Source organism: Musca domestica, unplaced genomic scaffold, assembly GCF_030504385.1.
Source record: "Musca domestica strain aabys unplaced genomic scaffold, Musca_domestica.polishedcontigs.V.1.1 129, whole genome shotgun sequence".
Taxonomy (NCBI): domain Eukaryota; kingdom Metazoa; phylum Arthropoda; class Insecta; order Diptera; family Muscidae; genus Musca; species Musca domestica.
Window position 1 is genome coordinate 768,514 of NW_026712171.1, and position 72,089 is coordinate 840,602.

At 33.4% G+C, this 72,089-nt stretch overlaps 1 protein-coding gene across 1 annotated transcript; it reads right to left on the bottom strand.

Annotated features, from left to right (window-relative positions):
• Window positions 1–23,373: 23,373 nt before the first annotated feature.
• Window positions 23,374–48,938, bottom strand: LOC101894059 (uncharacterized). Its single transcript, XM_005189527.4, has 4 exons — window positions 48,460–48,938; window positions 48,128–48,297; window positions 47,980–48,062; window positions 23,374–23,779 (listed from the first exon to the last, which is right to left on the bottom strand). The coding sequence occupies exons 1-4, from the start codon at window positions 48,904–48,906 to the stop codon at window positions 23,628–23,630; spliced, it is 852 nt and encodes a 283-aa protein (XP_005189584.1). The 5' UTR covers window positions 48,907–48,938; the 3' UTR covers window positions 23,374–23,627.
• Window positions 48,939–72,089: the final 23,151 nt, after the last annotated feature.

Below are 72,089 nucleotides of genomic sequence, written 5' to 3' on the forward strand. Positions count from 1 at the left end.
AGATGATGGTCAACTACATCCAGTTTACTATATGAGCAGAAAGACATCTGGCTCTCGAATGCGGCATGTCGATTTTCTCTGCAGACATCCAGTCATGACTATAACGGAGGATGGTGTCATAGTTCGATTAAGAAGATCCCAATTGAATGACGAAGAATTGAAACGCATCATCGAAAAGCTCAAAGAAACCCACACTTACGACGGGTACATAATGAAAAACGGTATTTTGCGTAAGCTTGTGCAACGAGAGATGATTCGAAAGGCGCACGAAAAGGGACATTTTGCTGTAAAGAAATTTTACGCAGAGAATACTACATGCCAGATATGGACAGCAAGATCCAGAATCACATAGACAATTGTGTCCAGTGTATTGTTGTGAATAGAAAAAGAGGAAAGCAAGAAGGAGAACTTTATCCTTTGCAGAAAAATGCGGAACCGTTACATACGTATCACGTAGATCATCTAGGTCTATTGGAGTCGACAAATAAAAACTATAAATATATCTTTGTTGTGGTTGACTCATTTACCAAATTTTGCTGGTTATATCCCACGAGAAGTACGACGGCAACCGAGGTTATTTCCAAATTGCAAGATCAAAGTTCCGTGTTTGGAAATCCTGTAAGAATAATCTCCGATCGAGGAAGCGCATTTACATCGGAAGAATTCAGACAGTACTGTGAATCCGAAAATATTAATGATATTTTAATAACTACGGGATTGCCGAGAGCAAATGGTCAAGTAGAAAGAATGAATTCCTTTATAACATCTGTTCTAGCGAAATTAAGTGCTGACGATCCAAGCAAGTGGTACAGGTATCTAGATAAAGTGCAGCAAGCTATGAACTCGACGTATTCCAGAAGCATCAAAACAACGCCATTCGAGCTTCTTGTAGGTGTGAAGATGCGCACACCTGATCATCTTTACATAAGAGAACTCATAGATGAAGAGGTGATACAGCAATTCGACGAGCAGCGAGATGAATTGGGAAAAAATGCGAAAGAGGATATACTGAAAATCCAAAATGAGAATCGGAATAGATATAATTTAAGACGCAAGAGAGCGAAACAGTATCAAATTGGTGACCTTGTCGCTATTAAAAGAACCCAATTTGGACCAAACTTGAAATTAAAGCAGAAGTTTTTGGGACCGTATGAGATATCGAAAGTAACGAAGGCGAGTAACAAAGAAGGTCCTAGAACAACAACAACATGTGCCGAATTTATGAAGCCGTGGAGTATGAGGGAGGATGACGCGGAATTCGAGACGAATTCAACGCAGGATGGCCGAAATGTGGGATCGTCGTTTTTCCTGCAACCTGGCAACCCACTTATTCTTTAAAACTTTGACAACTGTCAAAGTCTCTCTCGCTCAACTTCTTTAGAGTCAATTCCCTACCCAACAATCCAGAAGGATGACAGTTCGATTTAAGACGTAAAGACGTGCTAAATCAAAGACGGCAAACAAGGCAGACGGCCGAATTTGCAACTCCTGTGTGTTTTGTCTAATAATATTTAAATCATTGCTTGTTTGAAAACTTGAAGTAAATCCATTATATTACATTAACTTTTAATTCTTCTGAAATCATCTTTATTATTATAAATGAATTAAATAAAACGTTTCAAACTATAATCCACCTTATATAATCATTTGAATATCAACGGGGATACGGGAATCCTGCCTACCGCGACTCAACCGAGAGAACAAATCCTACATATATATATATATATATATATATACTAGCTGAACCCGGTGCGCGTCGCTACTCCTTTTGATTTATATGCATTCAAATTTTTATTTACGAATATATGTTGGTTAAAAAAAAAAATAAATTTAAAAATTAAAAAAAAAATTATTGCACTACTTTAATGCGTAAATATCCAAAACCATTAGAAAAGCAGTAACATGGCATACATACACGAAGGGTTTGTCCTTCGGATTTATTTATTTCATAGCAAATACCAAGCGTGCAGTAAACTGCAATCTTGAAGTTGAGTGGCATTTCTATTGCAATTAGTGAATTCGAGATAGCAACATACTTCGCCGTAATAAGCGTATTTCAAATCAATTGTAGTGTTGTATTTTAGTGTTAGCCTAAGGCGTTGTGGGTCAATGGTTCTTATTAAAATCATATCCCAATCTGATCCGATTTAAATATAATTTTAAAAAAACATACTTTTACACCAAACTCCGCCACACCTTTCATATTTCATTGAAATTGGTGAGTCAGATATGTGAAATCGGAGCTATATCCAAATCTTAACTGATTTCCAATTAATTTGTCACATTTATTATTGTAACCAAATTCCGCCACACATTCTGAATTTCATTGGTATCGGTCATATGTATCATGTTTGGTGCATAACATATATGAAATCGGCCAAAATATATAAGTTAGCTATATCCAAACCTCAACTGATTTCAATATAATTTGGCAATTTTTTCTGGTGCCAGATTTTGTCTCTCTCGCTTTGGGTGCATCAAATATGTGAAATCGGCTGACTATATATATGGGAGCTATAATCAAATCTGAGCGTATTTGAATATAATTTGTCAAATTTATTTTTGTACCAAATTTAGCCACTCATGCCGAATTTCGTTTGAATCGGAAATACGTATCGTGTTTTGTGCATCAAATATGTGAAATCGGCGGAAAATATATATGGGAGCTATATTCAAATCTGAACCGATTTTAATATAATTTGACTAATTTATTTTCTAATCAAAATCCCGTACATATTCCAAATTTCTTTGGAATCGAACATTCATATCGTGTATGGTGCATAAAATACATGAAATCGGTCGAAAATATATAAGAGAGCTATATCCAAATCTGAACCGATTTTAATATAATTTGACAAATGTATATTTGTTTTAATTTCCGCTACACATTCCAAATTACATTGAAATTAGAGATACATAGCGTGTTTGGTGCATCAAATACATGAAATCGGTCGAAAATATATATGGGAGCTATATCCAAATCTGAACCGATTTCAATATAATTTGGGAAATCAATATTTTAGATAAAATCTACCACACGTTTCAAATTTCATTGAAATTGGGGATACATAGCGTGTTTGGTGCATCAAATGCTTGAAATCGGCCGAAAATATATATGGGAGCTATATCCAAATCTGAACCGATTTCAATATAATTTAACAAATTTATTTTCGGATTAAATTCCGTCACACATTCCAAATTTCATTGGAATCGAACATTTATATTGTGTTTGAGGCATCAAATGAACGAAATCGGTGGAAAATATATATGGGAGCTATATCCAAATCTGAACCGATTACAATATAATTTGGCAAACTTATTTTTGTTCCAAATTTCGTTACGTATTCCAAAGTTGGAGACTGTATCTTCAACCAATCAATAGATATGTGCATATTAAATCAAAATTTTTGGAAGGTACCTCCGATTCTGATGCTATATCTCCTGTTCCATGTGGAAATTCAAAAATGTATATAGCCTATGTTACTTTCAGGCGCTGTTGCAGTATATATGGAAATTTTCAGGAAAATCTATTCAGCGGTTTTCGAGTCCATAAATTACAAACAAACAAACATACAAACATTTTCCTCTTTATAGATATATATATATATATATATATATATATATATATATATATATATATATATATATATATATATATATATATATATATGTATATATATATATATATATATATATATATATATATATATATATATATATATATATATATATATATATATATATATATCTATATCTATAAAAGAGGAAAATGTTTGTATGTTTGTTTGTTTGTTTGTAATTTATGGACTCGAAAACCGCTGAATAGATTTTCCTGAAAATTTCCATATATACTGCAACATCGCCTGAAAGTAACATAGGCTATATACATTTTTGAATTTCCACTTGGAACTGGAGATATAGCATCAGAATCGGAGGTACCTCCCAAAAATTTAGATTTTATATGCACATATCTATTGATTGGTTGAAGATACAGTCTCCAAATTTGGAACACGAAACGGAATTTGGAACAAAAATAAGTTTGCCAAAATTTATTGTAATCGGTTCAGATTTAGATATAGCTCCCATATATATTTTCGACCAATTTCGTTCATTTGATGCCTCAAACACAATATGAATGTTCGATTCCAATGAAATTTGGAATGTGTGACGGGATTTAATCCGAAAATAAATTTGTCAAATTATATTGAAATCGGTTCAGATTTGGATATAGCTCCCATATATATTTTCGGCCGATTTCAAGCATTTGATGCACCAAACATGCTATGTATCCCCAATTTCAATGAAATTTGAAACGCGTGATAGATTTTATCTAAAAAATTGATTTCCCAAATTATATTGAAATCGGTTCAGATTTGGATATAGCTCCCATATACATTTTCGGCCGATTTCATGTATTTGGTGGACCAAACACGCTATGTATCTCTAATTTCAATGAAATTTGGAATGTGTAGCGGAAATTAAAACAAATATACATTTGTCAAATTATATTAAAATCGGTTCAGATTTGGATATAGCCCCCATATATATTTTCGACCGATTTCATGTATTTGATGCACCAAACACGCTATGTATCCCCAATTTCAATGAAATTTGAAACGCGTGATAGATTTTATCTAAAAAATTGATTTCCCAAATTATATTGAAATCGGTTCAGATTTGGATATAGCTCCCATATACATTTTCGGCCGATTTCATGTATTTGGTGGACCAAACACGCTATGTATCTCTAATTTCAATGAAATTTGGAATGTGTAGCGGAAATTAAAACAAATATACATTTGTCAAATTATATTAAAATCGGTTCAGATTTGGATATAGCTCTCATATATATTTTCAACCGATTTCATGTATTTTTTGCACCATACACGATATGTATGTTCGATTCCAAAGAAATTTGGAATATGTAACGGGATTTTGATTTGAAAATAAATTAGTCAAATTATATTAAAATCGGTTGCGATTTGGATATAGCTAACATATATATTTTCCGCCGATTTCATATATTTGATGCACAAAACACGATACGTATTTCCGATTCCAACGAAATTCGGCATGAGTGGCTAAATTTGGTACAAAAATAAATTTGACAAATTATATTCAAATACGCTCCCAAAATATAGCTCCCAAAATATATACTCAGCCGATTTCACATATTTGATGCACCCAAAGCGAGAGAGACAAAATCTGGCACCAGCAAAAATTGCCAAATTATATTGAAATCAGTTGAGGTTTGGATATAGCTAACATATATATTTCGGCCGATTTCATACATATTATGCACCAAACACGATATATATAACCGATTCCAATGAAATTCAGAATGTGTGGCGGAATTTGGTTATAATAATAAATGTGATAAATTAATTGGAAATTAGTTAAAATTTGGATATAGCTCCCATATATATATTCTCGGCCGATTCCACATATTTGACGCACCAATTTCAATGAATTATGAAAGGTGTGGAGGAGTTGGGTGTAAAAGTAATTTTTTTAAAATTATATTTAAATCGGATCAGATTGGGATATGATTTTAATAAGAACCATTGACCCACAACGCCTTAGGCTAAAACAAAAAAACAACACAACAATTTATTTGAAATACGCTTATTACGGCGAAGTATGTTGCTATCTCGAATTCACTAAATGCAATAGAAATGCCACTCTACTTCAAAAGATTGCAGTTTACTGCACGCTTGGTATTTGCCATGAAATAAATAAATCCAAAGGACAAACCCTTCGTGTATGCATGTCATGTTACTGCTTTTGTAATGATTTTGTTTATTAACGCATTAAATTAGCGCAATATTTTTTTTTTTTAATTTTTAAATTTGTTTTTCTTTATCCAACATATATTCGTAAATAAAATTTTGAATGCATATAAAATCAAAAGGGGTAGCGAAGCGCACCGGGTTCAGCTAGTATATATATATAGGATTTGTTCTCTCGGTTGAGTCGCGGTAGGCAGGATTCCCGTATCCCCGTTGATATTCAAATGATTATATAAGTCGGATTTTAGTTTATATATATATATATACTTTGTTGGGTCTGACATGAGTATTTCGAGGAGTTACAAACGGAATGAAAAAATTAATATACCCTCCATAGTATAAAAAAAATCATTTTGTGCTAAAATGAAAGCATTATAATCATTTTGGGGGGAGTACAGGAATTTACTTTAAGTTAAAACTAAACTTATTATTTAAATGTTCACACTGCACGGGGGCAGGACTAGGGACATCTCTGAAATTTCTCCAGTGTTGTATTCAATACTTTGCGCCTCAATCACAGAAACAATCGAAACTCCCGGCATTGTGAAACAATTATTTTATTTTTCCAAATTTTCACTTCTACTGTGTTTTCAAATCATGTGATTTGTTTTGATTCCACATTCATTAGTTTTTTCATACCAGTAATCTTGCCATATTTATACTGAATAGTGGGATTTTCGTACTTCACAAAATCGATCGGATTTTGAAGAAGCTAAAACAAACACGATCGATTTAAAATTACGAAAATCAAAACATTCCGATTCGATTTTGTGATATGCCTGATAATTCCACTTACACTTACTCCATTTCGAAAAAATGTTCGTTTTCTGAAGAAACTAATTACGTATTCAATTCCACTTTCGATTGGAATTTGTTTCTGTGACATGCCTGTATATTAGCATTTTTATACGCTCCACCATAAATAGTATGGAGTGTATATTAAGTTCGTCATTCGTTTGTAACTCATCGGAGTTCCTTGTGAGTACTTTATTCTTTGGAAGATAATTATCTATATAGGTCCACGATGTCCCATAGCCCCCATATAACGGTACCCCCCGATTTTCGGTATTTTGATAATTTTAGCCACGTTTTCCAATGGAATAGTCTGGAAATCCACAAAAGGAGTTCTTTGTGAGTACTTTATTCCCTGAAATGGAATTATCCATATAGGTCCACGATATCGCATAGCCCTCATATAACGGTACACCCCGATATTCGGGATTTTGATGATTTTAGCCACATTTTCCAATGGAATTATCTGAAAATCCACACAAGGAGTTCCTTGTGAGTACTTTACCCCTCAGATAGATTTGTCTATATAGGTCCACAATATCGCATATCCCCCCATTTATCGGCACCTTCCGATATTAGGTATTTTAAAAATTTTAACAGAATTTTCAATGGATTTTATTTTTTTGAAAATTTTCTAACTCGTTCCAAATGGTGGAGGGTATTCAAAGTTCGGCCCGGCCGAACTTACTGCTTTTTTACTTGTTTTACTTAAACACCGGCTTAACGGCATTAAAGGCCCTCTAAGGGTGTTAACCCAATGGATCTAACATACCTATTGAGTTAATCTTCAATAGCATAAAAAATGCCCTATTAGATGCTTACTTAGCATTGACATACACATTTGTAATAACAGCAATAAAACACTTTAGGTTTGTTTTCATGTTTATTACATTTTATTTAGTTTCTCTTGTTGCATGGTATTTCAGTGTTTTTGTGGCTTGTCAAATAAATATGTACGTATAATTACAGAAATATTTATATTTATGTATATGTTGCTTGTATATGTATATGTATGTAAGGATAAGGAATATTTTTACTGGTTTTATATATAATAATAATATTATGCGTAGTGTATATAGTGGTATTAGTAATATGACGTACTATTATTGGTTAGGTTTGTATTTGTTGTTCCTAAAGTTACATATGCTTATATGTATATATACTTTTAATTTTTATATATACTAGCTGAACCCGGTGCGCTGCGTAACCGCTTTTGGTTTTATATGCATTCAAAATTTTATATACGAATATCGAAATCGGAACATGTATATCTATATATATATATATATATATATATATATATATATATATATATATATATATATATATATATATATATATATATATATATATATATATATATATATATATATATATGAATGGAAAGTCAACAAATATAAGGATTTTAGATAGTTGGAAAAGTAGGTGTGGTCTTTAAAAACCTAACTCCAGGTATGACGAACATTTGTACAAAAAATTATGCAAATCGGTGCAGCCGTTCTCAACTGGTTCCATTACCAACGAACAACATTTGATTTATATATATATATACTAGCTGGCCCGGTCCGCGTTGCCGGCCCGTACTTTTAGTCTTTAAAGCATAATAAATCACAGATCTGACTTATGTAGCCGGCACAATTTTGATTATAAGTAATGACTTGATTATGAGTAATGACTTTTTGAAATGAACCCCTTAACGCTTTTTCGGTCTTTTTTGTTTGTTTAAATGTGCTCGCATCTTCCAGCTGAAGCACAATGTAGGTCCTGGAGTAGAAAGCGTTTAACATCGTATTGCGCCCTCATTTCATTTTTAATATTATTCATTCAGAATTCAAAACAATAAAAAAATGTACACTTCAATATAGAAAAAAGAAAAAGAATCTTCAACTGGTTCGCTGATTTTTTTGTGGCAAATTTTAAAAGGTCGTTACGAAGTTTGTCGTTAGAATGTACTATTATTTTGAAATTCGATTCCATTGAAAAATTGCCGATTTTTCCCGATTTTAGAATTTTCATATAAAGCGACAACGGATAAAACTGTTATTTATAGACGTTATGTATTTATTGGGTAATACGAATAAATACATAACATCTGTAAATAACAGGTTTATCCGCTGTGGCTTTTACTACCCAAAAAACCTACACATTATATTAGAATTCCAAAAAAAAAAAACACTACATATATACATTCGAAAATAGTAAGTCAAAATGGAAAAAAATATGCAATATAAAACATTACTACTGTACATTTTAAAAGTCAAAATGAAAGTGTTCAAATTTCACATTTTTACGCGATTTTTTCGGATTTTATTCTTTTCTGCCAAGAGGTAATTCCGAATTTATCTGAATCGTTAAAATCAGACCGGCGGTCTGTATTTTATAAGAGTAGTAACTGACACAACATTCTTTTACATATAGAGAGATAGATTTAAAAGTAGGCGCGTTCCTCAGCCCCTAAATAAGTACTTAGGGCTGGAAGGAAAGTCAACAGTATCTCGTGTAATAATTTTCAAACCGATATCTTCATTATTTGGCAAATATAAGGATTTTAGACAAATGGAATGAGGAATAATTTGTACAAAATATGTATCAATGAAATTTGGAATATGTGACGGGATTTTGATCCGAAAATAAATTTATCAAATTATATTGAAATCGGTTCAGTTTGGATTTCGCTCCCATATATATTTTCGGCCGATTTCATATATTTGATACACCAAATACGATACGTATGTCCGATTCCAATGAAATTCGGCATGAGTGATTAAATTTGTACAAAAATAAATTTGTCAAATTATATTGAAATCGGTTCAGATTTAGACATAGCACAACAATTTAAGTGAGGATACGATTATTACGGTGAAGTATGTTTCTACCTCAAATGCCACTCAACTTCTAAAGATTGCAGTTTCCTGCACGCTTGGCATTTTCTATGAAAATAGTAAATCCGTATGACAAGCCCTTCGTATATGCGGGCAAAATTTTGCATGTTCCTGCTTTTCTCATGGTTTCTGTCATGTTCACGCGTGATAGACCGAGCTATTTGTTTATCTACGCATTATTTTCTTTTTTTACGGCAACATATATTTTGAATGCATATAAAATCAAAAGGGGTAGCGAAGCGCACCGGGTTCAGCTTGTCATATATATGAGTAGTTGTGTAACTAAAATTAAAATTTCCTTTTGCATTGCATGACCACGTATCCTGAATACACTGTTATATCATTTGGAAGTTTTATCGTTTCTTGATTGTGGTTACTCTTTTTTTTAATACATGTCATTGAAGTGGCATAATGTATGCATATATAATTTTTATTTGTTTAATCTTTGATAATTTTTTAATTGTATATCTAAAATAAGTTATTGTATAATTTTTTTTCTGTTGTCATTTTAGAGTTCTGTGTATATAGGAATATTATGTTAATCATTTGGTTAAATAGGTATTTCTTATAGCTATTTTTAAATTTTTATTTTTGAGTATTTTACTTTTTTTCTGTGTTTTTACTAGGTTATGGTGTTTTTTCTATTTTTTATAACAATGTTTAATTGGAACTAGATGTTTTTGTTTTTGATTACATCATTATACAATGCTTGCAAATACTTACACATCGGTTAATTCAATATAGAATAGGAAAGTTTGGTGCTATGTGTGTCAAATCAATTGCGGATGAAAATTGAGATACAATATTAAGGCTTAATTAAAAAAATAACATAAACTTTCTACCAAATTGTGACTGTCTTGGAATTCTTATAGCGATTTTGGATACACAATTTTATCCAAATTATACCACATTATCAGAAATAATAGTTTGGCAACTCTTGTAGTGTCTAGTAAAGGTCAGCACAAGACGAATTGTATGGGTTATGCCTTTTTCGACACACTGACTTTGCCTACTCCATCATGGGCAATGTATTTGATAGACAATGACAACCAACAACATCCCCCATTTTGATTCATGTGTGCCATTGTCTAAGGTTCGATCGTGACATGGCTGACTCAAATATTTGCATGGTGTTCTCCATAAATGAAGGGTGTCGACGATGACATCGAACCATGTCATCATCATAATTGTGTGCCATTTTTGTACGTGTGCTTACGACGGTCAGGATGTGTTTTTGTGTGTGCTGTAATTTTGAAGTAACAAACACGGCAAAAATATAAAATTGAGTGTCAAACCAATAATTAAAAATTATTCTTTAAAATGACGTAGCATAATCATAGACAAATAAAGGTATAGACATGTGGTGTCCGTTGGAATTGCAATTTTCGAACTTCGTAAAAAGGAAAGTTGTGCTAAATTGTGCTAGGTTTGTGCTCAATTGTGCCGAAATCTTTGTTTCGAAATTCGAAAAAATTTCTGAGATATTGAAAAAAGATTTTTTTTTTCGAAAAAAAAACTGAGAGAAATAAAAATTAAAATTGTGCTGAGTCGTACTCGGTTTGTGCCCATTTGTGCCGTTACATTTTTTTCGATATCTCTTACCAATTTCGAAAAAAACGATAATTTCGAAAGTATGTCAGAATTGCAATTTTCGAATTTCGAAAAAATTAAAGTTGTACTGGGTCGCGCTTGATTTGTGCTAACTTGTGCCGTTTATTTTTTCTCAATATTTTCAACCGTTTTCAAGATATGGCAATTTCGAAAAAACCATTATTTTTCAGAAAAATTGCTGTAATTTTAATTGTAAAAATTCAAATATCGAGATGCGGTAAATTGTGCTGAGTTGTGCTCACTTAGCACAATTTTTCATCCATACATAACGAATTTCCAACTTTACTCGTTACTCGCTAAAAATTAAAAAAATGAATAACTTTTGTAATATGTGGAATTTTTGAAATCTGCAAGTTGTGCTGAATTGTGCTCACCTAGCACAATTTTTCGTCCATACATTGGAAATTTGTATCTCTACTCGTTACTCGTTAAAATCGTAAAAATCAAAATCGCTTATTTAGAAACAAGATATCGAAAAACTAAAAGTTGTGCTGATTTGTGCTAACCTAGCACAATTTTTCATCCATACATTGAAATTTGTATTTCCACTCGTTACTAGTTAAAATTGGAAAAAATACATATGTAACGAAAAATTGCTGTAATTTTTGTAAAAATTCAAATATCGAGATGCGTATTGTATTGTATCTCTATTCGTTACTCGTTAAAATCGTAAAATCAAAATCGCATATTTAGAAAGAAGATATCGAAAAACTAAAAGTTGTGCTGATTTGTGCTAACCTAGCACAATTTTTCGTCCATACATTGAAAATTTGTATTTCCACTCGTTACTAGTTAAAATTGGAAAAAATACATATATAACGAAAAATTGCTGTAATTTTTGTAAAAATTCAAATATTGAGATGCGTATTGTATTGTATCTCTACTCGAATTTTACCATTTGGTAAAGCTCGGACCGGTATACCTACTGGTCCAATAAATATAAAATGGGGGTATATTAACATTGTCATTCCGTTTGTAACATCCCTAACATGTATATATATTAATGATCAACATAAAATTCTAAGTGGAGCATCAAAATTTGGCACAACATTTTGTATTGTGTCGTGGATGGTTGGTATTGAAAATGAGATATATCAGTCCACGTTTTTATATAGCCCCAATATAACGGCACCTTCCGACATTAGATATTTAAAGATTTTAACAGAATTTTTAATGGATTTTATTTTTAGAAAATGTTCTAATTCTTTCCGAATGGTGGAGGGTATTCAAAGTTCGGCCCGGCCTAACTTATTGCTATACGATATTGTGGACCTATATAGACAATTACCTTTCAGGGGTTAAAGTGCTCATAAAGAACTCCGTGTGTGGATTTTAGACAATACCATAGGAAAATATGGCTAAAATCATCAAAATACCCAATATCGGGGGTACCGTTATATGGGGGGCTAACGATATCGTAGACCTATATAGATAATTCTCTTCCAAGGGATAAAGTAACCACAAAGAACAATTTGTGTAGCATTTCAGACAATTCCGTTGAAAAATGTGGCTAAAATCATCAAATACCGATTATCGGGGGGTACCGTGATATGGGAGATATACGATATCGTGGACCTATATAGACAATTCTTTCAGTGGGTAAAGTACTCACAAGTGCTGCAATTGTGCTAAGTGAGCACAACTTAGCACAATTTACCGCATCTCGATATTTGAATTTTCAATTCAGCACAACTTTCAGATTTCAAAAATTCCACATATTACAAAAGTTATTCGTTTTTTTAATTTTTAGCGAGTAAGGGTGGAAATTCGTTATGTATGGACGAAAAATTGTGCTAAGTGAGCACAACTCAGCACAATTTACCGCTTCTCGATATTTATATTTTTTCCAATTTTAACTAGTAACGAGTGGAAATACAAATTTTCAATGTATGGACGAAAAATTGTGTTGTTGTGTTTCACATATTACAAAAGTTATTCATTTTTTTTAATTTTTAGCGAATAACGAGTAAAGGTGGAAATTCGTTATGTATGGACGAAAAATTGTGCTAAGTGAGCACAACTCAGCACAATTTACCGCATCTCGATGTTTGAATTTTTACAAAAATTACAGAATTTTTTGTGAAAAATACTGTTTTTTTTTCGAAATTGCCATGTCTTGAAACGGTTGAAAATATTGAGAAAAAATAAACGGCACAAGTTAGCACAAATCAAGCGCGACCCAGCACAACTTTAATTTTTTCGAAATTCGAAAATTGCAATTCTGACATACTTTCGAAATTATCGTTTTTTTCGAAATTGGTAAGAGATATCGAAAAAAATGTAACGGCACAAATGGGCACAAACCGAGTACGACTCAGCACAACTTTAATTTTTTCGAAATTCGAAAATTGCAATTCTCTCAGATTTTTTCGAAAAAAAAATCTTTTTTTCGAATATCTCAGAACTTTTTTCGAATTTCGAAAAAAAAAAATTCGGCACAATTGAGCACAAACCTAGCACAATTCAGCACAAATTTCCTTTTTTCGAAATTCGAAAATTGCAATTCCAACGGACACCACATGTAATAGACTAAAAAGTTTTAAAATTTACCCTTCCGGCAGATGTCACTATGGTTGATCTTGGGCCAGTAGTCACTCGACTTCGAAAACAATTTATTCATTTTTCTGCTATTTAAGTTCTATATTTTAACATTTCACGACATAGTTCAGTAATGTCAATGTAAACAACGTCACTGTTTCGTTTTTAATTGATAAATAATAAATAATCATAAAAATATTCAATATTTTGTATTTTGAGAGAATTGAGTGAGTCTACTGAACCTCTCTCACAGCATGAACGACATCCATCATAGACAAATGAAAATATAGACAACGAAATGCTCTCACCGTTTATCTTCGAAAAAAATCGAATCAGCATAGACGACATCTGGGGTTTCAGGGGTTTGAGTGGGAATATTGAAGTCACTCAATTCTAAAACGTTAAAAATAACAAAAACTGTAGGATATTTGTCAGTTGGAAATTGTTCCATAATAAAATAAATGTGAAAATTACGAGATGACATCAAAAAATTCCGGAATAATCAAGTGAAATTCTTGAAAAACGTTGAAGTGTGTTTTCGAAGTCGAGTGGCTTGAACGCGTAAATGAGCATGTTGACTATGCAAAACATGATGAGAGCCACCTGGAAAAAAAGACCAAACTAACTTTTCGTTGTCTATATTAAAGGGCTGCAAATGTGACAATTTTCTCTATTTATGCCATGGAGAGAAAACGCTCGTCATGTTTGACCCTGTTTGATCAAACGCATAACAGTACGTGACATCCAACCAAATGCTCGATGTCTCGTCATGTCGGTCACACTCAAACCCATCGTCATAACATGTAATGACCAATAAAAGGGAATGTTGAATAGTGTGTCATGCAAAAATGTTCTATCAAAAAAACAACAACAATTATAAAACAATTGCCAACGAAAAAGACACACACGTGATGAATGCAAAGCGCAATCGCTACCTGCTTTTCCGATATGTGAAAAAATATTTTTTTTGTAATAAAGAATTTCTTGGCGAATACTAAAATATTAAAGGTACTTCTAATTGGTCCACACAAAATTTTCACATTTCGTGGTTATGGACGAAAAAATCTAAAATGTTAATCCTTATTAAAAACAGTAATCCCCTGAAAAATTTTCTTGTTTTGATTATAATTTAATAAATTTTTGCCTCCGGTAGTGAGGTGTAAATAAGAATAAGTGCTACTGTAATTCATGTAACAACACTATATACTTCCATTGTTCAATTCTGTGCACAATCTGTTATTGAACGAGAGTCAGATCTCTGCCCCCAAACTTTAATTTTAAAAGAACACTATATGTAGATAGAAAATAGGCAAACCATATTTACCCGTTTTTTATGATCAAAATTTTATGATAATCACCAATAAATTGAGATTATTCAGAATATATTTCATTTTTTCTATTCATTTGTTTATGTCAATGTACATTTTGTTATTGAACTCAATTTTATGTGTACGCGGTGTTTCTTGCTTCAAAATTACAGCACACAAAAAATACCCTCACCGTCGAAAGTAACACACACACACTCTCTCAATTTAAGCACACGTACACAAATGACACACAATTTGACGATGACACGGTTCGATGTCATCGTTGACACCCTGCATTTATGAACAACACCATGCAAATATTCGAGTCAGCCATGCCACGATCGAACCTTAGACAATGGCACACATGAATCAAAATGGGGGATGTTGTTGGTTGTCATTGCATATCAAATACATAGCGCATGATTGAGTAGACAAAGTCAGTGTGTCGAAAAAAGCATAATTCATACAATTCGTCTTGTGCAGGCCTTTAGTCTATATCTTAATTTGTCTATGCATCCATTGAAGCAGTTTTTTCAGAGATAACAGATGAGACAATTATATCTTTATTTGTCTATGTTTTTAGTCCATACATTTGTCTTGTTCTTAGATTATAGTGACTTTACTGGTCCAAGTTCAACCATAATGACATCTGCCGGAAGGGGTAAATTTTAAAACTTTTTAGTCTATACCTTTATTTGTCTATGGTAAAACGCACTAGTTTTAACAGAATATTGATTTAAATTTTGTGTCTCTCTGAGTTCGCTTTCAGTGATTATTTTGGTTTGTTAATTATTCTGACGTTTGCCATCTTATTGTTCTGTGTTTACTTCTTCTTAGATTATACTAGTTTCACATTTCAGAGCAAAGGCGGTAAATACCCAATTATCACTAATTATTTAACCCTTAAATATTTAATCCTTATATTGGCCTTCAAAAAAATAATAATAAATAAATAAATAAGAAATTTAATGGCAAGCGCTTTGATATCTTAACTGATCGCATATATGGGCTTCGCTGGTCATGCGACAATTGTAGGTCCCTTGAAGTAGATTTTGATCGTCTATTCAAGGAATCTAAAGTTGAATTAGCTGCCATGAAGCTTTCTTCATTTAGTTTATTGTCGTTACTTCCAAACTCGAAAATTTTGGAAAAACGTTTAACAAATTTGAATACGCAGATGGTTCACCGAAACGTAAAAAAAATCATATCTTCTGCTTCTGGTGTTAATTTAATATACCTAAACACACCTGTTGTTGCTCCGCCACGCAATGCTGCCGAGTCTTCACCGTCAGAAAGCCGTTTGGCGCCGGCGCTGTGTTCACCCTTGTCAATCGTGTCGAGTGCTAAGGAATTCTCTACTATTGAAACTCCATCTTCTGAAGCCATACCCATAATGCCCTTAAGTCCACTAAGTCCGACTGTACCATCAATAGTTATACACTACAACACTATGTGTTGGGGGTATTATAAGTTTGATTGGGCCAAAAATTATGTAACACCTCGAAATATTGGTTTCCCACATAGGAAAGTATATATGGATCTTACTACCTCGCCGAGCTGAGTCGATCTAGCTATGTATGTCCGTCCGTCCGTCTTTCCATATTAATTTGTAATCACGCTACAAGTCGCAATTATGGCCCTATACTCACGAATTTGAAAACGGGGGTGGGGTTAGGGTAAGAATAGAACCCTATTGCTTTTGGAAGTGATCGCAAAATATTTTGGGGTTAAAATGGACCAAAAACAGAAAAAATTCTTGACTTTTCAGTTGCGCTACAGGCCGCAATTATAGACCAATCGAAAAAATATGCCAATAAAAAAGTGAATATTTTTTGGTACATTTATTCAATTTCTGTCATATTTTTTACGCATGCGATTTCTTCAATTTGACCTACAATTTTTAATTGTATATTCTCTAAAGTTTTTCTACACCCCCAACACTATGTGTTGAAGGTATTATATACAGGTCGCAATTAACGTCCGATTTTCACTAAATTGTGCATGGGTTTAGGGTCAGAATTAAAGCCTACTGATATAGAGATGTAAGATTAGGGGTCCAAATGGCCTAAAAGAAAAACATTTTTATACCCCCCACCAAAAAAAGGTATGGAGGGTATATTAAGTTCGTCATTCCGTTTGTAACTCATCGAAATAATCATTTTAGACCCAACAAAGTATATATATTCTTGATCAGCGTAAAATTCTAAGACGATTTAGCCCTGTCCGTCCGTCTGTATGTCTGTCCGTCCGTTGTAATCACGCTACAGTCTAAACGAATTAAGATAGGAAGCTAAAATTTTGCACAGGTCTCTCTTTTGTCTGCAGGCAAGCCAAGTTCGAAGATGGGCTATATCGGTCCACGATATCGTATAGCCCCCATATAACGGTACCCCCCGATATTCGGTATTTTGATGATGTTACCCACATTTTTCAACGGAATTGTCTGAAAATCCACACAAGGAGTTCCTTGTGGGTACTTTATACCTCGGCAGAGAATTATCTGTATAGGTCCACGATATGTTATAGCCCCCATGTAATGATACCCCCCGATATTCGGTATTTTGATGATGTTACCCACATTTTTCAACGGAATTGTCTGAAAATCCACACAAGGAGTTCCTTGTGGGTACTTTATACCTCGGCAGAGAATTATTTATATAGGTTCACAATATCGTATAGCCCCCATATAACGGTACCCCCCGATATTCGGTATTTTGATGATTTTACCCACATTTTTCAACGGAATTGTATGAAAATCCACAAAAGGAGTCCCTTGTGGGCATTTTACCTCCTCAAAATGAAGTGTCTATATAGGTCCACGATATCGTATATCCCCCATATATCTGTAACCTCCGATATTCGGTATTTTGATGATGTTAGCCACGCTTTTCAATGGAATTGTCTTAAAATCAACACAAGTAGTTCCTTGTGAGTACTTCACCCCCTGAGAGAATTGTCTATACAGGTCCACGATATCGTATATCCCCCATATAACGGTACCTCCCGATATTCGGTATTTTATGATTTGACCCACATTTTTCATCGGAATTGTCTGAAAATCCACACAAGGAGTTCCTTGTGGGTACTTTATACCTCGGCAGAGAATTATCTATATAGATCCACGATATTGTATAGCCCTCATATAATGGTACCCCCGATATTCGGTATTTTGATGTTTTTAGCCACATTTTTCAACGGAATGGTCACAAGGGGTTCTTTGTACACAAGGGGTTCTTTGTGAGCACTTTACCCACCGACAGAGAATTCTCTATATAGGTTAACGATAACGTATAGCTCCCATATAACGGTACCCCGCGATATTCGGTATTTTGATGATTTTAGCCAATCGTATTGTCTGAAAATCCACACACGGAGTTCCTTGTGATTTGTCTTTATAGGTCCACAATATCGTATATCCCCCCATATATCGGCACCTTCCTATATTAGATATTTTAAAGATTTTAAAAGAATTTTTATTGGATTTTATTTTTTTGAAAATTTTCTAATTCGTTCCAAATGGTGGAGGGTATTCAAAGTTCGGCCCGGCCGAACTTACTGCTTTTTTACTTGTTTGATTTTGCAGTCGGTCTGTATGAGGAGAGAGTTAGTTACAGAGAAGAAGTCGAGCATTTGGATTATATTCAGCTGAAAAATGGACTACGACTTTTGTGATTTTTTTTCGAATACATAACAACACTATAAATAACATATCTAATTACTTAAAATCTAAAGTGCAAAACCTGGGTGATAATGACTGTGGAGTTATTAAATTTAATTCGTCATTCTTGTAAAGGAATTTGTGTTTAGAGAGAAAACTAATACTAATAAACCTGTCAAGATTCCCTCAAATGTGCCAGTCTCAAAAAGCTTGTGAATTCTCTATCTTTTCTTTACCTAGATGTAAGGGACCTTAATTCTAAACTGAAAAATATTTATTTAAAATTATTTAGCTGTGATTTGCGGAAACTTGTCTTTAAACAGGCATACGTGACACTGAGATTTTGTCTGATCAGTACCAAATTTACTGGAAAGACAGATTGAATAAATTTGGTGGAGGAGTATTCATTGCCTCAGAGCGCATTTTGCTTACAGAATGTCCTAATATAGAATTTGTTTGTGTTAAGCTAAATTATTTAAATAATACATTTATTCAAACGTGCTCTTATATTGCTCCAAATTCAAATCTTTAACATTCAGACCTAATAAAAGAAATTTCATCGTGTCGTTCATTAAATTCGTATTTGATTTGGTTTTTTGATTTTATTTTGCCTAGTTTAACTTGGGTCCCAGGAGGAAATAATGTTGATTATGTACCAGAGGGCTGCAACGAGTATGCAAAAATTCTAGCATACTCGGTTTTTTACATGATTTTTGTTGATGCTGTCGTTTAGTTTGATCTGAATGAAATTACCGTTTTCGCTTCTGATCGAATCGAACGATCAGTTTGAATCACTTCACTCACAATCAAACATGAGCGTTCGAGACGGTTTGATGTGTTCAGCAACATGAGTTGATCGAACACATGAATGTAAATGAGCAATCACAACCGCGATTGTCTTCTTTGAATCGAGTTCGCTCAGCGTCATTGTTTATTCAACCATTTAATCAAGTTGGGACAGTTTATTTTGACTTTTTTAATATTTGAAATGGAAGAATATTGTGATAGTGCGACCGAAATTGTTGCAAGTAGAAACTACACAGGTGTAGGTAAACGAGAAGGTCGAAGTTTGTGAAAAATCTTGACCAATATTGTAAAATAAATAAAATAAAAAAATATTTAAACATTTTTAGTTTTCTAAATACCAATGAAGTTTTTCTTCATTAAAAAATTTAATTTTTTTTAAATAAGTTACTGAAGTCTAGCATACCAAAAACCCAAATAAAATGAAAAATTGTATGCTTATTAAATATAATTTGTACCAATTTCTTTAATGGGGACATCTTTTAGTTATGAAATCCTTAGTAAATTACAATCATGATTTCGCTCAAATTCGAACTTTTGTGTTTTAATCAAATCAAATCACTCACTTAACTAGGATAAATAAAACCGATCAGACTCATCATAGATGATCGACCCGTTATGAACAATTCAACATAAGTTCGTAATCAAATAACTCATGTGAGCTGTTTGATTGCGATCACAAAACTTCGATCAAAACATGTTTGATCACAATTTTTTCGTTTGGCTTGAGTAACTCGAATGAACATGTTGCATCTGACCGACTGATTGAGTTTGATTGTATTTCCACTGTGTGTGATCAAACCTACTCAATCATACTCATTGCAGCCCTCTGTTATGTACCAATTTCATCGTAAGAATTGTCCTCTGATATGTTATAGTTCTAGGAAAACATTTTTGATCAGTGTCTGTATCAAATTAATAACATCTATAATGAGAGAGGTAAGATCTTGGACATCGACTACAAATTCTTCCGTATGTAGAATTTCTCCGAGCCTGAAGATTTATATTACTCTACTCTGTCTATAAGCTTTGAACTTAAAATATTCCAAGTATGGATTTTGATTCTCGAGTTTCGTGTTTCTATACATTGAAAATCTCAGTTCCTGTCAAAATCTTGTGCTCAAATATGGGTCCACCTTAGTTTACCCCACATCTGAGACGCTTTCGAAATGAAAAGGTAGATTATATAAAAAAATTAAAAAATGCAATTCAACGATAAACTTTAGTAATTACACTATAGCCAGAAATATATACTACATTGAAAATTCTAAATGTTATTCTAATTATCTAATAAGAATGAGAGTTAACTTAAACTGAAATCCAAAATATTTTTACAAATTCGTGAATTCAAAGAGAAAAGTCCGGGGATATCCTAGAAACATGAGACTCGGGAGTAAAGAATCATGTGATCCTAATGAAGTAGCAAATATGTTTGCAGATTTTTTTCAAAATACCTATTCTAAATTTACATAAAATTGTACTATAAGGGTAATGTTAATAAGCTGAATCAGTTCTCTTGAATCACATTCAAGGAGACTGACGTATTAAAAGGTTTATTGTCATTGAAATATTCTAAATCACCAGGTCCTGATGGTGTACCAACATCTATTTTAATATCATGTGCGCATAAACTTTATAGACCATTAAGGAAAATTTGTAATGATTCCTTGGCATTGTGTTACTTTCCTCTATTTTGGCGATCTAATTATATTATTCCTATATATAAATCCAATAGTATATGTGTTATTGAAAATTATAGAGGCATTGCAAAACTAAGTGCTATTCCCAAACTTTTTGAGACCTTGGTCACACGGACAATAACTCATTTTGTTTCATCATTAATATCACCTCATCAACATGGTTTTGTTAGAGTTAGGTCTACTTTGACGAATTTATTAGAACTTACTTGTCAAGTGCACAATGCTTTTTAAAACAATTGTCAAACTGATGTTATATATACAGATTCCAGTAAAGCATTTGATGCCGTTGTACAAGTATTATTAATTTATAAACTTGATTCCATGGGTTTTCCTACAATACTCTTATCATGGATATTGACATATTTAGAGAAACGTACCCAAAAAGTATCATTTAAAGATATTCTCTCTAAAAATATAAATGTAAACTCTGGAGTTCCTCAAGGTAGTTATTTAGGTCCACTACTTTTTCTACTTAAATGACCTTCCATCTGTTATGCACCTCCCTTAAATGCTGATGTTTGCTGATGATGTTAAATTATATTCTAATCTCCAGTCTTATAATCAATCACTTAATCTTCAATGCGATTTAAATTCTTTTGTGAATTGGTGCAGTGAAAATGGGATGTCATTTAATCTAAAAAAGTGTAAAATCTATCATCATTCTATAGATCCCAGCCTGTTACCAGTGACTATTTTATTGCCTCATATAAATTGGATAATGTTGATTCCTTTGTAGATCTGGGAGTTATTCTGGATAGAAAACTTAGCTTCAATTTACATATAGATTCTTGTGTTAATAAAGCCAAGTTGTTGCTTGGATTTATGAAACGTTGGTCTAAAGAATTTGATGATCCTTATGTTACTAAATGTTTATTCATTAGCCTTGTTCGACCAACTTTGGAATATTGTTGTATACTTTTGAATCACTTCTATAATTTATATTCTGACAAATAGAATCTGTACAGATTAAATTTCTTCTGTTTGCTCTTAGAGGCTTAGGGTGGAATTCGAATGAAACTCTTCCACCTTATGAAAATCGCTTAAAACTTATAGATCTTCCGTCACTGCACAAAAGGCATTTGACGCTTAGATGCATTTTCATAATAAAACTCAATCTGAATTCCTATTAAGCAAAATAAACTTTAATTACATACCTCTTAAATTGACGACAGCAAAATCTAATTACGAACTATGTAATCCTCTGCGGTCTTTATGTGATGAATATAACAAATTATACAATATAATGTCTTTATCTAAAACCTTGCATGTTATAAAAAATCTATCTTGAGTTCTCAAAATGTAGAAACAGTTGCCAGAAATAGTTAATTGGATTTTAGTTTTGTTGTAGTCTGTGTTGTGTATATTAATATATTTTGTTGTTTAGCCGGCTGATAATTACTGTAGTCAGTTTCCCCTAGCCTACTAACCCCCTATATTTCGGACTATAGGGTGTACGCGCTACCTTGGTTATGGGGATGTGCCCCCCTCGGTCGGCAGGGCGGAAAAGTCTGACTATGGGAACGATCGAAAAAAATCCGGATTTATTCAACCAGATTTACCAAAAAATAGATATTCTCTCGACAGGATTTATGTTAAATCCGGTACGGAATTGATTTACCCCTATGGCAGGTTTTTTGATTCATACGTTCTGCGTGCATATACACAAGTATATATATACGTAAACAAACATCGGCTTAGCGGCATTTATATTCTACTAAGGGCGTGTCAAAACCACTGAATCTATTAAACGCAGTGGTTTTATCTTCAATATTAGAAACGCGCTATAAGAAAATTTGCAAATATTTACAAACAGAAATTGGTTACAAACTCTCTGTAAAAAATTGTCAAAGTGTCTCTCTCAAGTGGCTCTCTTTAGATTAAATTTAGTGTTAACAGACAACATCCAGTAACAGTATGCAACAATTGATAAAATTTTTTAGGCACCCAGACGGACCTTAATATTTCAGTAAAGGTGTTGTCAGCAAATTTTTAATCAGCTGTATTTTGTTCTAATGGAATTCCGTCACAAAACGAGGATTTGGTAAAGATTTTTTTTTGTAAATTACGTCAAACTGAATGAAACCTTCTTTGGCACAACATAAAGTGGTGTTTCAGTATATATTCATATATTACTCAAATAACTACGATTTTTAATCCTTAGTTTTGTTTAGTGTTTCGATTTGATCTTTACAATAGTAATTTATTATTCCCTTTAATTTTGATTTTATTTTCTGAAAAAAAATATGTTTTAATTTAGCACTTTGTTTGATTAGTTTGGAGTTTCTTATTTTTAATAACTTTAATGTTGATTCTGAAGTCCTTAATTTTTATAAGCATATTTTTGTTCACTTTCTCCGTCTGTCTAAATACATAAATTAATTTTTTTGTTTCATTTGCTTCATCGTTTTCAAGACACAACAGTTACTGGTCCAGTTCCGGAAAGTTTGCTACAAACTGAGGGAAGGAGGAGGAGGAATTCATTTAAATAACAATTAGATATTTAATTATTAAATATTTAAAAAATATATCAAAAATGAACACCAACGTTAAGTTTTATACGATTCCTGTTGATAGATAGGGGATAATGCCGGTGCTGGAATAATATTAGCTGCTACCACTGGAACTGATGATGGTTTCGCTATGGTTGCCGTTGTTGGTAATGCGGGTGTATTGGCATCTGGATTACATTCTTTGTGCACTGAAATGATGGGTTAAGTTGATTAGATTAAGATTATAATAAAGAATAATGTGAAAACAAGAAAAAAAGGTTGAATTCGGCTGGGCCACAGTTTTAATACCCTCCATCACGAAAAATAAAAGGTTTTAATTTAACAGTATTTCGATTTTAACGAACTAGGTAAATAAAAAATAAGAGTCAGTTTTGCCGAGAGGCAATATTTTGACTTCTGTTATGATTATTCAAATTGTTGACCATCTATGGAGTAGTTTCCGAATATGTATATATATACAGGATGAGATGAAAAAACTTCAACCAACTCCAGACTGCTGCCACTCGTCCGACCGCTGTTAAAATTATTCAATTGACAGCTCATTATATTGTTTAAAAGCGTACAAAAGTATTTCGGTGAGAATTTTCAAGAAAAAAAGTTATTCGTGATGGAATTCAAAAGTGATAGTGTGATTTCTTTATATTTGCCTGGATAACCACAAGTGGCTATCGTTAGAGCACTCCATCATTTAAATTTGAATAAATCTTTTGTGTGTCATGCCATCGCTCATAACCGTGATACTGGTAGCGTAGCCCGACGTTAAGGAAGTGGACGGAAGAAAACAACAACATCAGCAAAAATGGTTCGAAAAGTAAAGAAGCGACTTGATTGAAACCCTTGACTGATTAAATGAAAGTTGTGTTAGTTACTACGCTTATAACTAAATAACCGCCGATCTGATTTTAACGATTCATACAAATTAGGAATTGTCTTTTAAAATGTGAAATTTGAACATTTTGACTTTTGAAATGTACAATCGTAATGTTTTATTTTGCATGATTTTTTTCCATTTTGACTTCCTTTCTCCAATGTACATTTAAAGTGTTTTTTTTTTTTTTTTTGTTATTTTTTATATTTTAATTCTAATATTAATATCAATTTATTTAATTAACTCGATTTCTGGAGAACTGAAATTGCAGGCGGCTTACATTGAAATATAATACCGAATTTTGTGGTGGCGAAACGGAGTAGATGATATCAACATAATTTAACGCGATCACACCAAAGTTAAAGGATAATTACTTTTTCAAAATCGCTAAAAAAAATTCACGAAAAAAGAGATCTCATTGCAGAAATTCTCAAATCGGGGAAAATCATTTCAATTGAATCTTTTCAATTTGTTTTTCATTTTTTTTTTTTTTTTTGTCAATCTATATATATAAAAATCAATTGTTGTTCGTTGGTAATGGAATCCGTTGAGAACGGCTGGACCGTTCGTCATACCCCGAGTTGGGTTTTTAAAAAAAATATTGACCACGCCTACTTTTACGCCCACTATTTCGATATATCTTAAATCCTCATATTTGCCAAATAATCAAGATATCGGTTTTAAAATTATTACACGACATACTGTTGACTTTCCCTCCAATCCTGAGTATTTATTTGGGCGCTGAGGAACTGACTACGCCAACTTTTTAATCTATATATCTATACTAGCTGGCCCTGCCCGCGTTGCCGGCCCGTAGTTTTAGTCTTTAATGCATAGTTTTTAATGTATAATAATTCATAGAATAATAATAATTCATAGAATAAATGAAATAAATACGCATCGCAAAATGTCAATGCAGATTCACGTAACGGGCGATTTATAGTGTTTTAAGTGTAAAATCAATTGAAAAATGTTACCAAGATCCTGCAAATAACTGAAATCAGCGGATACTTTCATATAAGGGTTATACCAAAGCATGGTCTCATACTTATAATTATTTGAAAGAATGTGTTGTTCTTTCTAAATTCTCAAATTACCAACATTCGAGGAATTTGAAAGAGGCTCTATCATTTGAGGGGGGCTATATCACAATGTAGACCGACCTGACATATATTTTGTACAAATGATTCTTCATGTAACCCCTTTTGGGATTTTTATCTACCAACAGAACAATTTCTCAGTGTAATTGCTGACGATAGCGCATAGTCCCCGTATAACGCTACATGTGAGTCAATGTTACTTTAAAGGGTTCGAAAGAATTTTCTGAGGATATAAATCCTTTTCTCACAAAATTTTCAATTCGCTCCACTATTTTGTATAGTCCGCATATTACAGTGCCTCTTCATATTCGGTATTTCACTGATTACAGTCCCAATGAATTTTTCATTTTCCGTTCTCATTGGATGGATTATTTCCATATCTATGCAGTACGTTGAGATTTTAAATGGTTTGATGCTTTGATCAAAATTGAAAATTTTGGTATAACGGCATATAACGGTTGTTCGCTGGTAATGGAATCAGTTAAGAACGGCTGGACCGATTTGCATAATTTTTTGTACAAACGTTCGTCATACCCCTAGTCAGGTTTTTAAAGAAAAAAGTATTGACCACGCCTACTTTTACGCCGATTATTTCGATTTATATAAAATCCTTATATTTGCCAAATAATGAAGACATGGGTTTGAAAATTATTACACGAGATACTGTTGACTTCCCATCCAACCCTAAGTATTTATTTTGCGGGTGAGGAACTAATGACGCCAACTTTTTAATCTAAATAAATAAAAGAAAGTTGTGTTAGTTACTACGCTTATAACTTAAGAACTGCTAGACTGATTTTAACGATTAATACAAATTCAGAATTGTCTCTTGACAGTGTGACGACGAAAGTAATTTCATTTGTTTTCGTCCCCACTTTGTTGTTGAATTGTCAAATTTATTTGTGTAAATAATGAATTATTTATATAAATAGGAATTTTCCAAAAAAATCACCGTCCTTTTATTTCCAAAACTTAACCAACCCCCCTCATAGTTATTTACATCAACTTCTTGTTTGGCATTGATTTTAACTAGACAGTTAGGTTCAATGACCATCATAGTCAAGGCCACGAAGTAGCAGCGAGCAATATTGTTAGATCAAAACACAACTGCAATGCCAATGCATTAAACCAATGCATAGGCAGCCAACAACAAGCAAGCATCACAACGATCGATTCAACCAAAGCATTGCGCCAATGCATAAACACACAACAACAAGCAAGCATGGCACAATGCATAAACGCACAACAACAAACAAGACACACTGGGCATTGATGTTAATGCATGGTAGTGGAGACCGGACAACGCAGGCATAGCATAACAACAAAGACCATGCGTAACAGTGAACATCGTTCGATGATGGTAAAGCGAAAGCATCGAAGACAAAATTTATAACTGTTTTGTGTAACAACAAAAAGGCTTTGGCATAGGAAGTCTGAGATCACGTGACATGCTGCGAGGCTATAAAAATCCTATTAGAAGTTCTTTTCAGTTTGTGAAGTGAACAACAGCGAAGAAGACAGATGAGTCAGAGTGGTGAAAATATAGGAAAACTGTAAGAGGTGTTCATAAGCCTTTCTGTAACTCGCTTTATTTACACCAACTTCTTCTTGGTTACAACAGAAAAGGATAAAATACAAAACAATCGCGTAAAAATTAAATATTTTAACATTTTCATTTTGACCATGGTACAATAAAAAGGTAAGGTGGAGCTACCAGCTGATTACAATTTTTTTCTGAGTGTGCCCGACTTCTGCCACTTCTGTGTATGTATTCATTTTTTGAAAAATAAAAACAAAATATTTTCAAACCAATGATTGGAAGAAACGTAGATTGTGGAGCGCGCTATGAAGATCTTAAGCAACTTTGCCATGGAATTGATTGATTGGGCACTCTGGATCATATTTTTGAAAGAAAATCCAGGCACTTCATTCGTTTTATTTTAATCATTAAAAAAGAACAAAATCAAATAATTAAAAACAACTTTTTGCATATAATATTGAATATTTCTAACAGAAAGCGGGCATAGCCTCAGAGCTGTATTTCTGTAGTTTTACGAAGCTGTTTCTACCTCTATCATGGTAGAAATATCAGGTAGCAACATAGGCGAAAATTACAACAAAGCAACTTTTTTGGAAACTTGATATGTCAAAATTGAAAGCAAAGCGAATATACCTGACATATAAAATTTGAAGCAAATTGGTTTGCACCAATCAGAAATATTCTGAAATATTGAAGAATATTGTTTATTTTTAAAATTTTATTGAAATTTCAAGCAAGGAAATGTTGTGTTGTTGTGAATTGTACTGTTTTGTACGTTCAAGAGAACTCGATAAAAACAAACAATAGCATATAAAAATGCGTTAAATGCCCGTGGAATGGAAATCTCAATGGAAACAAATTCAATAAGAATTCAGAGAACTCAATATATAAGGAACCATCAACAATATCAACAACGGTGAATTTCCGGTCTCTACCATCTTTATTACAGATCTTGTGTAGATGAAAATATTCAGATGTACCAAGTCTCAATAGATACTGATGTTTATTTCTCGTCTTATGAGCTTCATGGATTTTCAAAATTTTGAGCCTTTGTGGGGGAGGTACCAGAAGGAGTGGACCGATATATCCCATCTTCACAGCTTATCTTGAGTTAGTAGAAAAAATGGGATGTGTAAAATATAAAAAGAATGTGATACCTGTTTGGGATTTAATAAACGTTTTGGTTATTCAAAAAAATATTGGTATGTGTGAAATGTTGTCCCTTTGTGGGGGAGGTACTTGATGGAGTGGAACGATGTTGCCTATTTCGCACCTAATTTAGCACTGATGCAAGTATTTGGATTTGCAAAGCTGGAGAAAAATCGGATTATCGTTTCTCTTTCTTTGCAAAACAATATATATGTTTTTTTTTTTTTTTTGAAAATGATGACCTTTTGTGGGGGAGGATATGTAAAGTTTGAACGAAATCGGATGCTCAATAAGGTACAAATTATTTTCTTTGAACACGTTGGCGTTTTGTGAAGTAAAACCGATTCCCATCTTGATCTTATTTTGATAGATGTATTACGATGCGCCAAATTTGGACAAAATCGAATACTCCTTCCTTATCGTGCGTACAGACAGACTGTAAGGAGGACATCGCTAGACGGACTCCAAATGTCTGAAATGGATTACGTCCAAAGAGACCTAGGATTCAAAACCATTATTTCGATGCCATTTGGTTGAGTAGTATAAGGAATTCTAGGTTTATTTGTTGTTTCCGTTTGAAGTTTAAATTTATGTTATGTATCAGTAAGGCGAATTCAAATTACAACAATTTTTTTGATGTAATTTTTTTGGTATTCACTTTATAACTGCTAATAGCATGCGCGACTGCATCGGTGTGAATGCCACTCAGACCTGCCTGATAGGCTTCTTGATCTAGAGGTTCTCTCTTGTAGCGCTGGACCTCCCTCTCTAGATCATGTATGTCCTTCCTGACACGCCTGGGTGGGGGAGATTTATCCACCATATAACGAAAGCATATGATTATGCTAACGTAAGGGAAGGACTTTCGCCTCCTCATGTAGATGGTCTCGTAATTCTACCATGCTCCTTATTGTACCATGATTTTGACTTATAATTTTCGAATGTACATTTGTAATGTTTTTTTTTATTGTTTCGAATTCCAATATGATATGTAATCTGTTTGGGGTGCATAATGCGACAGCGGACAAAACTGTTATTTTTAGATTTTATGTATTTATTGAGTAACAATACGAATAATATCATTTAAGAAGATGATAAGCTATGAACAAAAAAATCAATATCTTACCATGTACGAAGTGTTTTTGTAAATTTGATTAACTTCATTTAATTGTTTCGTTGTCTTGAAAACTGAAATTGCAGGGGAGTTACATGAAGTGTAGTATCGAATTATGTGGTAGCGGAACTGAATAGATGATTACGAAATAATTTTACGCGGTCACATCAAATTACTTTATTAAAATCGCTAAAAAATCATGAGAGAGAAAGAGACTAAAATCGGGGGATGGAAAAAAAAAAGAAAAAATGTGTTCAATGGAATCGAATTTCAAAATAATAGTACATTCAATTGACAATCTTTGTAAGGACCTTTAAACATTTGCTGTAAAAAATCAGCGAACAAATTGAAGATTTTTTCAATTCGTTTTTCAACTTTTGTCAATTTTATATAACGTGCGATTCTTTTCAATTTCGTCTATCAAATTGAATTCAATGGATTTTTCGTGAATAAAATAGAGAATAATTTTTCACCATATAAAATTTTTCACCATAAAAATGAAATAAGTGCACAATACGACGCTAACTGGCGATCTTTCATGTCTGAAATTGACATCTAGCTTTCAACTCCAGGGCCTACATCGTGCTTCAGCTGGAAGACGCGAACATATTTAAACTAACAAAAATGACCGACAAAGCTTTCATATGACAATAATTCGTCCAATGAGAGCTCAAAATGTAAAATTCTTTGGGACTGCAATCAGTAAAATACCGAACATAAAGGGTGTAAAATAGTAAGCGAATTGGACATTTAGTAAGAAAAGGATTTCTATCCACCCAGAAATTCTTCCTAGACATTCAAGATATCTTAAATCGCTTTTGCAGGTCATGACATGGGTCATAACTCACGGATAAGGGTACAACCCAATTTCAAGTATATTTTGCAATTCTTTGTACTCTATTGAATTTGTAACCCCCAAGAAAATATTGGTTGGGATGTACGTCTATATGAAATAAACTCCAAAAAGTCAAATTGGGATTCATTCAGTCGGAAATTGTGGCAGAAATATGAACATATTATTACGAATATTAGAAAGTAGCACGGGACCAAACATTTGTTTAATGGTCATTGAATTATACTATGATGAAAACAAGTAAGGAAAATTCATAAGTCGGGCGTGGCCGACTATATGATAACCTACGCAACTATACATATTTAGTAGAGCACCCGTAAAAAAGAATTTATTTGAAGTAGATCATACCACCTATCAACATTTGGTTTTAAAGCAATTAAAGTTCGGTTTCAGAGGAAACTAATATATGGGAGGCATATACAGTTCTGATTCGATTTTCACTAAATTTGATGGAGACATTTTAATCTTTTATACCAAATATCATTGCTATAGAGAGTAAGATATCACTTCGAGAAGGATTATATTAAAAAAATATACATCGGAGCTGAGTTCCACAAAATGGTAATGTACGTCCCGAAATTTACTTCATTTGGGCTGATATTAGCTATTATTTGCACAATAAACCTGAAGTCGGATTATTGAAATATATGAGAGCTACATAAAATTTGGCAGAGGTATTTCTGAGCTGTATAAGATATGTGGTACCAAATATCATTGTTGTCGAATGTATATTGCGAATGTGAGGGACTTAAACACCATATCGGATGAAATATATATATGGGAGCTGTAGCTGAACCGATTTTCACCAAATTTAATGTACTTACTTTTAGACTGAATTCGGTTGGATACGCCAAAATTCAGGTCATTTGGACTACTATTGGATATTTGGTGCACAATTAACCCGAAATCGGTTGAAGATATATATGGGAGCTATATGTAAATCTGATCCGATTATCGTTTTAATAGGGCCAAACAAATGTTTTTTTGGAAAATTTCATCTAAATCGTATAATAAATACGATCTGCATTTTGTTTTCAAGAATGCATGGATGGACGGACGGACATGCATAAATTGATTCCGAAAGTGATTCTATGAAGATCCTCAAAAGTATCTATGGGTCTATCTCGCTTCCTTCTGCATGTTGCAAATAAATGCACAACGACATAATACAATATGTGGCGTAGGGTATAAATATAGACTTTATGGGGTTTCCAACACACAATTTAATTGACAAAAAAGTAATGCCCATCTTACGGTAATGGGTATAAGAGAGTAATTATCTTTGACTATTCTGAAATCATTCTCCCTCAATTATGAGATGGACAACACTAAATACCACGCAGCATAGTACTCTAAACGTTGGAAATACAAATTCCAAATTACAGCTCATTTGAATAGAAAATGTTGCTAAGCTCTCTACAATATCAAAAATTAAGTTTTTACATGGGACTATTATAGATGTTCTATATCACATAGGCTGAAAAATAAGATCAAGCCCATGGCTGAAAAATAAGATCAAGCTATTCAAAATATCTAAAACCGACGGTGAATATTTATTTATATTTAGAAATTACTGGAGTCTTTACTTATAATAAAAATTGTGCGGCTTACATAAGTCAGATCGGTGATTTATTATTCTTTAAAAAATATGCATTAAAGACTGAAAGTACGGACCGGGCCAGCTAGTTTAGTATAAAAAATAAATGATATACTCCGAAAAATTTTACTGAAACCTTAAAGTTATTAATCGTTAAAATCAGACCGGCGGTCTTTATGTTATAAGAGTAGTAACTAACACGACTTTCTTTTACATATAGAGAGATAGATTTAAAAGTAGGCGCGTTACTCAGCCCCTGAATATGTACTTAGGGTTGGATGGAAAGCCAACAGCATCTCGTGTAATAATTCTCAAACCGATATCTTCACTATTTTGGCAAATATAAAGATTTTAGATAAATCGTAATAGTGGGCGTAAAAGGAGGCGTGGTCAATATTTTTTTCTTTAAAAACCTAACTCGGGGTATGACGAACGTTTGTACAAAAAATTATGCAAATCGGTCCAGCCGTTTTCAACTGATTCCAAAAAAATAACAATTGATTTTTATATATATAGATTTATTGGAGCAATGGGTGTACTGGACCGAGTTTCACCAAATGGTAAAATTCGGTTGAATATGAAATAATCTATCCAATTTGGGCTGATATTATATATGGTGAGCACTAATATTGGCAGAAAAGGATAGAATTCAAAAAAAAAAAAAAATCGCGTAAAAATGGGAAATTTTAACATTTTCATTTTGACTCTTCAAATGTACAATAGTAATGTTTTATATTGTAGTGTAGTGTTTATACTCTACACCACAAGGTGGTCAGGGTATTATGTCTTTGTGCATTTGTTTGTAACAGGCAAAAGGAAACGAGATAGAGCCATAGTTCTTTTGATGATCTGCATAGAATCACTTTCTGAGTTGATTTATGCATGTCAGTCGGTCTGTCCGTCTGTCCAAGTATTCTTGTGAACAAAATGCAGATCGCATCTATTATCCAATTGAGATGAAATTTTGCACAAATCATTTGTTTGGCCAAAGGACGAACCCTATTGAAATTGGAGATAATCCGTAAAAATTTAGATATAGCTCCCATATATATCTTCGTCGGATTTGCCTTTTATTGTGCACCAAGCGTGTAATATCAGCCCGAATAGCATAGAATTTTGCACATACAACTAAATTAGGCCAAATTTGATCGAAATCGGTTCAGATATAGCTATAGCTCCCATATATATTGTTCATCCCATATGTTATTTTTGTCCTCCGCAGCCGTAATATGCACTCTGTAACAACAATATTTAGGAAAATATATGAAATGCAGCTCAAAAATACCTTTGCTAAATTTTATCGAGATTGGTTCAGATTTGGATATAGCTCCCATATATAACTTCGTCCGATTTACTTTTTATCGTGCACCAAACGTCTAATATTTGCCCAAATGGGATGGAATTTGGCACATACGAACGAATTGAGTCTAGAAGGTAGTATGCCAAATTTGATGAAGATCGGTTCAGATATATCGCTCTAGCTCCCATATATATTTTTCATCCGATTTGTTGTATTTGTTACCCACAGCCGAAATATGCACTCCGTAACAACGATATTCAGGGAAATATATGAAATGCAGCTCAGAAATACATTTGCTAAATTGTATCGAGATCGGTTCAGATTTGGATATAGCTCCCATATATAACTTCCTCCGATTTACCTTTTATTGTGCACCAAACGCCTAATATTTAGAAGCTAGTATGCCAAATTTGGTGAAGATCGGTTCAGATATAGCTGTAGCTCCCATATATTTTGTTCATCCGATTTGGTGTATTTGTTACCCACAGCCGTAATATGCACTCCGTAACAACGATAAATATCTTTGCCAAATTTTATCGAGATCGGTTCAGATTTGGATATAGCTCCCATATATACCTTTATCTGATTTCAAATTAATTTTGCACCAAATGGGCAATACAAGTCCGAATTTAAAATATACGAATGCTTCGGCATATTTAGTTGTACGAACCGTTTTTATACCCTACACCACGTAGTGGTAAGGGTATTATGTCTTTGTGCATTTGTTTGTAGCATGGAGAAGTAAACGAGATTAGCCCATAGTTCCTTTTGGTTATCAGCTTAGAATCACATTTTGAGTCGATTTATGCATGTCCGTCCGTCTGTCTGTCCATGTATTTTTGTAAACAAAATGTAGGTCGCATTTATTATTCGATTGAGATGAAATTTTCTAAATAACATTTGTTTGGCTCAAGGACGAATCCTATATGCTTCACATTTGGTGAAAATCGGTTCAGATATATAGCTCCCATACATATGTTTCATCCGATTTGGGGTTAAGGTCCCTCACAAGCGTAATATGCATTTCACAACAATGATATTTGTTACCAGATATCAGATACAGCTCTGAAATAAGTGTATCAAATTTTGTCAAGATCGGTTTAGATTTGGATATAGCACCCATATATATCCTCAACCGATTTCGGGTTAATTGTGCACCAAATAGTCAATATCAGTCCAAATGACCTGAATTATGGCATATCCGAACGAATTCAGTCTAGAAGCAAGTACATGAAATTTTGTGTAAATCGGTTCAGATATGGCTATAGCTCCCATAAATATGTTTCATCTGATTTGATGTTTAAGTTCCTCACATTCGTAATATGCATTCGAGAACAATGATATTTGGTATCAGATATCTTAGCTCGAAAATACCCCTGCGAAATTTTATCAAAATCGGTTCAGATTTGGATATAGGTCCCATATATATCTGCAACCGATTTCGGGTTAATTGTGCAAGTGATATCATGCACTCTATAGCAAACTATATCTGTTCTTAAGCCAAATGTTGAAAGGTGGTATGATCTACTTATAATAATTTTTGTTTGTCAATTTTATATAATGTACGATTTTTTTTCAATTTGGCTTATCATATTGAATTCAATGGATTTTTTTGTGATCAAAATAATGAATACTTTTTCACAACATAAAAATGAAAAAAAGCGCAATACGATGCTAACTGGCGATATTTCATGTCTAAAATCGACATCTAGCTTTCAACTTCACAAAAATTACTGACAAAGCCTAATGAGGCTCATTTCAAAACTTGGACCTATTTCTTTTATATGACAATAATCCGTCCAATGAGGGCTCAAAATACAAAATTCTTTGGGACTGCAATCAGTAAAATACCGAATATAAAGGGTACAAAATAGTAGAGCGAATTGGACTATAGTAAGAAAAGGATTTATATCCTTCCAGAAATTCTTCCCACACATTCAAGATACCTTAAATCGCTATTGCAGGTCATGACATGGGTCATAACTCGCGGATAAGGGTACAACCCGAGTTCAAGCATTTTTTACATTTTAATCATATTTATATAACCATTGCATAATTTAAGCTATTTTTGGGGTCTTGGCAACTTTTTTCTTTTGGCCCTTATTTGGCATCTTTGTTCCTAAGGGGGATAGAAATCCTCTTCGCATAAATTGTGACGGCTTGACCACATTCTTCAATTGATTTGGCTAAAAAATTGTATTCAGGCTTCCCTGGTGTAGAGAACCATCTTACAGATAATTGTCCACATAGGCATTTATTTAAGTATAGTCCCTACATTAGTGTACTCCCAACTCCACTTTCATAACCAAATGTGTGCTCAGAAAAGAAAAAATTGTATTCTATTGAATTTGTTGCCCTCAAAGAAAATATTGGAAATGTACGTTTCGAAATTCACTCCATTTAGGCTGAGATTAGCCATTATTTGCACAATAAACCTGAAATCGGATTAAGAATATATATATCATTTTCGTCGAATGCATATTACGAATGTGAGGGACATATACACCAAATTGGATGAAACATATATATGGGAGTCATAGCTATATCTGAACCAAATTTAATGTACTTGCTTTTAGACTAAAATCGGTGGGATATGCCAGGTCAGGTCATTTGGACTGATATTGGCTATTTGGTGCACGAACAGATCAATTCTGACCGTAACGTAGATGCCGATAGTAAATATATCGGATATATATAGCGAAATATATATAATGTGTACATACAAAGGAAGAGGATGTTAGCTAGAATGCTTATATCTCAAAAATGGCTGGACCGATTTTGACAAATTTTGTCAATTCGGAATGCCCTCTTGGCATCTACATCTATAAAAGAGGAATCTATATCTATAAAAGAGGAAAATGTTTGTATGTTTGTTTGTTTGTAATTAATGGACTCGAAAACCGTTGAATAGATTTTCCTGAAAATTTCCATATATACTGCAATATCGCCTGAAAGTAACATAGGCTATATACATTTTTGAATTTCCACTTGGAACTGGAGATATAGCATCAGAATCGGAGATACCTCCCAAAAATTTAGATTTTATATGCACATATCTATTGATTAGTTGAAGATACAGTCTCCAAATTTGGAATACGTTACGGAATTTGGAACAAAAATAAGTTTGCCAAATTATATTGTAATCGGTTCAGATTTGGATATAGCTCCCATATATATTTTCGACCGATTTCGTTCATTTGATGCCTCAAACACAATATGAATGTTCGATTCCAATGAAATTTGGAATGTGTGACGGGATTTAATCCGAAAATAAATTTGTTAAATTATATTGAAATCGGTTCAGATTTGGATATAGCTCCCATATATATTTTCGGCCGATTTCAAGCATTTGATGCACCAAACACGCTATGTATCCCCAATTTCAATGAAATTTGAAACGTGTGGTAGATTTTATCTAAAAAATTGATTTCCCAAATTATATTGAAATCGGTTTAGATTTGGATATAGCTCCCATATATATTTTCGACCGATTTCATGTATTTGGTGGACCAAACACGATATGTATTTCCAATTGTAATGAAATTTAAAATAAGTAACGGAATTGGGAATCAAAATGAATTTGTCAAATTAAATTGAAATCGGTTCAGATTTGGATATAGCTCCCATATATATTTTCGAACGATTTCATAATCGAATCGTTGGGTCGAAATAATCATTTTAGCCCTGTTCATCCGTCTGTCCGTCCGTCCGTCTGTTGTAATCACGCTACAGTCTAAACGAATTAAGATAGGAAGCCAAAATTTTGCACTGATCTCTCTTTTGTCTGCAGGCAGACCAAGTTTGAAGATGGGCTATATCGGTCCACGATATCGTTTAGCCTCCATATAACGGTACCCTCCGATATTCGGTATTTTGATGATTTTAGCCACATTTTTTAATGGAATTGTCTGAAGGACAAGGAGTTCTTTGTGAGCACCTTTCCCCCTAAAAAAGAATTGTCTATATAGGTCCACGATACCGTATATCCCCCATATAACGGCACCCCCGATATTCGGTATTTTGATAATTTTACCCACATTTTTCAACGGAATTGTCTGAAAATCCTCACAAGGAGTTCCTTGTTGGTACTTTATATCTCAGCAGAGAATTATCTATATAGGTCCACGATATCGTATAGCCCCCCTATAATGGTACCCCCCAGTATTCGGTATTTTGACGATTTTAGCCACATTTTTCAATGGAAGTGTCTGAAATTCCACAAAAGGAGTCCCTTGTGAGTATTCTACCCTCTGAAAAAGAATTGTCTATATAGGTCCACGATATCGTATATCCCCCATATAACTGTACCCCCCGATATTCGGTGTTTTGATGATGTTAGCCACATTTTTCAACGGAATTGAATGAAAATCCATACAAGGAGTTCCTTATGGGTATTTTATACCTGGGAAGAGAATTATCAATATCGGTCCACGATATCGTATATCCCCCATATAACGTTACCCCCGATATTCGGTATTTTGATAACTTTACCTAAAATTTTCAACGGAATTGTCTGAAAATCCACACAAGGAGTTCCATGTGGTCACTTTATACCTCAGCACAGAATTGTCTATATAGGTCTACGATATCGTATATCCCCCATATAACTGTTCCACGATATTTGGTATTTTGATGATTTTACCCACATTTTTCAACGGAATTGTCTGAAAATCCACACAAGGAGTTCCTTGTGGGTACCTTATATCTCAGCAGAGAATTATCTATATAGGTACACGATATCGTATATATAACGGTATCCCCCGATATTCGGTATTTTGATGATTTTACCCACATTTTTCAACGGAATTGTCTGAAAATCCACACAAGGAGTTCCTTGTGGGTACTTTATAGCTCGGCAGAGACTTATCTATATAAGTCCACGATATCGTATAGCCCCCATATAACGGTACCCTCAATATTCGGTATTTTGATGATTTTAGCCACATTTTCAACGGAAATTGTACACAAGGGGTTTTTGTCAGCACTTTACCCCCCGACAGAGAATTCTTTATATAGGTTAATGATATCATATAGCACCCATATAACGGTACCGCCGATATTCGGTATTTTGATGATTTTGGCCACATTTTCAAATCGTATTGTCTGAAAATCCACACAAGGAGTTCTTTGTGAGCACTTTACCCCCAGAATGGGAATTGTCTATATAGGTCCGTAATATCGTATATCCCCCATATAACGATACCCCCCGATATTCAGTAGTTTGATGATTTTAGCCACTTTTTCCAATGGAATTATCTGAAAATCCACACATGGAGTTCCTTGTGAGTACTTTACACGCAGACATAGATTTGTCTTTATAGGTCCACAATATCATATATACCCCCATATATCGGCACCTTCCTATATTAGATATTGTAAAGATTTAAAATAAAATTTAATGGATTTAATTTTTTTGAAAAATTTCTAATTCGTTCCAAATGGTGGAGGGTATTCAAAGTTCGGCCCGGCCGAACTTACTGCTTTTTTACTTGTTCAATTTGACTTCGCTACTAACTTTAAAGAAAGTGTCATTAAACTGATACAACAATGTGACATAATAACCCTGCATCTCGGTCTGAAAGTCGTATTCACGATTCAATGTATTTTGAATATGCAACAGAAATCGAAGTGAACACCATATTGAAATCACTAAACGTTGACCTTAAAAATAATGCTGATGTTATGACTCCAGTTATAACCAAATTAATAAATTCTACCATATGTGAGTCTTCTATACCAGTAGAACTAAAAGAGTCAATAATAAGACCTATATTTAAAAGAGGTAATAAATAAGAATACTCTAATTACAGACCCATTTCAATATTGCCTGTAGTAGAAAAAGTTTTGGAAGAGATTGTCACCAGGAGACTCAATAGCTTCCTGACAAAATATAACATTATAACACAAAATCAACACGGGTTCAAAAAAAAAAAAAAATAAAAAATAAACAATGAACTCGACTAGCAAAACAACTGTCTAGTCTTTTTTATCGATGTTAGCAAAGCTTTTGATACTTTGTCTGACGAAAAAATAACAAATGTGTTGGAGAAAATTTGAATAAGAGGAATATGCTTAAAATGGTTCAAGGATTACCTCAATTGCAGGTCCTTTACAGTTCAAATCGATAATACAAATAGCCATAAATTGCATTCTCATTTTGGAGTCCCACAAGAATCCAGGTTAGGTCCACAACTTTACCTCATCTATACGAATGAAACGACACAAATTTTAAGAAACAGCAATTCTTATGCTTATGCTCATGACACGGCCATTATTGTATCGCATAAGGATATTCAAAGTGCAATGTCCATTATGCAAGAAGAATTAAATTTCACAATTATGACTGTCTACACCAATAATATAGAGAAGCAATCAAGAAAGAGAAGAAGAAGTATTTAGGCGTTCATCTTGGTCATAACTTCAAATGGAAAATACGTATTGCAACCTTCAAAAGAAGGTTCGAAAAGCCGCATTTGCACTATATCACCTTGGAAACTGCGCCCCATACCACGTGTTAAAAGTGGCATACTACTCACTAGTAGAATCTCAACTTCGGCATGGTATCACTGTCTGGGGAAATTCAGCTTGTTGTAAAACCATGCAATACACGCAAGATAGGATAGTCAATTCTGTGAATAAAAATTCCCGATACATAGATAACGACATTGGAAATCTAGCACAATTCAACGAAATTAAACAAATTTACAAAAAAAAAAAAAAACACAACATTTACAATATAAACGAGCTGCTTTAGATATCAGTCGCCAGCCAATTTGCAGACGATCCATGTTTAGCAAAGAATATTGACCACCAACACAGTACAAGAAGAACTACAGGATGTTTTAAGATACCAAAATTCCGTACTGAATACGGTAAATTATCACTACAAGTCACTCTTCCCAAAATTCTGAATGATCTACCAAAAGAAGTCATGGATATAAGAAATAGTTTTTGTTAGATTGAAGAAAATCAATAAATATTTTAAAAATTACTAAATCTATAAATTAAAAAAATGTAAAACTACAATATAAGGTTACAGTTTAAGCAAACAAATCACATTCATGTTACCTTTGATATACGTTTGTATATATTTATACCCTACAGACAAGCCTATTGAAGGCATGATAGGTCTATGTAAATGATATGAAATTTTAGCAATAAAGATTGAAATTAAATAAAAAAAATACTTATAATATTGAAGTATACATTTTGTAATATTTTTTATTTATTTATTTATTTTTTTGTAATATTTTTGTATTATTTATGCTGATTTCCTTGACGAATATAGCCAAATATGGTAGACAAGCAAATCATAGAGATGGGTCTAAATTTAGAGATACAGAGGGGCCTCTTGCTTTTGGAGATGATCGAAAATATTTAGGGGTTCAAATGAACCAAAAGCAGAAAAAAATTCCTGATCACACAATTAAAGCCAATCGACACGCCTGAGAACAGAGTTAAGGACAGGGAAGAATTCTAGAATTTTGGATGACCATTGGATTATATTTAGCTCTAAAATGCACCAAAACAACAAATAGCATGACTGATCAAAATGTTCCTGGTCAAAAAGCTAAGTGTAATATCTGTTCTCCGTGATATAATTTCAGAAGCGAAATCTTCCAAAATGGATTTGGACATAAGGGGGCTTCTAACATATTGTAGTGTTGTAGGGTATCACATGGTCGGCCCCGCACGACTATAGCCTTTGCTTACTTGTTTATATTTTATTTTTTAATTCGAATATAAATACCAATTTATTTAATTGACTTGATTTCCTGAGAACTGAAATTGAAGGCGGGTAACATAGCTAAAATTCTCAAATCGGAAAAAAAAATCGAAAAAAAAAATAGAAAAAAAATTTCAAAGGAATCGAATTTTAAAATAATAGTTCATTCTATTGACAAACTTCGTAAGGACCTTTAAACTTTTGCAGTAAAAAAATGGAACAAGTTGAAGATTTTTTCTTTTTCAATTTTTTTTATTGTCAATCTATATATATATAAATCAATTGTTTTTTTGGTAATGGAATCAGTTGAGAACGGGTGGACCGATTTGAATAATTTTTTGTACAAACATTCGTCATACCCCGAGTTAGGTTTTTAAGAAAAAAACATTGACCACGACTACTTTTACGCCCACTATTTCGATTTATCTAAAATCTTTATATTTGCCAAAATAATGAAGATATCGGTTTGAGAATTATTACACGAGATGCTGTTGGCTTTCCATCCACCCCTAAGTACTTATTTAGGGGCTGATAAACGCACCTACTGTTAAATCTATCTCTCTATATGTAAAAGAAAGTTGTGCTAGTTACTACTCTTACAACATAAAGACCGCCGGTCTGGTTTAAACGATTCAGACAAATTCGGAATTGCCTCTTGGCAGAAAAGAAAAAATCAAAAAAAAAAAAATCGCGTAAAAATGTGAAATTTTAACATTTTTATTTTGACTTTTAAAATGTACAGTAGCAATGTTTTATATTGCATATTTTTTTCCATTTTGACTTACTATTTTCAAATGTATATTTGTAGTGATTTTTTTTTTTTTTTTTTTTTTTGGAATTCTAAAATGATGTGTAGGTTTTTTGGGTAGTATAAAGCCACAACGGATAAAACTGTTGTTTATAGATTTTAGGTATTTATTCGTATTACCTAATAAATACATAAAATCTATAAATAACAATTTTATCCGTTGTCGCTGTATATGAAAATTCTAAAATCGGGAAAAATTGACAATTTTTCAATGGCATCGAATTTCAAAATAATTGTACTTCGTAAGGACCTTGAAAAATTTGCCGCAAAAAATCACCGAACCAGTTGAAGATTCTTTTCCTTTTTCCTTTATTGAAGTGTACATTTTTTTTTATTGTTTTGAATTCTGGATGAATAATATTAAAAATGAAATGAGGACGCAATACGATGTTAAATGCTTTCTACTCCAGGATGTAGGTCCTTCAGCTGGAAGATGCGAACACATTTAAACAAACAAATATGACCAAAAAAGCGTTAAGGGGTTCATTTCAAAAAGTGGACCTGCTTCTTTCATACGACAATAAATTGTCAAATGAGAACACAAAATGCAAAATACATTGGGACTGCAATCAGTCAAATACCTACTATAAAGAACGCAAAATAGAAATTCTTCCTAAACATTCAAGATACCTTTAATCGCTTTGGCAGGTCATGATATGGGTCATAACCCCCGATAACGGAACAACCCGATTTCAAGTATATTCTACATTTTAACCATACTTTTCGTACTAATTTTAGCTTATGTTGATAATTTAAGAAGAAACCATCTTTGCAAAAAATGATCACGTTTTGGTATCACCATCATATGATTTAAGGTATTTTCGGGGTCTTGGCCACTTTTTTCATTTTTTTGGCCCTTATTCTCCTCTTCTTATAAAATTTTTATTTTTCGGAAAAGGGCGCATCTTAGTCTTGAGGCTACCTGGGGTAAAAAAACCCTGGGGTAGAAAATCATCGTACAGATAATTATCCACATAGGCATTTATTTAAGGAACGTAGATTTGGGATGTACGTCTATATGAAATAAACTCCGAAATGTCTATCTGGAACTCATTCAGTCGGAAATTGTGGCAGAGACATGAAAAAAATACGAAGTTACAAAGTAACTTTATTGGATCTCCATCGCACAAGTTAAATGACAAACAATTAATGCCAATGGACAAAACTATATACCACGCAGTACGGGATTTTAAACGGAAATACAATTTTCAAATTATAGCTCATTTGAATGCTTTTTACAATACCAAAAATTGAGCTGAATTTTCACATGGGGCTATTATAGATGTTCTTTATCATATAGGTATTAACACTCAAATTAAAGCCTATAGCTGAAAAATAAGATCAGGCTATTCAAAATATCTAAAACCGACGGATATTATCGTTTGCCATTAATATTAATTTATATTTAGTCATGGAGTCATTACTCATAATCAAATCATTACATATAATCAAAATTGTGCCGCCTACATAAGTCAGATCTGTGATTTATTATGCTTTAAAGACTAAAAGTACGGGCCGGCAACGCGGACCGGGCCAGCTAGTTATACCCTACAACACTATGTGTTGGGGGTATTATAAGTTTGATTGGGCCAGAATTTATGTAACACCTCGAAATATTGGTTTCCCATATAGGAAAGTATATATGGATCTTCCTAGCTCGCCGAGCTGAGTCGATCTAGCTATGTATGTCCGTCCGTCCGTCTGTCCGTCTGTCCATGTTAATTTGTAATCAAGCTACAGGACGCAATTATGAAGCGATCCTCACGAAATTGAAAATGGAGGTGGGGTTAGGGTCCGAATAGAAGCCTATTTCTTTTGGAGATGATCGCCAAATGTTTATGGGTTGAAATGGACCAAATACTGAAAAAATGTCGGATTTTGCAGAAGCTATACAGGTCGCAATTATAGACCAATCGACGCGGATCTTCACATGTAGCTAGAGTTTAGGGCGGGGAAGAAGCCTACCAATTTGGGTGGTCATCGGATAATATTTAGCGGGTAAAATAGACCATATCTTTTTTGTTGAAAAAAATCAAAATTTTTCATTAAACCACGAATATTTTAAATCCCGGCGAAATCACAAAGCCATGACAAGGTTACTTCTGATCTTTACATTGATGTTAAGATCCAACAAATCGGATATATAGCAAAATATGTGCGATATATATGTCTATCAAAGAAGATATGCTTGAAAGATCTCTTATATGTCGAGAACGGCTGAACTGATTTCGAAAGTTCTCATTAATTCAGAATGGCCTCTTGGCAGGAAAGAAAAAACGTCTAAAAAATCGCATAAAAATATCTCTCTAAAGATGAAAATATTGATTTTGTAAAATGTTCTCATATTTTTTCCATTTTGTCATATTTTCATTTTGAATTAAACATTTGGTAATATTTCTACAGCTAACAAAACTAAGTAGTTAGGATATCATATACAGATCGCATTTATGGCCCGATCCTTACGAAATTTTGCATGGGAATAAGATGAGGGTCAGAATAGAAGTCTACTCTTTTTGGAGATGATCGCCATATATTTAGGGTTGAAATGAACCAAAAACTGCAAAATTGTCAGCAGGTCGCAATTATCGCCCGGTCCTCACGCACATTTAAATGGGGGTTACCGGACATTGCAAAAGCCAAGCAGTTTTGGATAGCCATCCAAAAATATTCAATGTGTGAAGGAGTTTGCCAACTTTTGTAGACAAAATACGAAAATGTCCATTCCAGTGACTTTTTGGGGAATTCACAAATACAGGAAAGACGCACTTCTGACTATTTCGTTAACGCTGATTTCGTTGAAGAATATAGTCAAATGTCTGTATCTCATATAGATGCGTTTCAGTCAAAAACCAATAATAAATGTTATTCTTTTGCCACTTCTGAGAGATCATAGGTCTTTTGGGAAATATTGGAAGACCATTTAAGTACAACATCTACCAATAAATTGAAAATGAGCAAATTAGTTTAAATTGCTATTATTCGAATATTGGAGAACGAAACCTGTTGGTTTTCTTTTATTATTTGTCACAATATCTTCTGGAATTCTTTCGAGTATTTGGCCTATAAAAACTGTATGGTTTATTATAGTGTTGTAGGGTATTCAACGGTCGTCCCCGCTCGACTGTAGCCTTTGCTTACTTGTTTTATATTGAATTCAATCGATTTTTTGTAAACAAAATAAAGATTTATTGTCACAATATAAAAGAAAGTTATGTTAGGTACTAGGATTAAAGGCAAGGCTTGACGGATTTTGACAATGCATACAATTTTGGAATGGTATCCTGGCAAAAAAAATCGCGGTAAAATATACCCAGTATATTTAGTAAAAAAAGGATTTATATCCTTCCAGAAACTTTTTCTAAGCTTTCAAGGTATCTTAAATCGCTTTGGCAGGCCATGGTATGTGTCATAACCCCCGGATAAGGGTACAACCCGATTTCAAGTATATATTACATTTTAACCAGATTTGTCATACTAATTTCGGCAAATATTGGTAATTTGAGAAGAAACTAATCTTGCAAAAAATTATCACGTTTTGGTATAACCATCATATGTATGATTGATGCTATTTTCGGGATCTTGAATTTGTTTTTTAATTTTAGGCCTTTATTTGGCATCTTTGTTTCTAAGGGGTAGAAAATCTCTTCTCATAAAATTTTCAATTTTCGGAAAACGGTCCACCTTGGTCTTGACCACATTCATCAATTGATTTGGCAAAAAATTTTATTTCGGCCACTCTTACAGATAATTGTCCATATATGCATTTATTTGAGTATAGTTCCCACATTAGTGTACCCCCAAGTTCACTTTCCCATCCAATGTGTGGTTAGAAAAGAAAATTTTGTATTCAATTGAATTTGAAACTCCCAAGAGAATATTGGTTGGGAACGTACATTTGGAATGTACGTCTATATGACATAAACTCCGAAATTGTGTCAGGATGAAATATGGACTTTATGGGGTCTCCAACGCACAATTTAAATGACAAATGGTAATGGGTGTAAACGAGTAATTATCTTTGACTATTTTGAAATCATTCTGCCCTCAATCATGAGGTGGACAAAACTAAATACAACGCAGCACGGTATTCTAAACAATGGAAATACAAATTCCAAATTACAGCTAATTTGAATGGAAAATGTTGCTAAGCTCTTTACAATACCAAAAATTGAGCTGAGTTTTCACATGGGACTATTATAGAAGTTCTATATCATATAGGTTTTTAACAATCAATTATAGCCTATGGCTGAAAAATGAGATCAGGCTATTGAAAATATCTAAAACCGACGGTAGGTGATTATCTATTATAATTTTTGCCATGAATGAGTTATTTTGCTTATAATAACCAGTAAAAAAAGTCTTAAAGTCGGGCGTATGCCGAACTCGACCTAAGTTTGACAATAATATTACGATGTACCAAGTTTGAATCAAAGCGAATACTCCTTTAGAGAGTTATCGTGCGCACCAGCCAGCCACAGAAACGGACTGACTTCGCTAGATCGACTCCAAATGTCCTGAAACGGATTTGGTCCAAAGAGATCTAGGGTCTAAAACCGTTATTTCGATAAGTCGCGTTTTGGCCGTATCAAATGATGTATACCCTCTCCAGCCATATGGCTAAGGGTATAATTCAATATTGAAAACCGCATCATAAAAAGTTCTACCTGATCATAAAACAAGTAAAAAAAATTTAAAATATTTTGACTTCTCTTATGAATTTTCAAACTCTTGACCCTCTATGAAATGAATGGGTCAATAAAGTCCATCATAAATTCCATATTCATCTCAGGATTCTGGTTGAGAGACATATATTTAGATTTTGCAAGTTGTAAAGAATCGCTGAGTTGTTTCGCAATTTATGACAGATAAAAGTATTGCAAATAGTGTCCGTTTGTGGGTGAGGTATCAGAAGGGATTCGCAGATATATAGCATCTTCACAACAGGTCTGTGTGTGAAATTTGAAGAGAGTTGGATGCTTATTTCGGTTTCATTGAGCGTTATGTTTTTTTCAAAATCTTGAACCCTATGTGGAGCAGGTAGCAAAAGAAATGGCCCGATCTCTAACATATTTATAACAGATTTTGTGTTGATGGAAATATTGGGATGCACCATGTCTGGAATGGAATCGGATGTTGATTTCGCTTTTTTTGAACTTCATGGATATTCAAAACTTTGATCGTTTGTGGGGGAGGTACCAAAAGGAGTTGACCGATATATTTCGACTTACTACAAGATCTTGGGTTCATAAAAATAGTAGGATGTGTGAAATTTGAAAAAATCGGACCCTTACATCATATTTTTATGAGTTATAATTATTCAAAATGTTGATCCTTTGTGGAAGAGGCACTTGGTGGAGTGGACCAATATTATCCATTTTGACACCTGACCTAGAACTGACGCAAATATTAGGATTTGCAAAATTAGAGCAAAATTAGATTATTGTTTCCTTTTCTGTGCAGAAAAAAATATATATATATTTTTTTTTGAAAAATTTGATCTTCTGTGGGGGAGGTACCAGAAGGAGTGGACCGATATACTCCATCTTAACACCGGACCTTGGGCTAATAAAATCATTGGGATATGTGAAATTTGAAAACAATCGGACTCTTAGATTACATTTTATGAGAGATATTGCCCATCTCCGAACTCGATCTAAATTTGACAAAGATATTCCGATGTACCCGATGTACTTCGAGAGTTATCGCGCACACCAGCCAGCCAGACAGACGGACGTGCGGACATCGCTAGATCGACTCCAAATGTTCTGAAACGGATTTGGTCCAAAGAGACCTAGAGTCTAAAACCGTTATTTCGACTAGGCACGTTTTGACCGTATCAAGTGATATATACCCTCTGTAGCCATATGGCTGAGGGTATAAAAAATGTAAATGTATTTTGAGGGATTTCCAGCTAATTCTGACAACAGATTAAAAATGTGGAAAAGTCTAAAAAAACTGTTTAAATCGTACTGTGCTATATCAAAAGTGGTGTATATTAAGTTCGCCTGCGTACTTTTCAATAGCATTCACTCAGTAAGTTCTTTCGAGAGGGTGAGAAAATTCGTAATTGCAAAAAGGCAATAACAAGTTAAATCTTTTTTTAGCAAATTGAAATACATTTGCAGTAAAATTTTTTCCATTCTCAGTATATTCATTTTCCAGTGCAAAAATTGCCAAAAAAAAAACTTCAAATTATTCTTATTTACTGATTTTTTGATAAAAAGACAATATACTGCAACATTTTGTACAAATTATTATCACAGATAAATAAATATGTAAAAAAATTGTTTGTGTCGCTGTGGACAGATTGCAACTTACACAAATTCAACCTACCTGCAGCTGCTGTCATTCGATTGTATAAGTTTCTCTTTTTCTTTTTTAATATTGCATCTAAGTTATAGCCCTCTATAGCCATTCTGGAAGAAAACGAATAACTGAAATGCTTTTATTGCAATTCTTATAAGTCCCGTTTCCTGCTTACTTTTCTATTCTGCTTAAACCTAAAATGTCCTTGAAAACCAAGAAGATCTTGTTTAGTGTCAAATTGGGTAGTCCCTGTCCCAAATACCGTATGAATTTAAGTTGTTCGGATTTGGGTAAACCGCTCTCCGATAAATCCAAAAAGGGTCTATGATCGGCCACCTTATATTCCTAGAAGAGTTCAAAAACGAAAACAACAAAAACAAAGAGAATAAAGAACAAATAGAATGACATTAAATCAAATCCTTTTATGGTTGAAAGTTTCAATAAATTCAAAATATATTGTTCATTCATGGTTTTTTATGGAGAGTGGTGGGTTTTTTGTTTGCTCACATTGCAAAATCTGTTGAAATTTTCGATGAGAATATACTTTTCATAATACGTTACAGTCTGATTTGTTTGAATACCGAACTGTTTTAGTAATTCCTGTTTTTTGGGTGGTAACCTGGACAATTGGGTACAAATTCCATCCTCAATGCGATGCGTCTCATGAACATTGAAATTGTCGAAGATAATAAGATTTTCCAGAGGCCTGGCAGGGGCTGTCTGTGGTCCATTGATTGCAGTTGGTGGCAACATTGTTTGGTTACTGTTCTGATTAATGTCCATAAGGGTAGATGTTGTGGGATGTTGCTGTTGTTGCTGTGACTGTGCTGGTATCAAAGGTGGTGGTTGTAACACATTCAGATTCAAGGACAACGTTGTTACTGATCCACTTGCTGGTGCGATGGTTGCCGATGTCGTCCCTGTTATAGATGCTGGAGCCACAAGGAAATCCATGCTATCATTCGACTGTTGATTGAGAATATTTTTCAGATCTGAAAATAAATACAAATCAAAGAAAACATAAAGAACGTTACTAACACATAACATACAAATATATTGGCAGAAATATTGACATTTGTGTAGTTTTAAAATAATCTTCTATATCTATAAAAGAGGAAGATGTTTGTACGTTTGTTTGTTTGTATGTTACTTTATATCGTGTTTGGTGTACAATATACATGAAATCGGCCGAAATATATATGGTAGCCATATTCATACCTCAACAGATTTCAATATAATATGGCAAATTTTTTTGTTGGGTACCAGATTTCGTCTCTCTGTCTGAATTTCTTTGGAATTGGACATACATATCGCGTTGGGTGCATCAAATATATATATATATATATATATATATATATATATATATATATATATATATATATATATATATATATATATATATATATATATATATATATATATATATATATATATATATATATATATATATATATATATATATATATATATACTAGCTGGCCCGGTCCGCGTTGCCGGCCCGTAGTTTTTGTCTATTATGCATATTTGTCAAAGCATAATTATTCACAGATATGACTGATATAAGTGTTCCCGTACTGGTCGATTAAAAGTGTTTTAAAATAGCTGTACCCATATTTAAGCCGTGGGCTTCAAAGGTGTGGATGTGCTATACAAATTTATTAAAAAGTATATATCAATCTTATCCCCATGTAAGGGATCAAATTAATTTTTAGTATGGTAAAAATCGTAGCAAAATCTTCCAGTGAAATGAGCAGTAATTTGGAATTTGCTGTATTTTGTACACCTCATAATTGAGCGCTGAATGAATTAAGAATAGCCAAAGTTAATTACTTTTTTAAGCCATTAGCACCTCAGATTGTCCATTAGCGTTCTTATAAGTCCCCCTAACCATGTCGGTCTGTTTGTCCGCCAAAAAGTGGACTTGAGGGGGTACTATTATATGGAAAAAATTCTAAAATTTGTAGATATGTTCATATTTTTGTGTAAGTTTTCACCACCCAAATACACATTTTTAGCCAAATCCTTTGAAATATGGTAAAATCAGGAGATACTTTTATATGGGCACTACTCCGAGACATCGACCAACATTGAAAACATTCTTCTAGCCCTTATAATCCAATATGACAAATAGAGACCAAATCAAAAATTTAACAGAACAACATAGCATGTCAAACTGAAAAACATTTCGCGTGATTTAAATGAGTAAAAATAGTTTTATCCACCATATTATCATATAGATGTATTTCCCAAATCTACCTTTCCAACCAATATTCTCTTGAGAGTTACAAATTCAATAGAATACAAAATTTTCTTTTCTGACCACACATTATATGTGAAAGTGGACTTAGGAAAATACTCCAATGTGGGGACTTTACTTAAATAAATTCCTATGTGGCAATTATCTGTATGATGGTTCCCTAACCCCTTAGAGATAAAGATGCCAAATAAGGGCCAAAATATGAAAAAAGTGTCCAAGACCCCAAAAATAGCTTAAATCATATGATGGTTATATAAATATAAAATCGGGTTGTACCCTTATCCGTGAGTTATGATCGATATCATGACCTGCAAAAGTGATTTAAGGTATCTTGAATGTTTGGGAAGAATTCCTGGAAGGATAGAAATCCTTTTCTTACTGAAAGTCCCATTCGCTCTATTATTTTGCACCCTTTAAATTTGGTATTTTACTGAATGTACTTCCAAAGAATTTTGCATTTTGAGCTCTCATTGGACGGATTATTGTCACATGAAAGAAGTAGGTCCACGCTTTGAAATGAGCTCCATTAGGCTTTTTCTGTCATTTTTGGTTGTTTAAATGTGTTCGCAAGTACAAATTTAAAAAAATGACAAAAGAAGAATAACAAATTGAAAAAATCTACAACTTGTTCGCTGATTTATTACAGCAAATGTTTAAAGACCCTTACTATTATTTTAAAATTCGATTCCACTGAAAATCTTTTCGATTTTTTCCCGATTTGAGAATTTTTGCAATGAGATCTCTTTTTCGTGATTTTTTAGCGAATTTGAAAAAGTAATTATCTTTTAATTAATAATTATCTTTCTTTTGGTGTGACCGCGCTAAATTATTTCGATATCATCTATTCCGTTTCGCCACCATATAATTCGGTATTACACTTCCATGTAACCCGCCATCAATTTCAGTTCTCAAGAAATCAAGTCAATTAAATAAAATGGTTTTAATATTCGAATTCAAAAATAAAATATAAAAACACTACAAATGTACATTAGAAAAAAGCCAGTCAAAATAGAAAAAAATCATGCAAAATAAAACATTACTATTGTACATTTGAAAAGTCAAAATGAAAATGTTAATATATCACATTTTTACGCGATTTTTTTGGATATTATCCTTTTCGGAGAGGAGACAACTCCGAATTTGTGTGGATCGTTAAAATCAGTCCAGCGGTTCTTAAGTTATAAGCGTAGTAACTAACACAACTTACATTTATATATATAGATATATATATATATATATATATATATATATATATATATATATATATATATATATATATATATATATATATATATATATATATATACATATATATATATATATGTATATATATCTTAAATGATTTCAACATAACTTCACAAATTTATTTTTGCACCAAATGTAGTCACGCAAGTTAACTTCCGTACCGCCGAAAAATAAGAAAACAAGAATTATTCTGTTTTAGATGCCAAATACAACTGATGCTTTATTCAAAAAATTCTTATATTTAAGCGATTTTACAATTATTGATTTTTCTTAGAGTTAACAAAGAACAAAGGAACATAAAATCTAGAGCTATCAAGAAAATACTTAAGCTAAAAATTTGTATTGGGTACAGTAAAAGTAAACATTTCTTTTTGGGTTATTTCCGTCATAGTTTTATTACTAGTGTTGTTATTGTGATGTTGAAGTGGAGAATTATTGCTGACGAAATAATGTCAACAATATTGGTGTTAGCTCTTTGGTGCTTATGACAATGTTGTAACTAATAATGATGTTAATAATAATGATATTAATAATAATGATGTTAATAATAATGATGTTAATAATAATGGTGTTAACAATAATGATGTTTTTAATAAATGAGGTTGTGGTTGAAAATAATGAACTTAATAATAATGTTGTTTATTGGTGGCTGTAGGTAACTCCTCCCTCTCCAGAATGAAGTGAGGGCCAAAGGGGCTTCGGATCATTTGTGGCCAGAACTTCATTATTGTTGTGGGTTATGGAGTAGATTAATTTTATAGGCTTTCTTATTACTAATATTATTGATAATATTATGATTATAGAACTAATTATACCAAATGCGGAATAAGAAATTGTTTTGTAATTGTCAGAGTCTGTTTGAAGAAATTCGATATTTGCTTTATTTTGGAATCTGTATTGATCTAGTTTGGGTAATGTTAGTTCGTCTCTTATGGAGAGTGTTGTAATATTGTTTGAGAAGCTAGTTTGGAAGGTTATTGTGCTAATGTTTTCTTGGTGAATATTCGGTTTATCTGTATACCAGACATTATTAAATAAGATTTTGCATTCATTAAAATTAATAACAGAGGAAGACTTGATTGGTAGACTCTTAGTTACGTTGTTACATACTGTGGTTATGTTTCCTATTGGAGGGTTTATAAGCACTAGGTAATTTGGTTCTGGATATATTATGTCCGTAGTTAATCCTATGTCTCTAAGGTGACATGCCACCGTTTCTTCTCTAAGCAAAATTGATTTTAGGCAATCTCTATTTCTTTCGTATTGAGTTTCATAGTTGCAGTAAAATTTTTGTTCTATTTGTTTGCATCGGTTGTCGAAAAGATAAAGGTTATCATTGTTTATTAAAGCGTATTCACCGGTTATTATTTCTAAGGTGTTATTTATGGGGGTTTTGATTATGTGTAATAATTTAAATAGTTCATTAGAAATTATAGGAATTTGTATGTCAAATATTATGTTTGTGTCGTTATAATATGCTGTCAGTTGTAGTAATTCATATATATGTTCTGGTGATATAATGTCCGTTGCATTGTTAAGTATGTTGTGTATTTCATTCAGTTCGTCAGTAGTTAATATTAATTTTGGGACGGTGTTAAGCCTTGCTAATACTACTGATTCTGCGATATCATTAAGGTGGTCGGTAAGTATATCTATGTTAAAACTGATTTGAAGTAAATTTTGCATTTGGATTATTGCATTAACCGAGGGGTTTATGGCATTTCTTGTCTGGTTTTGAATCATCATTATAGAACGTTCTATTAGGTTTTGTTCTTCATTTATGTGATTGGTAATGTTTTCGAATCTTGTTATCATTTTGTTATTTAACATCATTTGGTTTTTAAGCGTTGTTTTTATTTGGGTATTTCCTCTAGTTAAATTGTCAATGTTTTTATTTAGTTCTTCTGCATCTTTGTAGTCCATATTTCCCGTTATGAATTTGATTGCTGATCCTAAGGCATTTACAAGTCCCCGTTTTTTCCTATAATTTGGGGTTAATATATCCAATTTGGCTGAGAGATTATTCAGTTTCAGTTTCGTAGTTCTAAGTTGTGATGCTGTAAATCTTGTCTCCTCTATTCGATCCAAAGTTTGCTTTATAGTGTTAATATTGTCGTTATATGTTTTAAGGTTAATAACATGGATTAGATGTTGAAAGTCTGTGATTAATTTAGCATCGCCTAGTTGTAGTGGTATAAGTCCCTGAGTCTGCGTTATGTTTGTTATTGTGACGTCGGATTGTACAGGTACGAACCTAAAAGACAAATAGAAGTCAGTTTATGTAAGACGTTTTCTTTTAATTTTGGCTTTATGTAGTTTTTGGTTATTTGACGTTATCAGCGTCACTTTCTTGTTTTCCTTGACTACCCTCTTTGAGAAGCGAGGGGTCATTTTGTTCCTCCCTGATTCCCTTCTGTATATTGTCTGGTTTTCAGTTAAATCTTCTGGTTCTTCCCTATTTGCGTTTAGTTTTTTTATACGTTTGTCAGTGTCCATGGATAATTTATCTTTAATAATTTTGTGTAAGTCATTTTGAAATTCTTGTAGTCTATTTAAGTAGTCATGTTCAGAGTTATAGCTTAATGTCTTTTCGAAGTTATAAGTCCTACCATAGAAGAGTTCAAATGGGGTTAAATTTGTAGCACTATGGATTGCGTTGTTATAGGTAAAAATGACTTCTAATAGTATTTCGTCGTGATTTAGTGGTATTTCTGATGACTTATACTTTTCGTAAACTATTCTGTAGGTCTCGGTAATGGTTGAATGTAATCTTTCTACGGGAGAGTTTCCTGTACTTTGATGAAATGATGTATAATGTAAGGTTATCTGATGCATTTTACAAAAATCTTTTATAATGGATGCATTAAATTCAGCGCCCTGATCACAAACAATTTTCTTGGGTATGCCGTGTAGGCTTATGAAATGTTTGAAACTTTTCAGAATTGATAGGCTATTCCTAGAGTCTAAAGAGTAAGCGGCTGCAAATTTAGAAAATTTGTCTATGATGGTAAGTATATTACGCTTGTTTATACAATAGATATCTGTGTGGATAATATCCAGTGGTTTTTCGGGAATTTCAGGTTTTTGAAATTTGGGTTTTGGTGGTTTCCTGTCATATTTTAAAGTTTGGCATGTATGACAATGATTAATACAATTTTGTATTTTGTTTTTCATGAAAGGGAAGTAGTACTCTCGTTTTAAGTGTGCATATGTCTCTTGAATACCTCTATGGTTATGGTTCATATGGTATTCATTAATTATTTTGTCTTGCTCATCAATGGTTCTTATGTCTTGTAGAATGTCCATGCATCGTACTAACTTAAATAGTTTGCTGTTTGCAAAGTATTTTGAGTAGGTGCTTTGAATTAATTTAAATGTATCGTCATCTGCCATAAGCGCAGAGACTTTATTTGGTGTTATATAAATTTGGAAAATGTTAGTCAATGTTTGTTCATCGTACTTTTCTCTACGTATAGTCTTGCGTATTTTATTTTTAAATATTGTTTCTAAGGTTATTGGTGAGCCACCGATTTGAGTTTGAAATATAATTTGAATATTAAATTCGTTAATTGGTCTTTCTGATATCGGTATTCCATCGTCAACATTTTCGTCGGAGGAATGGATTGTTGTTCCTTGTGTACCATGGTTTGAGATGTTATCAACTGAATTAGTGTTTATATCGACATGTTCATTTACAGATAGATTGTCTAATTTAATACGACTTAGTGCGTCTGCGTTAGTATTTAATTTTCCTTTTTTGTAGATAATTTCATAGTCATATTCTTCTAGTTTTAATCTCCAGCGGATTAATTTTGAATTTGGTTCTTTTAGACTCATGATCCATGTAAGGGGCCTATGGTCGGTAATTATTTTAAATTTCCTTCCAAAAAGGTATGGCCTGAAATATTTTGTCGCCCATACGATAGCAAGTAATTCTTTTTCTATCGTCGAGTAATTTATTTCGCTATTCGATAATGTACGACTTGCGTAACATATAGGCTTGTCACTACCTATTGGTCCTTGGGAAAGTATTGCTCCTAAAGCAAAGTCGCTAGCGTCGGTGGTTAAATTAAATGGTTTTGAAAAGTCAGGATATTGGAGCAGTGGGTCGTTCATTAAAAGATTTTTGCAAGTAGCAAATGTGTTCAAATATCTCTCGTTTAATATTACTTTTCTCCCTTTCTTAAGACATTCTGTGAGGGGTTTCGTTAATTTCGAGAAATCTTGAATAAATTTCCTGTAATAACCTAGTAGTCCTAAAAATGATTTTATTTGTTTTTGTGTTTTTGGTACGGGGAAAGCTTTTATGGCATGAATTTTATCAGGGTTGGGTTTAATACCATCAGTGGAAATAACATGTCCGAGAAAAGAACATTCTTTCTTTAGGAATTCTGATTTGTCCAGTTGTATCTTAAGATTGGCTGTACGTAATTTACCGAGTACTTTTTTCAAGTGTTGTATGTGCTCCTCTAAGGAAGTTGAATATATAACTATGTCATCTAAATATACAAGGCAGACTGTCCCGATCAAGTCATTTAATACATTGTCCATTACCCTTTGGAAAGTGGATGGAGCATTTTTTAATCCAAAAGGCATCCTTACGAATTCATAGTGACCTCTATCGACAGAAAATGCTGTTTTACCAATATCTTTTGGGTGCATTTCGATCTGGTGAAAACCGCTAGCTAAATCTAAAGTTGTGAAGTAGAGACTTCTCCCCAATTTATCTAATATGTCAGTTATGTTGGGTATGGGATATTTATCAGAAACAGTTTTCTCGTTTAATTTGCGATAATCTATAACAAGTCTCCATTTTTGTATATTGCTCGAGTCTAATTTTTTTGGTACGATCCATATAGGAGCACTCCATGGTGAAAAACTTCTTCTAATTACACCTTGTTGCAACATTTTATCGATTTGTTTGCGTATTTCCTCTTTGTGTATGTAAGGGTACCTGTATGATTTTGTAAAAATGGGTTTGTCGTCAGTTGTCCTTATTTGGTGTTTGATTTGATTCGAGAATGTCAATTGTTCTCCCTCCTTGAAAAACACATCTTCAAAGCATTTGCAAACCTTCAGCAAAGCTTGTTTTTCCTCTTTATTAAGATGACCGGTCCTTATCGAATCTAAAATGTCATGATTATCATTCATACAGTTGTGTTCTAAACTGAAGTTATTAACTTCGATGTAATTCTGGTCGTTGTATGGTGTCGTCTTTATTGGTTGTTCAATGTATGCAATTTTATCATGTCCAGAAGTATTAACTATTTCCACAAGGCTGTACCACTTTTTAGAATGATACAGTCCCTCTGAAATAAAGAGGTCGGAACCCAAAAAAGTCCTTGGGAGAAAAAAGCTACCATTTTGTGTGTCTACCGGTACATTAATAACAACTCTGGAAGAGCTTGGAATAATGAATTTCTCAGAAGTAAAATTGGGTTTGAGATGAATAGGTATGATGGCTTGACTTGTTACTAGAGTTTTGTTACCTAGGTCTATTTTAGCTTTGAGAAAATCTAATATGTCCAATCCTATTAGTCCATCGAAATAGTTGTGAAATTTGAAGACAAAAAATTCTGTATCTCCTTTTTGTTTGAATTCCGTAAATAAGGGTAGTTTAATTTTTTTGTCCAGTGAGTGTTTAGTTAAAATTGTTGTGATTGTAATTGGTTTGCAAGTCATACACTCTTCGTCATTTACAAATTCTGGGTTTATGAATGATGACGATGCTCCAGTATCTATTAAAATTTCAGGGGTCTACCAAATGGGGAGGATATGTTAATATAGGGTAATGTGTGTCCATGTTTGTTAATATCTAAGTATCCCGTTGGTGTGGGTAGGCATTCATATGAAAATTTTCATTATCAACTATTACATTTTCGTATTCCGTTCTAATACCATTATTTTGTTGGTCTTTTAGATCGTTCATGTCATTATCATCATTTTGATGATAAGTGTAGTTTTGTTCGAAGTCATTGTCATGTGTTTGTCCGTGGTAATATCCGTCTAGATCATTATGGTAAGCTTGAGACACATTGACGTTGTTTAGGTACGATGTCTGTCTCGTTTGTGTAGTCATAGGTTTTCTTAAATGACTATAACCAGAACTAACATCCATTGGTTCTGGTGGTGGTAAGGGTTTGGTCGTAAGCTGTTGCTGCCTGAAGTTGCTGAATTTGCTCTGTCCGGACCCATTGTGAGAAAAGGTATTTCCATTAGGTGCTTGAGGTCCCTTTTGTGAAAATGCATTAGTTATTGGATTATATTGATTTCTTCCCTGAGTATTAACCGTGTTTTGGAATCTATTTATATTGTTTTGTGCGTAATGGTGAATTTGTCCGTGTGTAAATCTATGTGTGTTATTCATATTTGGTTGGTAATTACGAGCAGGGGCATAATTCCGTGTATTCTGTCTATACCTTGGTTGGTAGAATGGTTGGTTGTAAGTAAGTCTTCTTGAATATTGTATATTTTGTTCCTGAATGCAGAATGTTAATGCTTCATCTAATGAATCGGGTCTCATAGACCTAATCATTGAGCCAAGGGGTTCTCGGAGGCCTATTAAGAATGCATCTAAGCACATTTTAGCGTTAAATTCGCGCCTCGAGTTTATGACATGTTTGTTAGTTTCATGAATTGATATATTATTATTTATTGCTGCCTGTAGCTCTATAACTGAACCATAAAATTCTTGCACAGTCTGATTATTTTGTCGTAAATTGTGGAGTTCACGCACAAGGGAGGTTTCACTCCTTTTATCCGAATATTTAAGTATTAGATTCGCTTTAATTACCTCCCAAACTAACGGAGTACCGGATGAATTAAGTACTTCATTAGCTTCTCCCACTATTTTGTTTCTGATGGCTCTAAGCACTACTGTTGCTTGGTTAGAACCATCGATATTCGCTAATATTCTTAAAATCTCTTCAACGTTTTCTAAAAAATCATTTAGTTGCCTTGGATTTCCATTAAATGTTGGTAAATCTTTTACGGCATCTGGAATTTTTAATGTTTCGTATGCTTGAGAGGATTGTGACGGTTGTTGAGATTGTAGCGCCTGAGGGGCACTAATGTCATTAACGGTAGTCATTTCTTGTTGTTCCGGTATTGCAGTTAAGTATCGAATAGAATATGGTCTTGGTCTTAGTCTTCGCATTTAATATAATTACCCTTTTTATTGATTTGAGATATTTTGATTAGCCTTTTTCTTTATAATTGAAATATTTCTTTGCTTATTTCTGTTTTATATTTTATAAAGTAATATAATAGTGATAAATATTATAATTTTCTTAAAATAATTACCCTAGTATTATCATAATAAATAATTTCATTGTTGATTTCCAAGGTTTTTATCTGCTTCTTTCCTCCGATGAGACCTGTATAAGTTGCTTGTAGATATGGACTGCTTCAGGACTATTTCTTGTTCTTCACTTGTAGTTGTTGTTTGTTGTTTTAATTGTTGCTTGTTTTTGTTTTTTTTTTTTTTTTTTTTTTTTAGTTTTTTTTTTTCGTTTTTGTTACGGTTGTTGTAATTGTTATATGTTATTAACTTTTTAATTGTTATTTTTAGTTGATTTTCCTTTTTTTTTTTTTTGATCTTCACTGTATTGTTATTTGTTTTTTGTTAGTTGGTTTTTTTCTTGTTTTATCTGAACTGATCCACTATGACCGTATTATTTGTTGATATTCCTTCAACGATTTTCATTAAATATTTATTCCAACCAAAAAGATATTCATTCTCTCCGGATGGTAATATTTGTTGATATTCCTTCAACAAAATATTATTTATGAATTTATATATATTTTTTATTTAAGATATAATTTGTTGATATTCCTTCAACAATTTTTATTAAATATTTATTCCAACCAAAAAGATATTAATTCTCTCTGGATGGTTATATTTGTTGATATTCCGTCAACAAAATATTATTTTTGATTTTAAATATATATTTTTATTTAAGAGATATTCCTTCTCTTCTTATAGTAAATTGTTGATATTCCTTCAACAAAATACTATATTGTATTGGCACTTGATTTTCTCGGTTGTACGGACGTAGGTTCTTTTTTTTTCCGATTGTTGGCGCACGATTTTTCTCCTTAAGGATTACTTGATATACCGTCAAGCCTAATTAATTTAATATATTTTTTTTCTTCACCAAATTTTTCTCAAAAAAAAATTTTTTATGTCCTTTAAAGGATAGTTCACTGTTTTTTCCATAATTAACTTGTCACTGTTTTTTTTTTTTTTTTTTTTGGTTTTTTTTTCTGTTTTAAGGATACATTTATTTAATTATATTTTGTCACTTGAGAAAGACCGCACCAACAATGGCCGTACGACTGCGCCAGTTAACTTCCGTACCGCCGAAAAATAAGAAAACAAGAATTATTCTGTTTTAGATGCCAAATACAACTGATGCTTTATTCAAAAAATTCTTATATTTAAGCGATTTTACAATTATTGATTTTTCTTAGAGTTAACAAAGAACAAAGGAACATAAAATCTAGAGCTATCAAGAAAAATACTTAAGCTAAAAATTTGTATTGGGTACAGTAAAAGTAAACATTTCTTTTTGGGTTATTTCCGTCATAGTTTTATTACTAGTGTTGTTATTGTGATGTTGAAGTGGAGAATTATTGCTGACGAAATAATGTCAACAATATTGGTGTTAGCTCTTTGGTGCTTATGACAATGTTGTAACTAATAATGATGTTAATAATAATGATATTAATAATAATGATGTTAATAATAATGATGTTAATAATAATGGTGTTAACAATAATGATGTTTTTAATAAATGAGGTTGTGGTTGAAAATAATGAACTTAATAATAATGTTGTTTATTGGTGGCTGTAGGTAACTCGCATGCCGAATTTCATTGGAATCGAACATATATATCGTGTTTGCTGCATCAAATATACGAAATAGGTCGAAAATATATATGGCAGCTATATCCAAATCTGAACCGATTTCAATATAATTTGGCAAAATTTATTTTTGTATCAAATTTCGTTACGCATTCGAAATTTGGACGCTGTATCTGTACTTGATCAGTAGTTATGTGCATATAAAATCTAAAATTTTGGGAGGTCCCTCCAATTCTGATGCTATAACTCCAGTTCCAAGTGGAATTTCAAAAAAATTTATAGCCATGGTTTTCCAGTCCATAAATTACAAACAAACATACAAACATTTTCCTCTTTTATAGATATAGAAGAAGAAGATATTTGTTGGTTAAAAAAAGACAAATTCAAAAATATATAAAACGTAATCATTGTATTACATTTATGCGTACACAAACTAATAACTCGGTCTACCAACGCGTGAATATGCCAGGAACAGTTGACCATGAGAAAAGAAGGAACATGCCAAATTTAGTCCGCGTACACGAAGGGTTTGTCCTTGGGATTGATTAATTTTACAGCAAATGGCAAGCGTGCTAAAAACTGCAATCTTTTCAAGTTGAGTGGCATTACTGTTGCAATTAGAGATTACGAGGAAGCAACATACTTCCCCGTAATAATCCGTTCCTTAATTTCAATATAATTTGGCAAATTAATTTTTGTACCCAATTCCGTTACTTATTTCAAATTTCATTAAAATTGGAGATACATATCGTGTTTGGTGCACCGAAAGTTCCAACTTTCATTGGAATCGAACATACATATCGTGTTGGAGGCATCAAATAAACGAAAACGGTCGAAAATATATACGGGAGCTACATCCAAATCTTTACCGATTTCAATATAATTTTGCAAATTTATTTTTGTACCAAATTTAATCACTCAAGTCGAATTTAATTGGAATCGGGCATACATATCGCGTTTGGTGCATCAAATATTTAAAATCAGTCGAAAATATATATGAAAGCTATATCCAAATCTGAACCGATTTAAATTTAATTTGATAAATAAATCGTTAGACCAAATTCAATCACACATTCTGAATTTCATTGACATTTGATATACACAGCGTGTTTGATGCATCAAATACATGAAATCGGCCGAAAATATATAAGGGAACTATATCCAATCTGAACCGATTTCAATACAATTTGACAAATTCATTTCTGTACCCGATTCCGTTACTTATTTCAAATTTCATTAAAATTGGACATACATATCGTGTTTGGTGAACCAAATACATGAAATCGGCCGAAAATGTATATGGGAGCTATATGCAAATCTGAACCGATTTCAATATAATTTGACAAATTTATTTTCGGATCAAATCCCGTCACACAATCCATTTCCAATTTCATTGGAATCGAGCATACATATCGTGTTTGAGGCATCAAATAAACGAAATCGGTCGAAATATATATGGGAGCTATATGCAAATCTGAACCGATTTCAATATAATTTGGCAAATGAATTTTTTTCGAAATTCCGTTACGCATTCCAAATTTGGGGACTGTATCTGTAATCGATCAATAGATATGTGCAAAGAAAACCTAAATTTTTGGGAGGTACCTCCGATTCGGATGCTATATCTCCAGTTCCAAATGGAATTTCAAAAATGTATATAGCCTATGTTACTTTCAGGCGATGTTGCAGTATATATGGAAATTTTCAGGAAAATCTATTCAGCGGTTTTCGAGTCCATAAATTAGAAAGAAACAAACATACAAACATTTTCCTCTTTTATAGATATAGAAGAAGAAGATGAAGCATGATCCTATACTTATAATTATTTGAAAGAATTTGTTTTTCTTTATATAAACTGCAACAAAGTCACACGCCATTATTTTTACATTAGGGTAAATTTAGTTTGTCATTCCGTTCGTAAAACCACGAAATATACATTTTAGACCCCGCAAAGTATATATATTCTTCATCAGCATAAAATATATATTATGTCTGCAGGACTTTTGGTATGGGAAATGGCCCATGTAGGTCCACGTTTTGGTATAGCCCCCATATAACGGTACCTCCCGATATTCGGTATTTTGATGATTTTAGCGACAATATTCATCGGAATTCTTTCAAATTTGGTATTTGAAGTTCGAAATGGATGCTACAGCCCAAGACAAAACATTGTCTGTGCAGGTCCACGTCTTCGTATAGCCCCCATATAATGGTACCTCCCGGTAGTCGGTACTTTGATGATTTTAGATACATTATTCATCGATTTTTTAAGACAGAATATTATCTGTGTAGGTCCACGTTTTCGTATAGCCCCCATATAACAGTACCTCCCGATATTCGGTATTTTGATGATTTTAGCGACATTATTCACCCGAATTGTTTTAAATTTGGTATTTGAAGTTCGTACTGGATGCTACAGCCTAAGGCAAAAAATTGTCTGTGCAGGTCCACGTCTTCGTATAGCCCCCATATAACGGTACCTCCTGGTATTCGATATTTTGATGATTTTAGCTACATTATTCATCGATTTTTTATGTTTCGCATTTGAATATTGTAATGGCTTATGACAAAAGTTACCTTATACAGGTCCATGTCTTCGTATATACCCTAATATAACAGCTACATTCGGGATTTTTAAGATTTTAATAGAATTTTTAACGGATTTTATTGTTTTTGGGAATTGCCAAATTCGTTCCAAATGGTGGAGGGTATTCAATTTCTGCCCGGCCGAACTTACAGCTTTTTTACCATGGCCGGCGCTTGATGTAATGGCCAACCGAAGGTGCACATTTTCAGCTGACCTCTTTGGCAAGTAAACACGATCATTTTTTGTTTGCAAACTGCTGGACAACGAATGTTTTCTCATGGGAGAAAACCAAATTCGGCAGTTCACCACTTTCGGCCAAGCAAAGAAACTCTTTAGCTCTTTTGATTCTATTTTCTTTCTGTTGTGGTGTAAGTTCTTGCACTTTTTGGAATTTCAATGGTTTTACCCCGAGCTCATTTTTCAATATTTGCCGAATGGAATATTGCGATATGTTCAGCTCACGAGTCATTTTTCGGCCACTGCGACGCGGGTTTCGCTCAAGTCGCTTCTTTACTATTCGAACCATTTCTGCTGATGTTGCTGTATCTTCCGTCCTCTTCTTTGACGTCGGGCTACGCTACCAGTATCAGTATCACGGTAACCAGCGATGGTACGAGACACAAGAGACTTATTCACATTTAAATTTTGGAGTGCTCTAGCGATAGCCACTTGTGGTTTTCCAGCCAAATATAAAGAAATCACACTATCACTCTTGAATTCCATCACGAATAACATTTTTGGAAAATTCTCACCAAAATGCTTTTGTATGCTTGTAAACAATATAATGAGCTGTCAGTGGAATAATTTTAACAGCTGTCGGACAAATGGCTTAGAAATGACAGCAGTCTGAAGTTGTTGGACTTTTTTCATCTCACTCTGTATCTTTCAACCCCAGTGAAAAGAGCTACAAAAACCTTGAGAATACCCTTGCAATTGGGGGGCATTGTTTATTCAGAAAACTACCATGCACCATGGATGTGATTCCAGGGGAATGCCATGTAAGTTCGCAAAAAACTGGCCTAAAGTCATCCATAGTGTGTTGCCATTTTCTTTCTTTTGACGACGAATGCAACAAAATTTGAAAGCCACACATAGGAAATTGTCCTGAGCAATTTTTGAGTACTTAGGGGAGAGAGAGGAGATGAAGGAGTTTAATCCTCTCTTCTCTACATAAATTCAAATATCTTCAAGGCAATATTTCAGGGTCTAGCTGAACTCAAAATATCAAATTGTAAACAGATCAGTTAGAAAACATGGCTTAAATCGTCAAAATAGCGAATAAACCGTTATATGGGGGAAAGTCCAAACTTTGTGGTTACGAAAAGTTCTATATGGTACTAAACTTTTAAAATGGTACCATTTGATATTATGTGAACGGATAGAGCTAAAAACTTAAAATTTGAAATGAGAATAAAGTTTGAAACGTAATTTTAATATACGAAGGTCGTTTTGGAAATGTGTACTAAGTGTGCGAACTGTACTAAATAGTACAGTTGGGTGAACGGATGCGGTAGAATTTTGAAATTTTGTATTGGGTCCCTGTTGGTGGTAGGTTTGTGATTTGGAAGTGAGTTTGCAAATGGGTACTACAAGTGTACGAAAGGTACTAAATAGTACTACATTTGGTACAATTTGGTGTTGGATGAACAAATGGTGCTTGAAATCTGAAATTTGGCTTTGAGGTCGATTTTCGTGTTTAGCCTGGATACATGGAGGTGGTTTCGGTAATGTGTACTATAATTGTACGAAAAGTACTAAGCGGTACTGAATTGGGTATTGGGTTAAGGAATAGAGCTAGAATCCCGAATTTTATTTTAAGGTCTAGTTGGTATCTGGGATTGAGGTATGGAGCTGGTTTCGGAAATGTGTACAATAGTTGTACTAAAAGTACTAAACAGAACAGAGTTTCGTATTGGATTAAGGTATAAAGCAGAAATCCTGAAATTTGATATAGATGTTAATTTTCGTGACTCTGGTTAAGATATAGTATTGGAAATGTATACTATAATTGAGAAGGAGGTGGTTTTGGAAATGCGCACTATATACGTACCAAAAATGCAACTTGCAACAAAATGTGCGTTGGGTGTTGGGATTGAGATGGAATTCCGAAATTTCATATTGAGGTCACTGTCGGTTTCTGGACTTTACATTTGGAGACGTTGAAATATTTTTGAACAGAAAAATTGAATTTGGGTCCATTGTGCAATGGTTTGGGCACTGTACTCAAATGTGGACCTATGTAGACAAATCTCTTCTGGGAGGTAAAGTACTCAGAGGGATTTTAAGACTATTCCATTGAAAAATGTAGCTAAAATCGTCAAAATACCGAATATCGGGAGGTACCGTTATATGGGGGCAATACCAAAACGTTTACCTACATGGCCCATTTTCAGTACCAAAAGTCTGCAGACATAATATACATTTGAGTAACATTTTATCAATCTACCTCAATTCATATATATATATATATATATATATATATGTATATATATATATATGTATATATATATATATATATATATATATATATATATATATATATATATATATATATATATATATATATATATATATATATATATATATATATATATATATATATATATATATATATATATATATATGCATATCTATATCTATAAAAGAGGAATATATATCTATGTTTGTTTGTTTGTAATTAATGGACTCGAAAACCGCTGAATAGATTTTCCTGAAAATTTCCATATATACTGCAATATCGCCTGAAAGTAGCATAGGCTATATACATTTTTGAATTTTCACTTGGAACTGGAGATATAGCATCAGAATCGGAGATACCTCTCAAAAATTTAGATTTTATATATATCTATTGATTATTTGAAGATACAGTCTCCAAATTTGGAATACGTAACGGAATTTGGAACAAAAATAAGTTTGCCAAATTGTATTGTAATCGGTTCAGATTTGGATATAGCTCCCATATATATTTTCGACCGATTTCGTTCATTTGATCAGTTGAGGTTTGGAATTAGCTAACATATATATTTCGGCCGATTTCATACATGTTATGCACCAAACATATATATCATGTTTGGTGCATAACATGTATGAAATCGACCGATACCAATGAAATTGAGAATGTGTGGCGGAATTTGGTTACAATAATAAATGTAACAAATTAATTGGAAATTAGTTAAGATTTGGATATAGCTCCCATATATTAATTATCGGCCGATTTCACATATTTGACGCACCAATTTCAATGAAATATGAAAGGTGTGGCGGAGTTTGGTGTAAAAGTAATTTTTTTAAAATTATATTTAAATCGGATCAGATTGGGATATGATTTTAATAAGAACCATTGACCCACAACGCCTTAGGCTTAGTTGTGTTAGTTACTACGCTTATAACTTAAGAACCCCTGGACTGATTTTAACGATTCACACAATTCGCGGTATGTGGTGGCGAAACGGAATAGATGATATCGAAATAATTTAACGCGGTCACACCAAAAAAATGATAATTATTAATTAAAAGATAATTACTTTTTCAAAATCGCTAAAAAATCACAAAAAAGAGATCTCATTGCAAAAATTCTCAATTCGGAAAAAATCGAAAAAAATCAGTGAAATCGAATTTTAAAATAACAGTAAGGGTCTTTAAACATTTGCTGTAATAAATCAACGAACAAGTTGAAGATTTTTTCAATTTGTTATTTTTCTTTTGTCATTTTTATACCCTCCACCAAAAAAAGTATGGAGGGTATATTAAGTTTGTCATTCCGTTTGTAACTCATCGAAATAATCATTTTAGACCCAACAAAGTATATATATTCTTGATCAGCGTAAAATTCTAAGACGACTTAGCCCTGTCTGTCAGTCTGTTGTAATCACGCTACAGTCTAAACGAATTAAGATAGGAAGCTAACATTTTGCACAGATCTCTCTTTTGTCTGCAGGCAGGTCAAGTTCGAGGATGGGCTATATCGGTCCACGATATCATATAGCCCCCATATAACGGTACCCCCGATATTCGGTATTTTGATGATTTTAGCCACATTTTTCAACGGAATTGTTTGAAAATCGACACAAGTAGTTCCTTGTGGGTACTTTATACCTCGGCAGAGAATTATCAATATAGGTCCACAATATCGCATAGCCCCCATATAACGGCACCCCCCGGTATTCGGCATTTTGATGATTTTAGCCACATTTTTCAATGGAATTGTCTGAAAATCCACACAAGGAGTACCTTGTGGGTAATTTATACCTCGGAAGAGAATTATCTATATAGGTCCACGATATCGTATAGCCCCCATATAAATGTACCCCCCGATATTCGGTATTTTAATTATGTTAGCCACATTTTTCAATGGAATTGTCTTAAAATCCACAAAAGTAGTTCCTTGCGAGTACTTTACCCCCTGAGAGAGAATTGTCCATACAGGTCCACGATATTGTACATCCCCCATATAACGGTACCCCCCGATATTCGGTATTTTGATGATTTTACCCACATTTTTCATCGGAGTTGTCTGAAAATCCACACAAGGAGTACCTTGTGGGTAATTTATACCTCGGAAGATAATTATCTATATAGGTCCACGATATCGTATAGCCCCCATATAACGGTACCCCCGATATTCGGTATTTTGATGATTTTACCCACATTTTTCATCGGAATTGTCTGAAAATCCACACAAGGAGTACCTTGTGGGTACTTTATACCTCGACTGAGAATTATCTATATAGGTCCACAATATCGTATAGCCCCCATATAACGGTACCCCACGGTATTCGGTATTTTGATGATTTTACCCACATTTTTCATCGGAATTGTCTGAAAATCCACACAAGGAGTACCTTGTGGGTACTTTATACCTCGACTGAGAATTATCTATATAGGTCCACAATATCGTATAGCCCTTCCAATGGAATTGTCTGATATTCCACAAAAGGAGTCCCTTGTGGGCATTTTACCCCCTCAAAAAGAATTGTCTATATAGGTCTACGAAAACGTATATCCCCCATATAACTGTACCCCCCGATATTCGATATTTCGATGATTTTACCCACATTTTCAACGGAATTGTCTGAAAATCCACACAAGGAGTACCTTGTGGGTAATTTATACCTCGGAAGAGAATTATCTATATAGGTCCACGATATCGTATAGCCCCCATATAACGGTACCCCCCGATATTCGATATTTCGATGATTTTACCCACATTTTTCAATGGAATTGTCTTAAATCCACACAAGCAGTTCCTTGTGAGTACTTTACCCCCTGAGAGAGAATTGTCTATACAGGTCCACGATATTGTATATCCCCCATATAACGGTACCCCCCGATATTCGATATTTTGATGATTTTACCCACATTTTTCATCGGAATTGTCTGAAAATCTACACAAGGAGTACCTTGTGGGTAATTTATACCTCGGAATTATCTATATAGGTCCACGATATCGTATAGCCCCCATATAACGGTACCCCCGATATTCGGAATTTTGATCATTTTAGCCACATTTTTCAAAGGAGTTGTCTGAAAATCCACACAAGGAGTACCTTGTGGGTAATTTATACCTCGGAAGATAATTATCTATATAGGTCCACGATATCGTATAGCCCCCATATAACGGTACCCCCGATATTCGGTATTTTTATGATTTTACCCACATTTTTCATCGGAATTGTCTGAAAATCCACACAAGGAGTACCTTGTGGGTACTTTATACCTCGACTGAGAATTATCTATATAGGTCCACGATATCGTATAGCCCCCATATAACGGTACCCCACGGTATTCGGTATTTTGATGATTTTACCCACATTTTTCAACGGATTTGTCTGAAAATCCGCACAAGGAGTTCCTTGTGGGTACTTTATACCTCGGCAGAGAATTGTCCATATAGGTCCACAATATCGTATAGCCCCCATGTAACGGTACCCCCCGATATTCGGTATTTTGATGATTTTACCCACATTTTTCAACAGAATTGTCTGAAAATCCACACACGGAGTTCCTTGCGGGCACTTTATACCTCGGAAGAGAATTATCTATATAGGTCCACGATATCGTATAGCCCCCATATAAATGTACCCCCCGATATTCGGTATTTTGATGATGTTAGCCAAATTTTTCAATGGAATTGTCTTAAAATCCACACAAGGAGTTCCTTGTGGGTACTTTATACCTCGGCAGAGAATTATCTATATAGGTCCACAATATCGTATAGCCCCCATATAACGGTACCTCCGATATTTGGTATTTTGATGATTTTAGCCACATTTTTCAACGGAATTGTCTTAAAATCAACACAAGTAGTTCCTTGTAAGTACTTCACCCCCTGAGAGAGAATTGTCTATACAGGTCCACGATATCGTATATCCCCCATATAACGGTACCTCCCGATATTCGGTATTTTATGATTTGACCCACATTTTTCATCGGAATTGTCTGAAAATCCACACAAGGAGTTCCTTGTGGGTACTTTATACCTCGGCAGAGAATTATTTATATAGATCCACGATATTGTATAGCCCTCATATAACGGTACCCCCGATATTCGGTATTTTGATGGTTTCAGCCATATTTTTCAACGGAATGGTCACAAGGGGTACTTTGTACACAAGGGGTTCTTTGTGAGCACTTTACCCACCGACAGAGAATTCTCTATATAGGTTAACGATAACGTATAGCTCCCATATAACGGTACCCCGCGGTATTCGGTATTTTGATGATTTTAGCCACATTTTCCAATCGTATTGTCTGAAAATCCACACAAGGAGTTCCTTGTGAGTACTTTACGCAGACATAGATTTGTCTTTATAGGTCCACAATATCGTATATCCCCCCCATATATCGGCACCTTCCTATATTAGATATTTTAAAGATTTTTAAAGAATTTTTATTGGATTTTATTTTTTTGAAAATTTTCTAATTCGTTCCAAATGGTGGAGGGTATTCAAAGTTCGGCCCGGCCGAACTTACTGCTTTTTTACTTGTTTTTTATACCCTCCACCAAAAAAAGTATGGAGGGTATATTAAGTTCGTCATTCCGTTTGTAACTCATCGAAAAAATCATTTTAGACCTAACAAAGTATATATATTCTTGATCAGCGTAAAATTCTAAGACGATTTAGCCCTGTCCGTCCGTCTGTTGTAATCACGCTTCGTTTATTAAGATAGGAAGCTATAATTTTGCACAGATCTCTCCTTTGTCTGCAGGCAGGTCAAGTTCGAGGATGGGCTATATCGGTCCACGATATCGTATAGCCCCCATATAACGGTACCCCCCGATATTCGGTATTTTGATGATTTTAGCCACATTTTTCAATGGAATTGTTTGAAAATCTACACAAGTAGTTCCTTGTGGGTACTTTATACCTCGGCGGAGAATTATCTATATAGGTCCACAATATCGTATAGCCTCCATATAACGGTACTCCCCGGTATTCGGCATTTTGATGATTTTAGCCACATTTTTCAATGGAATTATCTGAAATTCCACAAAAGGAGTCCCTTGTGAGCATTTTATCCCCTCAAAAAGAATTGTTTAAATAGGTCCACGATATCGTATATCCCCCATATAACTGTACCCCCCGATATTCGGTATTTTGATGATGTTAGCCACATTTTTCAATGGAATTGTCTTAAACTCCACGCAAGTAGTTCCTTGCGAGTACTTTACCCCCTGAGAAATAATTGTCTATACAGGTCCACGATATCGTACATCCCCTATATAACGGTACCCCCCGATATTCGGAATTTTGATGATTTCACCCACATTTTTCAACGGAGTTGTCTGAAAATCCACACAAGGAGTACTTTGTGGGTACTTTATACCTCGGAAGAGAATTATCTATATAGGTCCACGATATCGTATGACCCCCATATAACGGTACCCCCGATATTCGGTGTTTTGATGATTTTAGCCATATTTCCCTATGGTAGTGTCTGAAATTCCACACAAGGAGTTCTTTGTGAGCCCTTTAACCCCTGAAAAGTAATTGTATATATAGGTACACAATATCGTATATCCCCCATAAAGCACCTTCTGATATTAGATATTTTAAAGATTTTAACAGAATTTTTAATGGATTTTATTTTTTGAAAATTTTCTAATTCGTTCCAAATGGTGGAGGTTATTCAAAGTTCGGCCCGGCCGAACTTACTGCTTTTTTACTTGTTTCAATTTGTATTATCATATTGAATTCAGTGGATTTTTTGTGAACAAAATAAAGAATAATTTTTCACTATATACAATTTTTCACCAATAAAATGAAATAAGTACGAAATACGATGTTAACTGACATCTAGCTTTCAACTACAGGGCCGACATCGTGGTTCAGATGGAAGATGCGAACACATTTAAACAACCAAAAATGACAGAAAAAGCCTAATGGAGCTCATTTCAAAGCGTGGACCTACTTCTTTCATGTGACAATAATCCATCCAATGAGAGCTCAAAATGCAAAATTCTTTGGGAGTACAATCAGGAAAACACCAAACATAAAGGGTGGAAAATAGTTGAGCGAATGGGACTCTTAGTAAGAAAAGGATTTCTATCCTTCCAGAAATTCTTCGCAGACATTCAAGATACCTTAAATCACTTTTGCAGGTCATGATATCGATCATAACTCACGATAAGGGTACATCCTGATTTCATATTTATATAACCATCATATGATTTAAGCTATTTTTGGGGTCCTGGCCACTTTTTTCATTGTTTGGCCCTTATTTGGCATCTTTGTCTCTAAGGGTTAGGAAACCATCATACAGATAATTGCCACATAGGAATTTATTTAAGTAAAGTCCCCACATTGGAGTATCCCCAAGTCCACTTTCACATATAATGTGTGTCAGAAAAATAAATATTGTATTCTATTGAATTTGTAACTCCCAAGAGAATATTGGTTGGAAACGTAGATTTGGGATATACATCTATATGAAATAAATTGTGGAAACATGAACAAATTACAAATATATGAAAATAGCACGGGACCGAATATTTGTTGAATCGTCATTGAATTATACTATGATGAAAAATATGGTGGATAAAACTAAAATGAGTAAAAATCATTTAAATCATTTTTTTACTCATTTAAATTCTGCTATATTTTTGATTTGGACTCTATTTGTCATATTGGATTTTAAGGGGTAGAAGAATGTGTTCACTGTAGGTCGATGTCTCGGAGTAGT

Bases quoted from the DNA above. Each gene is read 5' to 3' on its own strand.
- LOC101894059 (XM_005189527.4), bottom strand. From the start codon at position 48,906: ATGGATTTCCTTGTGGCTCCAGCATCTATAACAGGGACGACATCGGCA. The intron at 48,063-48,127 runs GTAAGCAGGAAA...GTTTTCTTCCAG, and splicing joins GGTTTAAGCAGAATAGAAAA to AATGGCTATAGAGGGCTATA. The intron at 23,780-47,979 runs GTAGGTTGAATT...CCATCATTTCAG, and splicing joins TCGAATGACAGCAGCTGCAG to TGCACAAAGAATGTAATCCA.